Below are 72,089 nucleotides of genomic sequence, written 5' to 3'. Positions count from 1 at the left end.
CAAGTTCAGATGTAGCTAATATGCAGCCAGTTGCAGCTAATATGGCTGACTCGTGCCGTGAGTCAAAGACGTCTCCTCAACGGCCAAGTAGAGAAACGAATCCATTCAAGTCTCATGTGAAAAACGGAAATGTGGGTGACAGTGGAATCAAATCACAGCTAAGTCACAACCAAAACTATGCCAGCTGGCATGCTAGATGCTCAAATGAAAATGCTATCTCTGGAAATGTGTTTCAACCAACATACTTACAGTATGCACACATGACTGTAAGTTGCTTTGGATAAAAGCATCTGCTAAATGGCATATTATCATATTATATTATTACTGAAATGCTGTATACTCCGTGCACTAACCCTTTCAACTCTGCCAACAACAGACTCTATGCAGCGAGTACACCTGTAGATGCTGCTTACTCCCATTACCCACACAGGATGCCAGCATCTCTGCTCTCCACTCCAGCCATGCTCCTGTGGAAAACCACCGCTCACAGTCGCAGGACAGCCATGGATGTATCCGGCGTGATGCTCTGCCCACTGAAGGTAATGAAATGTACTGTTTTTAAAACGAACAGTCTCGCCCCAGGCGAGAAAGATCCAGTTCACATGGCAGGCAGCCCCGGCGTGTACATTATGATATCTCATCTGACAGTGAGGACGAATACGCTACTCAGAAGGAGAGGATCCCCACGCTACGACCAGGTCAGTTTGATGGATCAAACTCATGGAAAGAGTTCTTACATCACTTTGAGAGCTGTGCTAGAGCTAATCACTGGTCAGAAAGGACAATGTCAGTCCAGCAGAGATTCTGTTTAGTGGGCGCTGCAGGGGCTGTGGTCCACAAGAACCCTAGGTCTTCCCGTTGGGACTACTCACGCATAGTGGGGGAGGTGGACTTGGCATACGGGCCAGCATCGGAGCATGCAGCTGCCATTGGCATTGAGTTGAGGCAGAGAGTGCGGAAACCAGGTGAATCACTGCATGTATTGAGAGATGACATTTATGAGAAAGTGTCCATTGTGTATGCAGATCGCTCTGAGGGAGAACAGGACTCCATCAGTGTGGAGGTCTACACTAACGCCATGGGTGACGCCGGCATTGTGCAGAAGCTACTGGAGAAGCGTCCACGCACATTGGCACGACCCTACGAGGTCGCCCACAGGTACCAAACCACCAAGTGAGCAGCTAACAGTGTTACTCAACTAATGCAGTCTGGTGTGCGAACTTCAGAGCAGAGAACCAGAGCAGCTATCTAACGGGAATGCATCTACCACAGCGAAGATGAAGGCGAGAGTTGGACGACACCACCTGTAGAGCGGAGTCAGAAACCTCCAAAGTCCAGCTTCAAGCCACACAAACCAAAGACTGGTGAGCGCAAAAATACAAACTGGAATGAAATCAGATGCCACAACTGCCAAGGCATTGGACACATGAAACAGAGCCGTCTATCACCAAGGACGCCAGCTAAGCCGCGGGCAGTCCCTGAATCGCCCAATTCCACGATAGCCAAAACACACCTGCTGATCTCAGTGTCAAGGGCACAGGTCCCGAAATGTGTATTCACCTACTAATGTACGACATGAAGGTATGTGCTCTTTTGGACAGCGTGCATGGAGAAATGTGCTGCCTTGGCACTGTTACGACACCATTCACCCAGACGTTAAACCTCCAGTCCAGCTATCGACTGTGCAGTCTCTGCAGGGCATTGGTCCTGTAAATGTCAAAGTCTTTGGAGAAGTTCACCTGCCCATTCAGGTTGCTACCCGCACAATGAGTGTTAACTTCATCATTGCAGATGTGACAGAGAACACCGAAGCCATCCTCGATCATCCATTCCTGGAGCAGTAACGGGCACGCCTTGATTTCGGCATATCCACTTCCTCGTATCCAAGACACTCTAGATACCCTGTCGACGGCCAAATGGTTTAGTTCTTTGGACTTAGCGTCAGGCTACTGGCAGGTAGAGCTTACTCCCAGGGCCCGTAAGGCAGCCGCTTTCTGCAGCAGGAAGGGCCTCTTTGAGTGGAATGTGATGCCTTGCTCTGCAATGCACCAACGACGTTTCAACGTCTAATGGACTGCGTCCTGGCTGGAATGCGATGGGAGACCTGCCTAGTATATCTAGATGACATCATCATCCTGGGAAGGGATGTCACGGAGATGCTCCAACACCTGTCACAAGTGTTTGATTGGCTACGCCAAGCCAACCTGAAATTGAAACCCTCCAAGTGCTGTCTCTTCCGCCGACAGGTAACCTACCTTGGACACATAATTTCTGAACACGGCATCGCCACATATCCACAGAAAATTCTGAAAGTCCAAGAATGGCCCCAGCCTACCTGTGTTTCAGAAGTCCGTCAGTTCTTCGGCCTCGTACTACCGACGATTTGTCAAAGATTTTGCTGCTGTAGCCAAGCCCCTTCATGAGCTTCCAAAGAAGCATGCTAGTTTCCGGTGGATGCCAAAGTGCCAGGAGCCGTTCAAAGAATTAAAGAAGCTACTCACCACCGCGCCCGTCTTGGGCTATCCACTTGACAGTGGCGACCTCATCCTCAATAAAGAGTTGCATCCTGGCAACTTCAGCATTGGAGCCATCTTGTCCCAAATGCAGGATGGTGAGGAACGCGTACTAGCGTATGGGAGCCGGCGGCTGTCCTCCACCGAGCAAAACTATTGTACCACACAAAGGGAGCTACTGGCAGTAGTGGAGTTCACTACACACTTCCTTCAATACCTGCTCGGAAGACCCTTCATTGTGCGCACCGTCCACAGCAGCCTTCGGTGGCTCATAAGGATGAAGGAACCAGAAGGTCAACTGGCGAGGTAGCTCGAGAAGCTTAGGGAGTTTAACTTCAAGGTCATACATCGTCCAGGACGCCACCATGAAAATGCTGACGTCCTGTCCAGGAGGCCCTGCAGCCAGACTTGCCCCTGGACTATACAATCGAAAAGACTAGCACAACCCCTTTCAGACCGTAATCTGACGGGCAAGTCGAAAGATTTAATGCCACTCTACAGAAGAACTTAGCCACCTCCACAGAACGTTGTCATTGGGACTGGGACCTCCTGATTCCATTCGCTGTGATGGCCTATAGAGCAACAAAGCACAGCTCAACAGGGTTCACTCCGAACATGATGCTCCTTGGAAGAGAAGTAACAGAATCCATCGACCTGGTGGCTGGCATGCCACCCGATCATGAGCACGCCAAGACTCCTCCACAGTATGTTGTACAGCTATGAGACAGATTGGAACTTGCTCACCAGATTGCAAGGGAAGTGCTGGGTCAGTCTGTGGAGCGTGCCAAAAAGCAGTATGACAAGAATGTCGCGAGGACACTACAACGTTGGTGACACAGTATGGTACTTAATTAAAGGAACAAAGCGAGTGCGGGACAAAGTTAGGAAGTTCCTACCATCCTATGAGGGTCCTTACTTCATACTGGGACAGCTGGACGACTTGGTTTACCAGATCCAAAAGAGTCTTGAGAACAAAGGTGAAGGTTGTTCATCATGACAAACTCAAGCCGTACAACTCCCGCACGACTCTAGACAACAGCTGGGTGTTCACACACACCGAAGCGTGGGAACCTGCAGAGGACTTGTCGCCTGATCTGGATACAGGCCTCCACGACTCTGATCTAGATCTACCCAACCTGTTCATGGACAATCAAAACAGTGACAATGGCAGTGAGAAGGACGCAGAACTTGCTTCTGATACCACTTAATTTGTGAGTGGGTCTGCGACACCAGATGGAGTTCAGTCTAGTGGGAGTAGCATAATGCAACAAGGCCAAGCATGGACTGTTACTCACCCTGCCTTGGGTCAGACACCCACAGGAAGGCGAAAGAGGAACAAAAGACCACCTAACAGATTAGGTGATTGGGTGGCTCCTTGATTTGAACTGAGATTTTGAACTGAACTGTAACATACAAACTGTTCTGGGACATTAAAATACAAAAATAAAAAGCCACTTGTTTATTGCTGCATCATTGTTGCTGAGCATCATTTTTGTTTTTTTAAGAACAAAACACACTGAAGTATGTGGGACTGTAAATTGTGACAGTTTAAATTCTATGCATTGAGACATGGGCCATTTATGTTTTGGGAAATGTGTTATTTTGTATGGGATGAAAGCCAGGTAATTTTGTAAACAGAAAGTAACATTATTGAAATAGAACAGTTGTTGGAAGTTGCAAGTGTCAACCTTTTTCCTTTTCAGGAGAGATAAATTGGGGTCCTGCATTCACACTGGAATTACATGTGCAAGCCCCATAATGGACTGTTAGGTACTGGAACCACTGGCTTGCCTTCCTTTCTCTAGGCATCCTCATCTTAAACCAACAGCCCTTGTATTGTGCTACCCACCGCTCCATGTGCTTTTGGGCAATTAGGGAATATGGACTGTGTTTATGGACTATTGTCACGAACGTTGAGAGACGGGTCAGACCAAGGTGCAGCGTGAAAAGCGTACATGTTTATTAAACTCAATAAACATAAACAAAACAAGAAACAACGTAACGTGAAGTCCTCAGGCTATACACATACAAGACTAACACGGAACATAAACAAGATCCCACAACTAAGGTAGGCAAACAGGATCATCGTTGTCTCTGATGATCCCCAATCAGAGACAACGAGCGACAGCTGCCTCTGATTGGGAATCACACCCGGCCAAACCTAGAAATACAATTCTAGATCCTAAAGGTCTCTCCAGGTCAGGGCGTGACAGTACCCCCCCCCCCCCCCCCACCCAAAGGTGCGTACTCCGGCCGCACCAACCTGACTCATAAGGGGAGGGTCCGGGTGGGCATCCTCGGAGGCGGATCCGGCTCCGGGCGTGACGACCTCTCCCTCTCTGCCTCCCCATTGCGCCCCTGGTCTGGTCTGGACCTCGGCGCGATGCTTCCCCTCTCCTTCCTCCCACGATGCACCAAGCCCTGTCTGGACCCTGGTGTGGGAGACCCCGACCCTGGAGAGGGGCTGACTTCTGGGTCTGGACTGGAGCCGCTGAGCGGAGCTGAACTGGACCCCGGTGGAGCGGACTGCTCTGGCTCCGGAGTGGATCCGCTGACCAGAGCTGGACTAGGCACCGGTGGAGCGGACTGCTCTGGCTCCGGAGTGGATCCGCTGACCAGAGCTGGACTAAGCACCGGTGCAGCGGACTGCTCTGGCTCCGGAGTGGATCCGCTGACCGGAGCTGGACTAGGCACCGTTGGAGCGGACTGCTCTGGCTCTGGAGTGGAGCCGCTGACCGGAGCTGGACTAGGCACTGGTGGAGCGGACTGCTCTGGCTCCGGAGTGGAGCAGCTGACCGGTGCTGGACCAGGCACCGGTGGAACGGGCACGGGCCGTGCCGGACTGGGAACACGTACCACTGGCTTGGGGATTTTTAGGCATATAAGATGACTTGGGATACATGATCCACGACAGACAGCACATCTCAGTGTCATAGGCCTATTTTTCTAGGTTTATCTGTAAACGCCGATACATCCTGACAAAATACACCATATGAGTGGCCTAATGTAATTTCTGGACCTTGTAAACTGTTGAGAATAAACCCATAACTGATCAAATGGTTGTATTATCAGGGCTTTATTTCGACGTGAAACACAAAAGGCTGTTTGAGTGGTTATTCAAATTAGCTTAAATCACTGCTGTTTACAGCCTAGACAATAATTGTGTACTAACAATAATACATTCCTTATTACACTGTGTTGTTGTAGCCTAGGAGGTAGAATAATTTGATTTTCTAAAAACGTAGGCCTAATGATATCAATCGTGGAGCATGCCCGGGGACCGCAGAGCGCAGCCTGGTGGAACGCATAGGCCTTTCTCTTCCATTTGATAATCTGCTACCTAGGCTGAAGGAGTGATGCATGTTGAATTATTGCAATAACCTATCAAACTGTTACAAATTTAGTCTATAGCCTATTCAAATAGCAAAATAAATAACGACCATGACAGTCAATGGAAAATAAAAAAATCGGGCCGCTCTTAACATGATGTAGGACTGATTCCCGGGGCCACGAACGTGCTGCCTGCGCATTCTGAGAAGAAATGAAACAGCGTATCTAAATCCGGGTAAATTATGAATTGTATCACTAACTGCGTAATTTTTGTCATAGTGTTTCTTTGTCATAACCCAACGCTGCATGCCACATTTTTGCTGGACCTGAACATAGACTAAGTTTAATTCAAGACTGAGACCTACATCACCAAGTCAACAACAGGCTACTATTTCCTGTCTGTTTTACAAATCTGTGATTGTAATTTTCAACATAGCAGTGCTATGAATAAGTATTTGCCCCCTTTCTAATTTTCTCTACTTTTGCATATTTGTGATACTGAATGTTATCAGATCTTCAACCAAAACCTAATATTAGATAAAGGGAACATAAGTGGACAAATAACACAACAATTACATATTTATTTCATTTATTTCATAAACAAAGTTATGCAACACCCAATTCCCCTGTGTGAAAAAGTAATTGCCCCCTTACACTCAATAACTGGTTGTGCCACCTTTAGCTGCAATGACTCCAACCAAATGCTTCCTGTAGTTGTCCTGTAATCCTTTTTCATAGCACTGTATATCGTCAATTGCCAACATCAATGCTTGCTGAATTATCCTTAATAGGGAGCTAGCATTACTCTGCTGCTCGAGCCGTCTGCCTTGCAGCTCGAGCCGGCCTCGGCGCCTGACTTTCCAACGGTCGTTGTGAGAGTCAGTCAGTTGGTTAACAGTCGAGGCCAGCTGGAGAAGATACCAAAAAGTTCAACATAGGTAATTGTAGCTATTGTATTTATAGAGGAGTATTTTGTTACATTTACATTTACATTTACGTCATTTAGCAGACGCTCTTATCCAGAGCGACTTACAAATTGGTGCATTCACCCTATAGCCAGTGGGATAACCACTTTCAAAAAAAAAAAATTCTCTTTTTTTTTGAATTTTTTTATTTATTATTTATTATTATTATATTTATTATTATTATTTTTATTTATTTTTTTTTGGGGGGGGGGGGGGGGGGTAGAAGGATTACTTTATCCTATCCCAGGTATTCCTTAAAGAGGTGGGGTTTCAAATGTCTCCGGAAGGTGGTGAGTGACTCCGCTGTCCTGGCGTCGTGAGGGAGCTTGTTCCACCATTGGGGTACCAGAGCAGCGAACAGTTTTGACTGGGCTGAGCGGGAACTATGCTTCCGCAGAGGAAGGGGAGCCAGCAGGCCAGAGGTGGATGAACGCAATGCCCTCGTTTGGGTGTAGGGACTGATCAGAGCCCGAAGGTACGGAGGTGCCGTTCCCCTCACTGCTCCATAGGCAAGCACCATGGTCTTGTAACGGATGCGAGCTTCAACTGGAAGCCAGTGGAGTGTGCGGAGGAGGGGGGTGACGTGAGAGAACTTGGGAAGGTTGAACACCACACGGGCTGCGGCATTCTGGATGAGTTGTAGGGGTTTAATGGCACAGGCAGGGAGCCCAGCCAACAGCGAGTTGCAGTAATCCAGACGGGAGATGACAAGTGCCTGGATTAGGACCTGTGCCGCTTCCTGTGTAAGGCAGGGTCGTACTCTCCGAATGTTGTAGAGCATGAACCTGCAGGATCGGGTCACCGCCTTGATGTTAGCGGAGAACGACAGGGTGTTGTCCAGGGTCACGCCAAGGCTCTTCGCACTCTGGGAGGAGGACACAACGGAGTTGTCAACCGTGATGGCGAGATCATGGAACGGGCAGTCCTTCCCCGGGAGGAAGAGCAGCTCCGTCTTGCCAGGGTTCAGCTTGAGGTGGTGATCCGTCATCCATACTGATATGTCTGCCAGACATGCAGAGATGCGATTCGCCACCTGGTTATCAGAAGGGGGAAAGGAGAAGATTCGTTGTGTATCGTCAGCGTAGCAATGATAGGAGAGGCCATGTGAGGATATGTCAGAGCCAAGTGACTTGGTGTATAGGGAGAAAAGGAGAGGGCCTAGAACTGAGCCCTGGGGGATACCAGTGGTGAGAGCACGTGGTGCGGAGACAGCTTCTCGCCACGCCACTTGGTAGGAGCGACCGGTCAGGTAGGACGCAATCCAGGAGTTTGACATTGTAGCTAGCTTCATTTCTGGACTGGTCATGGTTGTTGTCAAAGTTACTCTGTTAACGTTGGCAAACTTTAATGTTAGCTATCTATCTAAGCTAAGTGATAGAGCAGAGGTAGCTAGATAAGTCAATACGTTTAGGGTCTAGCCTAAAAAAATTATGGACGACTTGGTACTGCCCGAGTTTATTAGTTCCAGATAATGTACAGAGTGGAGGCATTTATCCCGCTTATACCACGTTTGCCAAAGAAAACAAGCACACATTTACTGGTAAAAATGACATGTTTTCATTGAGATTGAAATTTTAATAAGTAAATTCATACTATTTCATCCTTCCACTAAACCTGGTTGTTAGTTCTGTCGGTTAGGTTGCTAGAGAAGCTGACTTGTTCATTCTGTTTGTTTGATTGCTATGCAGGCTGGCAATGTTCTTATCTCTTGCTCGCTAGCTAGCCAACTATGGCTAACACAGTCGCGTCAACTCTGCAGATAGAATAACATCAAAGTAGCTTCATTTGCGTTTGTTTAAGCTGTTTTCTAGTGAAATTTATTTGGATACATCTATGCTACTGTACATGCATAATGCCTGTTGAGGGATGACACCCACACAGTCAATTTCATCTATTTAAGCAAAAGTTTTAAAATGAGAAAATGTAATGTCTTTTTTTATGTTTATGTTGTTCATAGTTCGGTTGATAGCTGCAATATTACTACCTACATTTAATATAATATTCCTACCTACATTTAATATGAATATTTTTTTAGTGGTGGGGGGAAATTTGGGCCATTGCTGGGCCGATTCTGGCCCTAAAATGGCAGCTTTGGCTCAGTTCAGGCTGTCAGATCCGACCCGAATGACTCGGGCCTAGTCTGTACCGTCATTCATTTTGGACTCTGGCTGGATCCGACTGCCAGACCCGGGCCAGCAGTTTTATATCTGGCATGCCGGAATCAGACCAGGTGTGGGCCAGACGTTTTGTGCTACCTGGGACGTTTCCTGACTGCAACCCCACTTTCCTGTACAACAAAGGCTGTCCCAGTCCGACCTGTCCTTGGGTCTTTTGATCCGTGTGTATATATGTGCATATAATCCTGATATACAGTATCCAGTCGTCTTTTAAGTAATTTGGATGGCTCAAACCCCTCCCTGTCTTTCTGTAATCTCTCTAACACGTGTAAATCAACTACTGGAGGTAGTTGTACATTTAGCTAATTCATAACATCTAGTACGAATTGTAATTCGTAACATATTATAGAAAATGGGTGATGGACAACCACAAATTAATACATACTATACCAACGTAACATATCATACTAAATTATGTGTCTCTGATTTACGTACAGAATGATAGGAAATGCTCTAAGACCAGGTTGTGCAGAGAGAACATTCGCTAAGTGCGTCGTTGAGGCATGATGTGTCGATACTGATAGGATTGAAGAAAGGCAGCGTTGCTCTCGGGTCAGCTTTCTCCATTCAAATTGTACATTAACATTATAATTATTCCACAATACTCATGACGAATCAGCTCCTAGAGAGATATTATCACCTATGGCTGCAAAAATTGAGACTGCTTACTCTATAATAATGCACTAAATCAAGATTTGGCACATCATTGCTCCGACTTTTTCCACCCATATCATTTTTCAGTGGAAAGCAGATTGAACCAGGTTTTCCTCTAGGATTCTGCCTGTGATTAGCTCCATTCCGATATCCTGTAAAACTCCCTTAGCGATTACAAGCATACCCATAACATGATGCAGCCACCACTATTACATTTACATTTACGTCATTTAGTATGCTTGAAAATATGGAGAGTGGTACTCAGTAATGTGTTGTATTGGATTTACCCCAAACATAACACTTTGTATCAGGACAAAAAGTTAATTGCTTTGCCACATTTATTTGCAGTATTATTTTAGTGCCTTGTTGCGAACATGATGCATGTTTTGGAATATTTGTATTCTGTACAGGCTTCCATCTTTTCACTCTGTCAATTAGGTTAGTATTGTGGAGTAACTACAATGTTGTTGAGCCATCCTCAGTTTTCTCCTATCACAGCCATTCAACTCTATAACTGTGAAATCCCTGAGTGGTTTCCTTCCTCTCCGGCAACTGAGTTAGGAAGGATGCCTGTATCTTTGTAGTGACTGGGTGTATTGGTACACCATCCAAAGTGTAATTAATAACTTCACCATGCTCAAAGGGATATTCAATGTCTGCTTTTTAATTTTTACCCATCTACCAATAGGTTCCCTTCTTTGCAAGGCATTGGAAAACCTCCCTGGTCTTTGTGGTTGAATCTGTGTTTGAAATTCACTGCTCGCCTAAGGGACCTTACTGGTAATTGTATGTGTGGGGTACAGAGATGAGGTAGTCACTCAAAAATCATGTTAAACACTATTATTGCACACAGTGTGAGTCCATGCAACTTATGTGACTTGTTAAGCTAATTTTTTGTCCTGAACTTACCATAAGAAAGGAGTTTTCATTTTTTTATAATAAAAGATTATCATAATTAAAACATAATTCCACTTTTATATTATGGGATATTGCATGTAGGCCAGTGACAAAAAAATATCAATTTAATCTATTTTAATTCAGGCTGTAACATAACACAATTTGGAAAAAGTCAAGGGGTGTGAATACTTTCTGAAGGCACTGTATCTACCTCTATCATTCCAGTATCCCTGCACATTGTAAATATATTATTATAACTGATCCTGTATATAGCTTCTTACTTTCTTGTGTTCTTATTTCTTATTTTTATTTATTGTGTGTCTTTGTTCTACCTTATGTTATTTTTAGTGATACATTGATATTGCTTACTGCATTGTTGGGTTTTCAGCTTGCAAGAAAAGCATTTCACTGTACTTGTGCATGGGACATTAAAACATGAAACTTGATTATACATTTTTTTAATTCAATAGGTTATAAATGTAAAAAAAAGTGTTAAATAATAAAATGTTCTTGGTTTATCCCCACATTCTTTATCTTAATCATTTTTTAAGTAGTTCTATTGCAGTGAACGTTGATGATCCCTATGTAATTAATTTTTTACAAATCTCAGTAGAAATGGCTGGTAGTGTGGCACTAGTAGATAATGAATCCATACCATACGATGCCCATGTTATGCCGGCTTGAAATATGGGGTAAAATAATTGCTTATTCTATATTACAGTGAACTTTGAGGGTGCCCCTATTATGTCATCTTAAAGATGTTTTGTGACATGTGTGCCACTAGTAATCCATTGTCATTAACATTGCAAAGCATAACATTCCCATATTATGCCACCTCCAAGATGGATAAAATAATTGTTTTGTATAATTTTTGTGAACTTTGAGGGATTACAATTCAATACAATAAAAATGGATGGTAAACACTTTGTGATGTGTGCCACTAGTAAACCAATAATCCATTGTCAGCGTGGCGGATGTGTTGTTGCCTAACCTCACCACCTGGGGACGCCCTGTCAGGAAGTCCAGGATCCAGTTGGAGATGTTTAATTCCAGGGTCCTTAGCGTAGTGATGAGCTTGGAGGGCGCAATGGTGTTGAACACTGAGCTGTAGTCAATGAACAGCATTCTCAAATAGGTGTTCCTTTTGTCTAAGTGGGAAAGGGCAATGTGGAGTGCAATAGAGATTGTGTCATCGAGTCATGACCAGCCTTTCAAAGCATTTCATGGCTACAGATGTGAGTGAAAGGGGGCGATAGTCATTTAGACAGGTTACCTTGTCGTTCTTGGGCACAGGGACTATGGTGGCCTGCTTGAAACATGTAGGTATTACAGACTGGGTCAGGGAGAGGTTGAAAATGTCAGTGAAGACACTTGCCAGCTGGTCAGCGCATGCTCTGAGTACACTTCTTGGTAATCCGTCTGGCCCTGCGCCTTGTGAATGTTACCTGTTTAAAGATCTTACTCACATCGGCTACGGAGAGCGTGATCACACAGTCGTCCGGAACAGCTGGTGCACTCATGCATAGTTCAGTGTTGCTAACCTCGAAGCGCGCATAGAAGGTATTCAATCAAATCAATCAAATGTATTTACGAAGCCCTTTTTACATCAGCAGATGTCACAAAGTGCTATACAGAAACCCAGCCTAAAACTCCAAACAGCAATCAATGCAGACGTAGAAGCACGCTGGCTAGGAAAAACTCCCTAGAAAGGCAGGAACCTAGGAAGAAACCTAGAGAGGAACCAGGCTCTGATGGGTGGCCAGTCCTCTTCTGGCTGTGTTGGGTGGAGATTATAAGAGTACATGTCCATTTAAGGCCAGAATGTTCAGCATAGATGACCAGCAGGGTCAATTAATAATCAGTAGTTGTAGAGGGTGCAACCGGTCAGTACCTAAGGAGTAAATGTCAGTTGGCTTTTCATTGCCGAGCATTCAGAGGTTGAGACAGCAGGTGCGATAGAGAGAGAGAGAGAGAGTCGAAAACAGCACGTGCGGGACAAGGTAGCACGTCCGGTGAACAGGTCAGGGTTCCCTAGCCGCAGGCAGAACAGTTGAAACTGGAGCAGCAGCACGACCAGGTGGACTGGGGAGAGCCAGGAGTCATCAGGCCAGGTAGTCCTGAGGCATGATCCTAGGGCTCAGGTCCTCCGGGAGGAGAGGGAGAGAGAGAAAATTAGAGGGAGCATACTTAAATTCACACAGGACACCAGATAAGACAGGATAATTACACCAGATGTAACAGACTGTATTTAGCTCGTCTGGTAGGCTCGCGTCACTGGGCAGCTCGCGGCTGGGTTTCCCTTTGTAATCCGTGATAGTTTGCAAGCCCTGCCACATCCGACGAGCGTCAGAGCCGGTGTAGTAGGATTTGATCTTGGTCCTGTATTGACCAGGTCTAGCCTTTAGCTCAGTGTGAATGTTGCCTCTAATCCATGGCTTCTGGTTGGGATACGTACATATGGTCACTGTAAAGACAACGTCATCGATGCACTTATTAAAGAAGCCGATGACTGATGTGGTAAACTCCTCAATGCCATCGGATGAATCCCGGAACATATTCCAGACTGTGCTAGCGAAACGGTCCTGTAGCTTGGCATCCACTTCTTGAGCGCGTCACTGGTACTTCCTGATAGAGTTTTTGCTTGTAAGCAGGAATTAGGAGGATAGAGTTATGGTCAGATTTGCCAAATGGAGGGCGAGGGATAGCTTTTTATGCGTCTCTGTGTGTGGAGTAAAAGTGATCTAGAGTTTTTTCATCTCTAGTTGCACAGGTGACATGCTCGTAGAAATTAGGTTAAACGGATTTCAGTTTTCCTGTATTAAAGTCACCAGCCACTAGGAGTGCCGCATCTAGGTGATCATTTTCTTGTTTGCTAATGGCCCTATACAGCTCGTTGAGTGAGGTCTTAGTGCCAGCATCGGTTTGTTGTGGTAAATAGACAGCTACAAAAAATATAGGAAAACTCTCTTGGTAAATAGTGTGGTTACAACTTATTATGAGATATTCTAACTCAGGCGAGCAAAACCTTAAGACTTTCTTAATATTAGAGATCGCACACCAGTTGTTGTTAACAAAGAGACACACACACCCTCCTCTGAGCTTCCCCGATGCAGCCGTTCTGTCCTGCTGATGTGTATGAAAACCAGCTAGATTTATATTTACCATGTCCTTGTTTAGCCACGACTCGGAGAAACATAGGATATTACATTTACATTTTACATTTTAGTCATTTAGCAGACGCTCTTTTCCAGAGCGACTTACAGTTAGTGAATACATTTTTTATTTTTTATTATTATTTTTTATTTAAATTTTTATACTGGCCCCCCGTGGGAATCGAACCCACAACCCTGGCGTTGCAAACGCCATTCTCTATCAACTGAGCTACATCCCTGCCGGCCATTCCCTCCCCTAGCCTGGACGACGCTGGGCCAATTGTGCGCCGCCCATGAGTCTCCCGGTCGCGGCCGGCTGCGACAGAGCCTGGATTCGAACCAGGATCTCTAGTGGCACAGTTAGCACTGCGATGCAGGAGTGGCGCAGTTCTTCACATCACATCGATAGGATAGTCTCGAACCGAGCTCATCCAGTTTATTCTCCAGTGATTGCATGTTTGCCAATAGATTGAAGGGTAGAGGCGATTTATCCACTCTCCAACATAGTATTTTCAGGTATCCCGCACGCCGGCCTCTATAGGCCCGTCTTCTCCTTCTCCGAGTGTCGGGGATTTGGGCCTGGTCCACGATAATCAATATTTCTCTGACTCATTGAATTAGAACTCTTCGTACAAATGGAGGTTAGTGATAGCTGTTCTGATGTCCAGAAGCTCTTTTCGGTCATAGGAAACGACGCCAGAAACATTATGTAGAAGCAGGAAAAAGTCTCTGCACACTTCCAGTCAGATGCACATTTCTTTTAATTATAGCTGAGCTTTCGGTCAGTCGACCTTCATCAGAGCATACAGTACCAGTCAAAAGTTTGGACACACCTACCCATTCAAGGGTTTTTCTTCATTTTAATGATTTTCTACATTGTAGAGTAATAGTAAAGACATCAAAACTATGAAATAACACATATGGAATCATGTAGTAACCAAAAAAGTGTTAAACAAATCAAAATATATTTTAGATTTTAGATTCTTCAAATAGCCACCCTTTGCCTTGATGACAGCTTTGCACACTCTTGGCATTCTCTCAACCAGCTTCACCTGGAATGCATTTCCAACAGTCTTGAAGGAGTTCCCACATACATCTGTGGAAAAAATTAAGAGACCACTGTTAGTGAGTGCATACCATTTTTTTTTCATACTTGTTGGCTGCTTTTCTTTCACTCTGCGGTCCAACTCATCCCAAACCATCTCAATTGGGTTGAGGTCGGGTGATTGTAGAGGCCAGGTCATCTGATGCAGCACTCCATCACTCTCCTTATTGGTCAAATAACCCTTACACAGCCTGGAGGTGTGTTTTGGGTCATTGTCCTGTTGAAAAACAAATGATAGTCCCACTAAGCCCAAACCAGATGGGATGGCATATCGCTGCAGAATGCTGTGGTAGCCATGCTGGTTAAGTGTGCCTTGAATTCTAAATAAATTACTGACAGTGTCACCAGCAAAGCACCCCCACACCATCACACCTCCTCCTCCATGCTTCACGGTGGGAACCACACATGCGGAGATCATCTGTTCACCTACTCTGCATCTCACAAAGACACAGCGGTTGGAACCAAAAATCTCAAATTTGGACTCATCAGACCAAGGACAGATTTCCACCGGTCTATTGTCCATTGCTCGTGTTTCTTGGCCCAAGCAAGTCTCTTCTTCTTATTGGTCCTTTAGTAGTGGTTTCTTTGCAGCAATTTGTCCATGAAGTCCTGATTCACGCAGTCTCCTCTGAACAGTTGATGTTGAGATGTGTCTGTTACTTGAACTGTGTGAAGCATTTATTTGGGCTGCAATTTCTGAGGCTGGTAACTCTAATGGAACTTATCCTCTGAAGTAGAGGTAACTTTGGGTCTTCCTTTCCTGTGGCGGTCCTCATGAGAGCCAGTTTCATCATAGCACTTGATGGTTTTTGCGACTGCACTTGACATTTTCCGTATTGACTGACCTTCATGTCTTAAAGTAATGATGGACTGTCGTTTCTCTTTGCTTATTTGAGCTGTTCTTGCCATAATATGGACTTGGTCTTTTACCAAATAGGGCTATCTTCTGTATACCACCCCTACCTTGTCACAACACAACTGATTGGCTCAAACGCATTAAGAAGGAAGGAAATTCAAAAAATGTACTTTTAACAAGGCACACCTGTTAATTGAAATGCATTCAAGGTGACTACCTCATGAAGCTGGTTGAGAGAATGCCAAGAGTGTGCAAAGCTGTCATCAAGGCAAAGGGTGGCTACGTTGAAGAATCTCAAATATAAAATATATTTTGATTTGTTTAACACTTTTGGTTACTACATGAGTCCATATGTGTTATTTCATAGATGTGACGTCTTCACTATTATTCTACAATGTAGAAAATAGTAAAAATAAAGAAAAATCCTGGAATGAGTAGGTGTGTCCAAACTTTTGACTGGTACTGTATCTCCACAAACAATAGCGGGACAGATAAGGCCACACAGCGAGCCAGAGGTAATTGCAGACACCTGTGGTAATCTAAAGTACCCAAAAGGGCCAAAAAGTGTCATAGTATCAGATACAGGATAAAACAGAACATGTTATAGATGTATTTATACTAGAACAAAAACACATGTACACAGGGAATGTGGTGTTAGTATAATTAACCCAGACTCTCAAATAGAGCAATAAAGGTGAAAAACGGCAAAAGAAAAGGAAAACATATACAATACTATATACATATGTAGAACCAGGAGAAATCTAGAAAACAACCAGATAGAGGTAAAGGTAACCTGTCGGGGAAGTATCGGGCCACTAGGGCCGTCATGAATACAGGACACCCTAATAACAGGGAGGGTGTGTGTGTGTGAAGCTAAGATGATGTAAACATTATGTACAAAAAAGTTAAGATCAGCCCCCAAAAATACACAAAATAGCACAATTGGTCAGTTCTGTTTTAGGATGGTTTTGGGAAACTGTGTGGGTGTTAGGAAACAAATTTGAAGATATTTACATACACAAGCCCTTACCAAGATGAACAGTCATTGGTCTATTATAATCAGATAATGTTGTGATGTGGCCAATAGTTCCATCCCACCTGAATAAACTGAAATTCCCTTTAAGGGTAGTTTAGTAATTGGTTGCTTGGTAGACTGTATTTTCAGAGTAGTTTCCCCAGTGCTAACCATTGCTCCCATAGGGTTAACCCACTTGGGGGAGATTGTAACCCTAGGCAAGGGTTGTTACTTGTTCCACTACCTACCCTCTTCATTCAGGAGAGTGAATTAAAAGCCAGAAACGCGTTTCTGATGGCACCATCCTACTTCTTGTACCAGTGTAGTGAACAAAGACTATGTACCGCCTCTTTCGGCTATCAAACTTGGGTCTCCCAGACCATAGGCAGACTTGCTAACCGCTGCTCCAATAGAGGTAAACCCACTTAGGGAATATGGTAAGGATCACCCAAGGTTCTTTACAATACTAATGTGGCTCCCAGGCGTTGTGACTGAGATCATCTGCGCAACGCGAGTAGCCTACTATAAAAAATGTCCAGGAAAGCGGCCAATTTAACATTTGAAATCAAAATGACTGCAGCTCCGACCACACAGTACAGACTGGAACGCGCCCATTTTCAAATGTGCGCAGTCGCAATAATGAAGGTATCCGAGAAACAACGCCATTTTTGGGGTAGCTAGTCTGACAATTGCATTGTGTTAGCAACCTAAACAAAAATTACTTGCAATAATGAGGGCAATTGGGGAATTTTGGGGGAGTAAGCCCATATAGTGCCGGCCGTTTACATAAGGTGCCTTTGACCAGCGCAAGATGTCCAGGTAATAAATATATTAACTCTCCAGCTGCCCGAGCAAGCTACTGTAGCTAATCTGGCAAACCGTAGATAGCTAACCTGACCTAGCTAGCTAGCTGATTTGCTGCCTAGTTAGTTCTAACGTAGTCAGTCCTCACATTCAAGCTACTAGTCCTACTTGAACTTGTGACATTTACATAATTAGTACAGACATCAAGAGAGACCTAGCTATTTGTTTGACCAACGTTATTGTTTGATATTTATCTAACTAGGTAACGTTAACTTTACTGCTAGCTAGCTAGCTATAAATGAGTTCACACACGTACATTAACGTTAGCAAACGACCTAGATAGCTAGCTAATTGTTTTGTCTATGATCTGGGCCCGGTTTCCCAACGGCATCTGAAGGCTAACTTCAACGTTAGGACCATATATGGTGAACTTAGCCTTAAGATACTTTTGGGAAACTAAGCCCTGGTATTCGTTAGGGTAGTTCTCTAAAAACCTTAGGGTTTAAACGCAACAATTGCAAAGATTTCATTAGGCCCTAATCTAAGGATTTCACATGACTGGGCAGGGGTGCAGCCATGGGTGGGCCTGGGAGGGCATAGGAATCATAATTAGTTTATCGCCACAAAAGGGCTTTACTACAGACAGAAATGCGCCGGCCAGGTTGTGAGGCCGGTTGGACGGCATATGGTAGAGATATGAACATTCAATTCTCTGGCAACAGCTCTGTTGGACATTCCTGCAGTCAGCATGCCAAGTGTACGCTCCTTCAATTTGAGACAACAGTGGCGTTGTTACAAAACTGCACATTTTAGTGGCCTTTTATTGTCCCCGGCACAAGGTACACCTGTGTATTGATCATGCTGTTTAATCAGCTTCTTGATATGCCACACCTGTCAGGTGGATGGATTATCTTGGCAAAGGAGAAATGCTCACTAACAGGAATGTAAACAACATTTCTGGGATCTTTTATTTCAGCTCATGAAACATGGGACCAACACTTTACATGTTGCGTTTATATTTTTGTTCAGTATACAATTCCAACACTGTTTTAACGTTTAGAAATGTCAATCATCTTTCATATCAGCCAGAAAGAATCTTTCAAATAAAAAATATACACTTACTGAAGCAGATTTGTACGTGCCTCCAGTTGGCAAACATCACTTCCTCACCAGTTACACTTACACAGGTGTTTGCGCTGATAGCTAATTGGCACAGGTGGTCGCCTCTGTGTACCTTCTGTAAACAAGTGCTGTAACATGGATATTAGTCTGGGTAATCAGGCTGTAATACACAATTAATTGGTATATACGGCCTGAAGCTTGCAAAATTGTACCTGTTCCTTACAAGCCAGAATGATTAATAAAATGACATTTAAACTTAACCGATTGTCTGTGCGGTTTTTCTTTTAAGTATTGTTTACCTGACTTGTTACGGTTGGCAGCGAGGTAAAGTTATTTTTACATTGGATATTTGGTTTTCTCGTCAATAGCTATTGAACAAAGCATACCGTGACAATGAAAATGGGATATTCTGAATCTGGAGGATGGAGAACAATGCACACTTTTTTTGAAGATTGAAATCTGAATAAAATAAATAAAAGAGATTCACACCATCCTCCCCTGATTCAAGAGTTGGTAAACAATACTTTCCTGTGGATATTTTGTCTCAGCAGCTGAAGGACAAACTGCACAGACAACCGGAGAGTGAGTTTAAATGTAATTTTATTCAACATTCTGGCTTGTAAGGAACATTTTACATGATTTTGCAGGCATTAGTTTCAGGCTGTATATACCAATTAATTGTGTATTACAGCTTGATTAATCAGACTAATATCCATGTTACAGCGCTTGTTTACAGAAGACTGAAAGTCTTCAGTGGGCAAATGCTCACCTTCGATGGCAACTGGCACGCTGGAGAAGTGTGCTCTTCACGGATGAATCCCTGTTTCAACTGTACCGGGCAGATGGCAGACAGTGTAAGTATGGCGTCGTGTGGGCGAGCGGTTTGCTGATGTCAACGTTAAGAACAGAGTGACCCATGGTGGGGTTATGGTATGGGCAGGCATAAGCTACGGACAACGAACACAATTACATTTTATAGATGGCAATTTGAATGCACAGAGATACCGTGACGAGATCCTGAGGCCCATTGTCGTGCCATTCATCCATCGCCATCACCTCATGTTTCAGCATGATAATGTATGGCCCCATGTCGCAAGGATCTGTACACAATTCCTGGAAGCTGAAAATGTCCCAGTTATTCCATGGCCTGCATACTCACCAGACATGTCACCCATTTGAGCATGTTTGGGATGCTCTTGATCGACGTGTACGACAGCGTGTTCCAGCAACTTTGTGGGACAATATTCCACAGGCCACAATCAACAGCCTGATCAACTCTATGCGAAGGAGATGTGTCGCGCTGCATGAGGCAAATGGTGGTCACACCAGATACGGACTGGTTTTCTGATCCACGCCCCTACCTTTGATTTTAAGGTATCTATTACCAGTCATGTGAAATCCATATATTAGTGCCTAATTTATTTATTTAAATTGACTGATTTCCTTATGAACTGTAAAATCATTGAAATTGTTGCATGTTGCATTTATATTTTTGTTTAGTGTAATTAAAATGATACAAATATCAAAGCAAAAATGCAACTAATGCTAAAGCACCAGCCTCTGCCATATGGACACATTGATACATTGGCGGTTAAATAGCCTAAATGACCGCATGGAACTCAGAGATGGCCAATGCAGCCGTTGGCCTATAACTTCCATTGTCAACTAATCAAAATGCAGAAAGCCGACATAAAAACAGTAGAAAATATACTGATGAAAATTCTGGTTCTTTCAATCACATTCATCTCTCTACTCGGCATGTCTGCCTTCCTTTCTAGCTCTTTACTTGAGCTATCCTAGTAAAGTGCAACATTGTATCAAATCAATAAACTGGATCTGGCATGAAGTTGTCTCTAGTGAACTTGCAATATTGTATCAACTAGCCTATTCCAGGCCCTCAGTTTCCTGCACCAGTGAGCTTGGGACAGACAGCTGTTTTTGTGCAAGGGAAAGGTATTTTATGATGTTTCCACTGGATATATATATATATATACAATCATCGGATGATGATATTTTGCTCTTTCACACCAGGCTTGGTGATTATCGAGAGGGAGAGATTATTGGAAAGTTTTGTCAGATAGGCCTACTGTGTGGAACGATTAGACTGTCATGGATGTAAAAACAAAAAGGTGAAGAAAAAATGACTGAGAAGCTCAGCTTATTAGTGGTGGACGTAGTGACAGACAATCAGAAATCAAACATCTCCAAATGGGCACTTTCCTACATTTGCGCGCAGCAGGCCAGGTAGGCTACTTCTTGCGTGCTCAGGCGCGCGCTCCCTCAAAATTAGCAAGACCGAGAAACCAGACCCATGCTCATTGCTCACATGGAGCACTCCAAACAAAAGACAATGAAAAAATGGACAACTCGTAAATGAAGGTTATGAAATAAACCAAAACGTGTTTCTCACAAGTGTAGCAGGTTGTGCACTCTGCAAACAATGTTTCCACTCCGAGAATGAGAGCAGTAAATGACTATGCCTAATTAGTAATACAATGCCTTAACAGAAATTAATGCAACCAAATGACAGGGACTAATGGTACATATTTTTATGTCACCAGTTTACTACTGGTGACATATGTAATGGGGAATAGTTAAAATGAGCAATCAAAGGGCAAACAATTCACATAAAATAATACATGCGGAAGAATTGGCGGGAGACCGCTGACTGGATTCTGGAGAGCTGAGTGCATGCATTCTGGAGAGAGATGCGCCTATAGGCTGTCTTCGCCACACACCCCTTGTCTCAAAATTTAAAATTATACTCCAGACACATTATCTTCACACACATTTTAGATACTTTTCACTGACAGCCGCAACTCAATAATAAGCTAGGCCTTTTGCCACGCGCTGCCTATGAAAGAATTCCTCATATGCCATTTTTCTCCTGTTTTATTGGTTTTCGTATAAACTTTATTTCGTTGTCCAGAAGCCAAATGCACAATCCTAGTCTTATTAGCAACCATCCTAGTTATTGCATATTTACATTCACCCTCTTTCTAAGCTTCTAACTGAGATTTTCATCTATGTCATATACAGCTCGCATTAGGTGCGCTGTTTAGAATGGTGTTTTTTCCTGTGAATTGCATTTTGGCAAATGTTTGAAAATGATGTTTTATTGGCTGCTTCATTACAGGAGTTACATGTTTTGTTAAGATGAGTTACCATAATCTATACTGAACAAAAATAAACGCAACATGTAAAGTGTTGGTTTCATGAGCTGAAATAAAAGATCCCATACATTTTCCAAACAAACAAAAAGCTTATTTCTCTAAAATGTTGTGCACAAATTTGTTTACATCCCTGTTAGTGAGCATTTCTCCTTAGCCAAGATAATCCATCCACCTGACAGGTGTGGCAAATCAAGAAGCTGATTAAACAGCATGATCATTACACAGGTGCACCTTGTGCTGGGGACAATAAAAGGCCACTAAAATGTGCAGTTTTGTGTCACAACGCCACAGATGTCTCATGTTTTGAGGGAGCGTGCAATTGGAATGCTGACTGCAGGAATGTCCACCAGAGCTGTTGCCAGAGAATTGAATGTTCCATTTATCTACCATAAGCCTCCTCCGTTGTTTTAGAGAATTTGTGAGTACTTCCAACCGGCCTCACAACCGCAGACTACTTGTAACCACGCCAGTAAAGGACCTCCACATCCGGCTTCTTCACCTGCAGGATCGTCTGAGACCAGCCACCCGGACATCTGATGAAACTGAGGAGTATTTCCTTCTGTAATAAAGCCCTTTTGTGGGGAAAAACTCATTCTGATTGGCTGGTCTTGGCTCCCCAGTGGGTGGGCCTATGTCCTCCCAGGCCACCCATGGTTGCACCCCTGCCCAGTCATGTGAAATCCATAGATCAAGGCCTAATTTATTTAAATTGACTGATTTCCTTATATGAACTGTAACTCAGTAAAATGTTTATATTTTTGTTCAGTATAAATGTGATTTCTGTCATTCTGAGCACCGTGGGTGGACACCCTAATGGGTTACACACCCAATGCATAAGTGTCTGGTAATTTTCTCAAATGGCCGGTAAATTAAAATCTTCCTGGTCACGTTGTCCACCGCCACATTTTCCTAACGGAAATCCTGCTTCATGGAGATATGGCTGTGTGGAAACACTAACCCTATAAAGGTGTGTAGTAATTTAAAGGTGCTACACAGGATATTTTTGAATTTTTATTTCAAAAAATGTCCAGAATATAACTAGTGCTAATAGTGGAATGATAGTGTTTCACATTATTACTTACCCACCATAGTTGTGATTGGCTGTGATATTCGCCTATTGATTTCTTCCGCCGGAGCGGCATCTGTTGTCAAACTGGGAAAGCTGTTTTGACTTTGTGGATGTGTTATTTAGTGGAAATCTCACATTTTCTGGTTGCTAAAGTTCTACACTGTCAATTTCAGTTAGAGAAAACAAGCACTGGATAATGTAGGGAGTCATTGTACCATTTAAATCGCTGTGAAATACACTACATGACAAAAGTATGTGGACACCTGCTTGTCAAACATCTCATTCTAAAATCAAGGCATTAATATGGAGTTGATTCCCCCCCCCCCTCCTTTTCTGCTATAACAGCCTTCACTCTTCTGGGATGGCTTTCCTCTAGATGTTGAGACATTGTTGCGTGGACTTGCTTCCATTCAGCCACGAGCGTTAGTGAGGTTAGGCGATTAGGCCTGGCTTGCAGTCGGCGTTCCAATTCATCCCAAAGGTGTTCGATGGGGTTGAGTTCAGGGCTCTGTGCAGGCCAGTCAAGTTCTTCCACACCGATCTCTACAAACCATTTCTGTATGGACCTCGCTTTGTGCATGGGGGCATTGTCATGCTGAAACAGGAAAGGGCCTTCCCCAAACTGTTGCCACAAAGTTGGAAGCGCAGAAGCATCTAGAATGTAATTGTATGCTGTACCGTTAAGATGTCCCTTCACTGGAACAAAGGGACCTAGCCCGAACCATGAAAAACAGCCCCAGACCATTATTCCTCCTCCACCAAACTTTACAATTGGGGCAGGTAGCGTTCTCCTGGCATCCGCCAAACCCAGATTCGTCCGTTGGACTGCCAGATGTTGAAGCGTGATTCATCACTCCAGAGAACGCGTTTCCACTGCTCCAGAGTACAATGGCTGTGAGCTTTACACCACTCCAGCCGAAACTTGGAATCGCGCCTGGTGATCTTAGGCTTGTGTGTGGCTGCTCGGCCATGATCTTGTGCTGACGTTGCTTCCAGAGGTAGTTCGGAACTCCGTAGTGAGTGTTGCAACCAAGGACAGACAATTTTTACGCTCTGCGCACTTCAGCAATCGGTGGTCCCGTTCTCTGAGCTTGTGTGGCCTACCACTTCACGGCTGAACCGTTGTTGCTCCTAGACATTTCCACTTCACAATAACAGCACTTACAGTTGATTGGGGCAGCTCTAGCAGGGCAGACATTTTACGATCTGACTTGTTGTAAAGGTAGGAATCCTATGACGGTGCCACGTTGAAAGTCACTAAGCTGGCCAATCTACTGCCAATGTTCGTCTATGGAGATTGCATGGCTGTGTGCTCGATTTTATACACCTGTCAGCAACGGGGTGTGGCTGAAATGGCCAAATCCACTAATTTGAAGGGGTGTCCAGATACTTTTGTATATACAGTGCATTCGGAAAGTATTCAGACCATTTTACTTTTTCCACATTTTGTTACATTACAGCCTTATTCTAAAATTTATTAAATAGTTTTTTCCCCTCATCAATCTACACACAATACCCCATAATGACAAAGCAAAAATAGGTTTTTAGAATTGTTTGAAAATGTATTGAAAATAAATAACTGATATCACATTTAAGTATTCAGAGCCTTTACTCAGTACTTTGTTGAAGCGCCTTTGGCAGCGATTACAGCCTTGAGTCTTCTTGGGTATGACGCTACAAGCTTGGCACACCTGTATTTGGGGAGTTTCTCCCATTCTTCTCTGCAGATCCTCTCAAGCTCTGTCAGGTTGGTTGGGGAGTGTCGCTGCACAGCTATTTTTAGGTCTCTCCAGAGATGTTCAAGTCCGGGCTCTGGCTGGGCCACTCAATGACATTCAGAGACTTGTCCCGAAGCCACTCCTGCGTTGTCTTGGCTGTGTGCTTAGGGTCGTTGTCCTGTTGGAAGGTGAACCTTCACCCCCAGTCTGAGGTCCTGAGCGCTCTGGAGCAGGTTTTTATCAAGGATCTCTCTGTGCTTTGCTCCTTTCATCTTTCCCTCGATCCTGACAAGTCTCCCAGTCCCTGCCGCTGAAAAACATACCCACAGCATGATGCTGCCACCACCATGCTTCATTGTAGGGATGGTGCCAGGTTTCCTCCAGACGTGACGCTTGGCATTCAGGCCAAAGAGTTCAATCTTGGTTTCATCAAACCAGAGAATCTTGTTTCTCATGGTCTGAGAGTCCTTTAGGTGCCTTTTGGCAAACTCCATGTGGGCTGTCATGTGCCTTTTACAGAGGAGTGGCTTCCGTCTGGCCACTCTTCCATAAAGGCCTGATTTGGTGGAGTACTGCAGAGATGGTTGTCCTTCTTGAATGTTCTCCCATCTCCACAAAGGAACTCTGGAGCTCTATCAGAGTGACCATTGGGGTCTTGGTCACCTCCCTGACCAAGGTTCTTCTCCCCCGATTGCTCAGTTTAGCCAGGCGGCCAGCTCTAGGAAGAGTCTTGGTGGTTCCAAACTTTTTCCATTTAAGAATGATGGAGGCCACTGTGTTCTTGGGGACCTCCAATGCTGCAGAAATGTTTTGGTACCCTTCCCCAGATCTGTGCCTCGACACAATCTTGTCTCGGATCTCTATGGACAATTCCTTCAACCTCATGGCTTGGTCATGCAGTGTCAACTGTGGGACCTTTATATAGACAGGTGTGTGCCTTTCCAAATCATGTCCAATCAATTGAATTTACCACAGGTGGACTCCAATCAAGTTGTAGAAACATCTCAAGGATGATCAATGGAAACAGGATGCACCTGAGCTCAATTCCGAGTCTCATAGCAAAGGGTTGGAATACTTATGTAAATAAGATATTTCTGTTTTGAATTAATACATTTCCAAAAATTAATAAAAACCTGTTTTCGCTTTGTCATTATGGGGTACTGTGTGTAGATTGAGGATAAAAAACAACATCCATTTTAGAATAAGGCTGTAACATAACAAAATGTGGAAAAAGTCAAGGGGTCTGAATACTTTCCGAATGCACTGTAAAGTGTATCTTATCAATAACAAAATATATTGCGTTTGAAGCTGGTGGACCAAAACCGAAAGTAACCAGCTTCAAACAGTTGTAACAAATTGGGGTTTGTTATTGAAAATATATTTCACAGCGATTTAGATGGTACAATGATTCACTACACTATTCAGTGCTTGTTTTAACACACAAACTGAAATTGAGTGAACAGTGTAGAATTTCAGCAACCAGGAAATGACAGAGCGATTTCCACTAGATAACACAGTCACAAAGGCAGAACAGCTTCCCAGTTTGACAATAGATGCCGTTCCGGCAGGAGAAATCAATAAGCGAATATCACAGCCAATCACAACACTGGCGATTTAAGTAATACTGTGAAACACTAGCGCCAGATATATTTTGGACATTTTCTGAAATTACAATGCAAAAATGCTAAGGAATCCTATGAGTTGTACCTTTTTTAAATTTTTTGTTAATTCTTTCTCGCTGATATGAAATATACGTTCCTTATGTTTCCAAAACCGTACCGCAAGCAATACGCGTTAACGTTTAGAACAAGCGTTGGGGCTCTTAACAAAATTATTCTGGGAAGAAAATACCTTCATCAATAGGCGCTTAAGGTAGTTAACGTCTATGAATGGGTTAGCATTAGGGTAGAATAGCTAGCTAGCCTATTGAATCATGATAATAACTGTTCCTGAAGAATAGGGACAGATAAGGACAAGGACAGATATGTTCACATCATACCGGTAGCTATGGCATATATCCACATACTTTTAACTTTGGTTAGGAATTTAAACAAAGGTGTATAGCTTTCTAGAAAGAAACTCACATGAGGTATGCTGGATTTCTATTAATTTGGCTGTCATTCCTCTTAGCATTCCTCCTGGCACGAGCAAGCTCAATGTGTTGGTGACCAAACTGCATGAGTTCTTGACTCATGCTCCAGAAGAAGATGATGACACACTGGTGACTGAAAGTCCTGATGGTGAGAACTGTAATAAGTGAAACTTTAACTCAGTAGGCATGGTGGGGTTGTCTGGCCAATATTTGTAGTGACTCACAATACTGTCTGCTGATTTGAATTCACAGGTATAACAAACAAGGACTGTGTGGAGCCACACTCAACAGACCGAACCTCTCTTGAGGTATTGACATGAGAAATATCAGTATTGGCTGTTCTAGACCAAAGAGTATTTAATATTGATGTAGATCTAGACGATCTAGTTATTACATTTTTCTTGTTGAATACAGCCTCAACAGACATTAACAGATGCCTTGAAGCAGTACGGATGTGGTTCCAGGAGGTGGGCTTTCTTCTGATATTTTGAAACGTGATAGTTGATGTACATGTTTATGGACAGGAAAAACACATTGTTTATCCTCTAATGCAGATGTTTTCAAACTTTTCCTTTGGGACCCCAAGCCATTCCATGTATTTGAACTATTCCTGAGTTAGCACACCCAATTCAACTTATCATGTAATTAGACGCCCTTGTTGAGGTGAATCAGGTGAGCTAGTTCAGGGCTACAACAAAATTGTGAAATGTCTGGGGGTCACTGAGGAGGTTTGAAAAACCACTGCTCTAATCAATGTTACTTGTATTACAGAAAACCTTCAGTTGTAATTAAACACAGTGGACTGGATGAATCTGGTGCTTCAAATGAAAGTGATGATGACTGCTTGATCATCAATTCAAACGGTTATCCTGATGTAACAAGATTACCGAAAGGTTATTTTTTTCTGCTACTTCTTTCAACTCTACTGTAAGGAGATATTAACAATGGAAATGAATATTGAATGACTGCATTTATCAACAGAAAATGCCTTGGTTTTCATGCGTGTGTTTTTACATGTCTTATGCACAAAGGCACTGTACTGGTGAGGCCTGAGCCGGTGGAAAATGTCAGAGATGACTTCAGAGGTCCAGAATTCCATTGCGGAAAATCTGGTAATCTGAGGAGAGTTTTTTCCAGGAGACGTGGAGGTGAGCTTTCATGAATGAATATGAAAATGCATATCCTCTTCCCTAAAATAGTGTGCCGCAGAATGAAAATGAATGCATGTTTGTAATCAATCAATCAAATTGATTTATAAAGCCCTTTGTACATCAGCAGATGTCACAAAGTGCTATACAGAAACCCAGCCTAAAACCCCAAATGGCAAGCAATGCAGATGTAGAAGCACGGTGGCGAGGAAAAACTCCCTAGAAAGGCAGGAACCTAGGAAGAAACCTAGAGGAACCACGCTCTGAGGGGTGGCCAGTCCTCTTCTGGCTGTGCCGGGTGGAGATTATAAGAGTTACATGGCCATTTAAGGCCAGATTGTTCTTCAAGATGTTCAAACGTTCATAGATGACCAGCAGGGTCAAATAATAATCACAGTGGTTGTACAGGGTGCAACAGGTCAGTACCTCAGAATAAATGTCAGTTGGCTTTTCATAGCCAAGCATTCAGAGGTCGAGACAGCAGGTGCGGTAGAGAGCGAGAAAGTTGAAAACAGCAGGTCCGGGACAAGGTAGCACGTCCGGTGAACAGGTCAGGATTCCATAGCCGCAGGCAGAACAGTTGAAACTGGAGCAGCAGCATGACCAGGTGGACTGGGGACAGCCAGGAGTCTTCAGGCAAGGTAGTCCCGAGCCATGGTCCTAAGGCTCAGGTCCTCCGGGAGGGGAGATGGAGAATTAGAGGGAGCATACTTAAATTCACACAGGACACCAGATAAGACAGGAGAATTACCCCAGATATAAGACTGACCCTAGCCCCCCGGTACATAGACTATTGCAGCATAGATACTGGAGGCAGAGACGGGCCAACCAGGCAGGATATAACCCCACCCACTTTGCCAAAGCACAACCCCCACACCACTACAGGGATATCAACAGTCCACCAACTTACTACCCTGAGACAAGGCTGAGTATAGCCCACAAAGATCTCCTCCACCGCACGGGACCAAGGGGGTGCAAAACCGGACAGGAAGATCACGTCAGTGACTCAACACACTCAATTGACGCACTTTTCCTAGGGACTGCATGGAAGAGCACTAGTAAGCCAGTGACTCAGCCCCCGTAATAGGGTCAGAGAATCCCAGTGGAGAGAAGGTAGCCAGCTAGGCAGAGACAGAAAGGGCGGTCCGTCGCTCCAGTGCCTTGCCGTTCACCTTCGCACCCCTGGGCCAGGTTAGCGTTGTAGGTTAGCAGTAAAACCTTAAAATCAGCCCTAGCCTTAACAGGAAGCCAGTGTAGAGAGACTAGCACTGTTGTAATATTATCTTTTTTTTGGTTCTAGTCAAGATTCTAGCAGCCGTGTTTAGCACTAACTGAGGTTTATTTAGTGCTTTAGCTGGGTAGCCGGAGAGTAGAGCATTGCAGGAGTCTAATCTAGAAGTGACAAAAGCATGGATTAGCTTTTCTGCATAATTTTTTACGAAAAGTTTCTGATTTTTGCAATGTTACTAAGATGGAAAAAAGCTGTCCTTGAAATATTCTTGATACGTTCGTCAAAAGAGCGATCAGGGTCCAGAGTAACGCCGAGGTCCTTCAGTTTTAATTGAGACAACTGTATAACCATCAAGATTAATTGTCGTATCCAACAGCAGATCTCTTTGTTTCTTGGGACCTAGAACAAGCATCTCTGTTTTGTCAGAGTTTAAAAGTAAAACATTTGGCGCCATCCACTTCCTTATGTCTAAAACACAGGCTTCCAGGGAAGGCAATTTTGGGGCTTCACCATGTTTCGTCGAAATGTACAGCTGTGTGTCGTCCGCATAGCAGTGAAAGTTGACATTGTGTTTCCGAATGGCATCACCAGGAGGTAGTGAAAACAATAGTGGTCTTAAAACGGAACCTTGAGCAACACCGAAACTTACAATTGATTTGTCAGAGGACAAACCATCCACAGAGACGAGCTGATATCTTTCCGACAGATAAGATCTAAACCAGGCAAGAACTTGTCCGTGTAGACCAATTAGGGTTTCCAATCTCTCAAAAAGAATGTGGTGATGGTAGAGCATGGCGCTTGCAACGCCAGGGTTGTGGGTTCGTTTTCCCACGGGGGGCCAGTATGAAAATGTATGCACTCTGGATAAGAGCGTCTGCTAAATGACTAAAATGTAAAATGTCTAGGAGCATGAGGACAGATGCAGAGCCTTGTTCTGACGCTATTAAAAGGTAATTTACCACCTTCATGAGTGCAGTCTCAGTGCTATGATGGGGTTGAAAACCAGACTGAAGTGTTTCGTATACAGTGCCTTCGGGAAAGTATTCGGCCCCCTTGACTTTTTCAAAATGTTGTTACGTTACAGCCTTATTCTAAACATAAAATCTACACACAATACCCCATAATGATGAAGCAAAAACAGGTTTTTAGAAATTTTAGCAGATTTATAAAAAAACAAAAACGGAAATAGTACATTTACATAAGTATTCAGACCCTTTACTCAGTACTTTGTTGAAGCACCTTTGGCAGCCATTACAGCCTCGAGTCTTCTTGGGTATGACGCGACAAGCTTGGCACACCTGAATTTGGGGAGTTTCTCCCATTTTTCTCTGCAGATCAGCTCAAGCTCTCTCAGGTTGGATGGGGAGCGTCGCTGCACAGCTATTTTCTCTCCAGTCTCTCCAGAGCTGTTCGATCGGGTTCAAGTCCGGGCTCTGGCTGGGCCACTCAAGGACATTCAGAAACTTGTCCCGAAGTGTTAAGAGAATTTCTATCTCTAATTCAACCTAAGCTTGAATCATTACCAGAGGTTGTAAGGCTCTGGTTTTAATCATAAATGATTCAAGGTCCACAACCAGCAAGAATGATCTGTATTTTTATTCATGGAGAGCTCTGGCGCCAAAACCCATACCCTCCTGTTTTATACCCCTTGACACACAAAGGCACTTTGCTCCGCCCACCTTTAGGAGGCTTTCTTAAACAGTTTCCACCTTTCTCCTTCACCCTGGAATGTTTAGTCCCGCCCCCCTCTGTTAGTGGGTTGATAATTCTAACACAGTTTACACATTTATACTGTATTTGGGGTGAAATCCTTTAGTCATTATTCTTAAAATACAAATTAATCTAACACGAAGCCACTCCTGCATTGCATGTGGTGTATCTCCCGAGTGGCGCAGTGGTCTAAGGCACTGCATCGCAGTGCTAGCTGTGCCACTAGAGATCCTGGTTCGAAACCAGGCTCTGTCGTAGCCGGCCGCGACCGGGAGACCCATGGGGCGGCGCACAATTGGCCCAGCGTCGTCCAGGGTATGGGAGGGAATGGCCGGCAGGGATGTAGCTCAGTTGGTAGAGCATGGCGTTTGCAGCGCCAGGGTTGTGGGTTCGATTCCCACGGGGGGCCAGTATGATTTTTTTAAAACAAAAAATAATAATGTATGCACTCACTAACTGTAAGTCGCTCTGGATAAGAGCGTCTGCTAAAATGTATTGACTGTGTGCTTAGGGTCGTTGTTGTCCTGTTGGAAGGTATACAGTTCCCCCAGTCTGAGGTCCTGAGCGCTCTGGAGCAGGTTTTCATCAAGGATCTCTCTGCACTTTGCTCCTTTCATCTTTTCCTCGATCCTGACTTATCTTCCATTCCCTGCCGCTGAAAAACATCCCCACAGCATGATGCTGCCACCACCATGCTTCACCGTAGGGATGGTGCCAGGTTTCCTCCAGACGTGATGCTTGGCATTCAGGCCAAAAAGTTACATCTTGGTTTCATCAGACCAGAGAATCTTGTTTCTCATGGTCTGAGAGTCTTTAGGTGCCTTTTGGCAAACTCCAAGTGGGCTGTCGTGCCTTTTACTGAGGAGTGGCTTCCGTCTGGCCACTCTACCATAAAGGCCTGATTGGTGGAGTGCTGCAGAGATGGTTGTCCTGGAAGGTTCTCCCATCTCCACAGAGGAACTCTGGAGCTCTGTCATAGTGACCATTGGGTTCTTGGTTCTCGATTGCTCAGTTTGGCCGGGCAGCCAGCTCTAGGAAGAGTCTTGGTGGTTCCAAACATCTTCCATTTAAGAATAATGGAAGCCACTGTGTTTTTGGAAACCTTCAATGCTGCAGACATTTTTTGGTACCCTTCCCCAGATCTGTGCCTCGACACAATTCTGTCTCGGAGCTCTACGGACAATTCCTTCGACCTCGTGGCTTGGTTTTTACTCTGACATGCACTGTCAGCTGTGGGACCTTATATAGACAGGTGTGTGCCTTTCCAAATCATGTCCAATCAATTGAATTTACCACAGGTGGACTCCAATCAAGTTGTAGAAACATCTCAAGGATGATAAATGGAAACAGGATGCACCTGAGCTCAATTTCGTGTCGCATAACAAAAGGTCTGAGTACCGTATTTTCCGCACTATAAGGCGCACCGGATTATAAGGCGCACCTTCAATGAATGGCCTATTTTAGAACTGTTTTCATATATAGGGCGCACCGGATTATAAGGCGCATAGAATAGAAGATACTGCAGTCAAACGTTTGACTGGGGTTGCGTTATGCATCCACTAGATGGAGCTGTGCTAAAGGGAATGTCAACAAAACAGTCAGATAAAGTCAAACTTTATTAAGCGTTCTGACAACTCCGTTCACTCCCATGGTAACGTTGTTCAAACGTTAATGTGCATATTAACAATATCTCCCAGCCTTGCTCACTCTTCTCCCAAACGTGGAGGGGAACTTTTCCCTGATTCAGTAAACGTAGTAAAAGAAACAGTCTGATACCACTAAATCAAACGTTAGTGCATAACTCAACATTGTTCAGTTACGTATAACACGTAAAGCTCACTTTTTCTGTTCATTCCCCGTCCCCGAATCCCTTGAATTCTTCTTCTTCAGTGTCCGAATTGAACTGTTGGGCGACTACGGCATCCAACCTGCCCGGCTCCCTCTCGTCATTATCCGAGTCAGTGTTGCTGCTGTTGCCTGGCAGTTCAGAGATTATTCCTGCCTTCATGAAAGCTTGGACCACAGTTGAGACTGATATATCAGCCCAGGCATCCACGATCCATTGGCAGATAGTGGCGTAAGTCGCCCGGCACTGTCTCCCCGTCTTGGTGAACGTGTCTTCGCCTTCTGTCATCCAATGCTCCCACGCAGCTCGCAGTCTAGCTTTGAACGCCCTGTTGACACCAATATCTAGCGGCTGGAGTTCTTTAGTTAATCCACCCGGAATGACGGCAAGCTCCGAATTAGTTTGCTTCACTTGTTTTTTGACAGCATCGGTGATATGGGCGCGCATGGAGTCGTAGATCAATAGGGACGGAGCTGTGTGGAAAAAGCCACCCGGTCTCTTGACGTAAATTTCTCTCAGCCACTCACTCATCTTTTCCTCATCCATCCATCCCTTCGGGCTAGCTTTGATGACGACGCCGGCTGGAAAGTTTTCTTTTGGCAAGGTCTTCCTCTTGAAAATAACCATGGGTGGAAGTTTCTGGCCATTAGCCTGGCAGGCGAGAACTACAGTGAAGGATGACTTCTCAATCCCTGTGGTGGGTACAGACACCGTACTGGTCCCCGTTTTCTCCACAGTGCGGTTCACGGGAATATCAAAGGTGAGTGGAACCTCATCCATGTTGGTGATGTGCTCTGGCCGGATCTTCTTTTCAGTGATCTTCTTTTTGCAGTATGCGCGGAAAGTGACCAGCTTTTCTTGGTAATCTTTTGGCAGTTGCTGCGAGACGGTAGTTTGTGTGCGGATGGAGAGATTACGTCTTTTCATAAAACGAAAGCACCAAGAAGGACCGCCTCGAAATTCATCGATGATCATGTCCCGTGCTAGCGCTGTTGCCTTCATTCGAATAGTGACTGTAGACGCTTCTACTTGCTGCTCTCTGTTCAACAACCCACTGTTCGAGTTTGTCCTCTAACTGTGGCCATCTCGCTTTGTTCCCTCGGAAACTCTGTTTAGTCTTCTTTACTTGGCGCAGGTCATCTTCTTGCTTCCTCCACTTCCGTACCATTGATTCATTAATGTTGAATTCTCTCGCTGCTGCTCTATTCCCATATTCTACTGCGTGACCGACAGCCTTGAGCTTGAACTCTGCGTCGTAAGCGTGTCTCTTGAAAGGTGCCATTTTGGGGTCTTTATACACACACAAGTGGTGTTGGACTGTGAGTAAGCACAGTACCGGTGTTTACTGACTACGGTAGCCGTAATGCTGCAAGCGGTGCGGCTTTGTAGTTTACCAGTCGTACTGAAACATTTCATTATTATTAAATTGGTTTTATTGGTTTTTCATACTGAAACATTTTGACAGAGCGCCTTGAGAGCCGTGTACAACCAGTATGGATCAACCAATTAACCAATTGATCCATATATAAGGCGCTCCGGATTATAAGGCGCACTGTCGTTTTTTGAGAAAATTAAAGGCTTTTAAGTGCACCTTATAGTGCGGAAAATACGGTACTTATGTAAATAAGGTATTTCTGTTTTTTTATTTTTAATACATTTGCTAAAATTTCAAAAAACCTGTTCATTTTGTCATTATAGGGTATTGTGTGTAGATTGATGAGGAAAACATTTAATTTAATAAATTGTAGAGTAAAGCTGTAACAAAATGTAAAAATGTCGAGGGGTCTGAATACTTTCTGAATGCACTGTACATTATTTGTCTTCAAGAACGCAGTGAGTTGCTGTGCAACAGTTTTCTAATTTATTTATTTTTTAGGAATGGGAGATTTGATATAGTCCGATATTTTTTTTGCATTTTCCTGTTCAAGGTTTGGCTTTTTCAGGAGAGGATTTATTACTGCCACTTAGTGAGTTTGGTACACATCTGGAGGATAAGGAGCCATTTACTATGTTCAACATAGGAGGGCCAAGCACGGGAAGTAGCTCTTTCAGTAGTTTTGTTGGGTTAGGGTCCAGTATGCAGCTTGAAGGTTTAGCGGCCATTACTATTTTCATGAATGTGTCAAGAGATACAGGATTAAAAAAACGTGTGTCTCCATTGATCCTAGTCTGCAGTTCTGTGCAGACTCAGGACAACTGAGCTTTGGAGAAATACGCAGATTCAAAGAGGAGTCCGTAATTTGCTTTCTAAGAATCATGATCTCTTCATGGAAAAAGTTAGTTAATTCATCACTGCTGAAGATGAAAGCCATCCTCACTTCGGGAATTATGCGTTTTAGTTAGCCAGCCTAAAACCCCAAAGAGCAAGCAATGTAGATTTAGAAGCATTGATTGATCGATTGTGTGTTTGTAGGAGGACACTTGGAGATTGTTAGCTGTACAGCCTGTGGCCAGCAAGTTAACCACTTCCAGAGGGACTCCTTCTATCAGCATCCAGTACTCAAAGTACTAATTTGCAAGGTGAGGGGATCCTGGGTCTGTCAAAGATTGGGTCAATTATAATGAACAAAAATATAAACGCAACAATGTCAAAGATTTTACTGAGTTACAGTTCATATAAGCAAATCAGTCAATTTAAATAAATAAATTAGACCCTAATCTATGGATTTCACATGACTGGTAGTACAGATATGCATATGTTGGTCACAGATACCTTAAAAAGAAAAAAGAAAAAGTACGGGCATGGATCAGAACCTGTATGTATCTGGTGTGACCACCATTTGCCTCATGCAGTGCGACATCTCCTTCACGTAGAGTTTCAGGCTGTTGATTGTGGCCTGTGGAATGTTGTCCCACTCCTTCAATAGCTGGGGACGTGCATTATCATGCACGACAATGGATCTCGTCACGGTATCTCTGTGCATTTAAATTGCCGTCTATGAAATGCAATTGTGTTTGTTGTCCGTAGCTTATGCTGCTCTTACCATAATGCCACCATGGGGCACTCTGTTCACAAAGTTGACATCAGCAAACGTGGTCTGTGTAATGATTAGGGCTGTCCCCGACAAAAAAATAAATCTTGGTCGACCGAAAGTCGTCTGTTCAATCAATTGCTCGACATTTTTAAACGTGTATTTTTCCATATATAGACACACCCTATGTGTTTTAATAAAATCAACTATATGCATTGAGCTTGTCTGATGCTTTAAGCTTACGGTTTGATGCCTCGAGGGTGCCAGAGATCTAGATAACCAGATAAAAATATAAAAAATACGTAACCTGACCCAACTATTCTCCTCCTGCTCCTGCTGGCTTTCGCAGATTCTCCCATTACTCTCCTGAAGTTGCCGGTAAGAGGCTACGTGAGGAGTCGGCAACCTTTCTCATGTGGAAAGCCATTTATCTTAACATTTCTACTGATCTGCGTACCAGTTATGGTGTTCATATGCACATTTTAGTGAAAGTTTCATTTAATTTATAATAACGTCTTCATATCTCAAAATCATTGTCATGTGGTTAATCAAAATTCTATCTAAATGAAAATGATACAAACATCGAAAGTAACTTCTATTGCCAACTATGTAAAAATAGCTTACATAGAGCCAACAAATAAAAACATTGCAGGTAGAAAATATCCTGATAAAAAAAAAAAAATCCTATAAATCAGATTGGCTACACATGGCCTGTCTGCAACGAACTTGAAACATTGTATCAATGGGTCCAGCCGAAGCTTGCTCTAGCGAACTTGCAACATTGTGTAAAATATTCTGGGTCCTCAGTTTCCCGCGCCAGTGAGCTCGGGACAGACACAGCTGTAGGCTATTTGCGCAAGGGATAAGAAGCAGTGCTTGACTTGGGCAGGAGCTCACCTGAGCTGAGTACCGGCACCTCAAATTTTCTGCTGCTTAAGCTCCTGTTCCTCTTACAGAATATTAGCTAAAAAGTATTGTGGAGCTCCTGCACCTAAATATAAACAGTACCAGCATCCAAAATGAGTACCGGAACCTATTTCAGTCCAAGTCAAGCACTGATAAGAAGCCTATTTTGTCTAGTTTCCACTGGATCAGAGCATGAGATTTTTTCCCTTTCACGCTGAGTGGTTATCGAAAGGGAGAGAGCTGGAAAGATTTTTCAAATACATTGAGGAGCTATTGTAATTCTCAATGGATGTAAAAACAGACTTTGTTTGCTTGCTGTTTGATGTGAAGAAAACATTACTTTGAGAAGCTCCACAGGTCATTAGTGGTGGTGCGTTAAGCCAATCAGAAATACTATCAGATCCCCAAATGGGCACATTTATATGCCTACATTTGCTTGCAGGCCAGGTAGCCTATAGGCCTACTTCAATGCGTGCGCGTCCTTACTTAACATTGACAGGAGGAGCGCACCAAACAAAAGACAAAGACTAAATTGACAACTCGTGAATGGAATTAAATAAACCAAAAGTTGTTTCTCACAAGTATAGCATAGGTTGTGCACTCTGCAAACAATGTGTCCACTCCGACAATGAGAACAGGAAGACGGGAATAATAATATTGAATGCATTAAAAGAAATGACTGTAACCAAAGTAACAAACATTGTAGATTAGAAATTATAGAAATTAACGGTAAATGTACTACTGGTGATATATGTCATGGAGAATATACACTAACAATCAAACGCAAACAATTCACACAATGAAGTTATGAAACAATGAATGTGCACAAATTGGCGGGAGAGCGCATTCTGGAGAGAAGTGCATTGTTCATCTGGGCGCATGGTCAATCACATGTCTGCATTGGCCATGCAGTATTTACTGTGATATGGCCTCAGCAGAAGTCAGGGCATTCATACTTATTGCGCTTCGCGGAGCAGTGCAAAGCTGTTGTCAAGGAAGTGAGTTTGTTTATACAGGATATACCGCCCCAACCAATCATGTCAATGCGGAGCAATACAGAGCCCTCCGCATTGTTAAAACATTTGGGAGGCGCATGGCGATGCGGTACAGAGCTCGATTTGGCCTCTGGAGTCTCCGCAATTGTGTCACACCCTCCATATGGAGCCGCCGACCACATTTTCGAATCAAGAATAAATTGGCTTTTGGTCTAGGCCTCTGCAATGGATTAGTTCACTGAGAGGGGAACATATATACATTTGTTACTGCTCGACTAAAACAATCTCTGTCGAACAACAGCCTAACGACCAAATAATCGACCAGTCAACTAATGATCATGCTGTTTAATCAGCTTCTTGATATGCCACACCAGTCAGGTGGATGGATTATCTTGGCAAAGGAGAAATGGTCACTAACAGGGATGTAAACACATTTGTGCACCAAATTTGAGGGAAATAAGCTTTTTGTGCCTATGGAACATTTCTGGGATCTTTTATTTCAGCTCATGAAACATGGGACCAATACTTTACATGTTGCATTTATATTTTAGTTTAGTGAGTGTGTATATAGGCTTAACATTACATTGTTTAAAATGGTCATTCTCCAATAATATTTTGTTGAGCTCAGCTACATTTTTGGGGGCTCTGTTCCTTATTGTCTTATTATTTTCTCAGTCTTGTTTCAAGTATTACTCAAGTGATGACATCAGCAAGGATTGTGATGGCATGGACGAACAGTGCAGGTACGATGGGGTGGTTCTCCTATTTAACAAATCCTGAAATGTTAATAAACATACAGGTTGTTACGTTAATCATTACTTCAATCTATTATATTTGCTTCTTACAGATGGTGTGCAGAGGGGGGAAACCTGATCTGCTGCGACTTTTGCCCCAACGCCTTCTGTAAGAAATGCATTTTGCGTAACCTGGGGCGAAAGGAGCTGTCTGGCATCCTGGATGAGGAGAGTAAGTGGTACTGCTACGTATGCAGCCCAGAGCCTCTTCTGGACCTGGTCGTCGCCTGTGACAACGTCCTTGACAACCTGGGGAGTTTGTGGCAAGACCACCGCAAGAGGGGCAGAGGCGAGGGCAAATCTGGACATTATGACTCCCATCCCAGGCATTCTCAAAACATTCCCGTGGGTCATTGGAACCATAGTGGCATGGATGGTCATGTGGTGTTCAACTACAACACCCTTCAAATTCCAGAGGAGATGGCCAAAAAGGCAAAAAACCTTGTGGACTCTACAAACACTGTAAACACAACTTTCATGAAGTTCATTCAAGGTGGAATGCAGTTAAAGCGACAATACCTGAAGACTTTCCAGTCAGTACTGAAGGGTCTAAAGAAGTCCCACACAGCTCTGGAGGAAGCCCTTTTGGAGGAGTTCAATGAGATGGGTCTGCCAAATGATGGGGAAAACCCCACGTTTTATGACACTGATGCAAGTCAACAAGCACAAGAGGGTTGCGTGGAAATGGACATTGCTGATAAAAATTGCCTGCATTACTTAAAGAAAATTGCCGCTGAACATTTGGAAGAGAATGATTCAGACTCTAAGGGCTTTACAGACGATGAAAGGCCTTCATCCTCAAGTGAAATGAAAGGTGTCCTTGGCACAGAGATAATGCCCCGTCGAGGTAGAGGCAGGCCGCGGAAAAACTCCAAGCCCGGAGAAGATCCTTCCAACGTGACAAAACAACTGGTGGTGCAACTTACACCTGTCCCTGTTGAAAAAGAGCCACTCTCTGGCCCCCCAGAGTTAGAAGTGGAGTTGGAGGAGGAAAAGGAGTTGGAGGAGGAAGAAATCAAAGAGAAAGTGGATGAACGGGAGGGAGACTGTGAATCTATTGAACCTGCAACAGAAGAGGAGTATGAATCTGCTGAGGAGGGAAGCGAATCTCTGGTGCTGGAACTGGAAGAGGAACCAGAGAATAGACGCTCACCTCGGGTAAAGACCACGCCCTTACGCAGGCCAGGTGAGGGCAAGACCAAGCCTACCCCCTCAGGCCCTGACAGCGAGGGTGAGTCAGACCCTGACACCAGCCCCAATGTTGAAGTGCCTCAAGGAGCTGACGAGGGAGGGCTTGGGAGAGGAATTGAAGACTCTGACTCCGATGAGGTCCCTGCTGTCCTTCAGCGGGCGGCCATGGCTCGCAGTTCAGACGAAGCCGGGAGTGACGATGGAGACCATCGGAGCGTGACCAAGAAATGCCTCTTCGGCCTGAAGAAGAACACGCCCCTCTCTCCAGAAAGAGTGGTCCGCAAACGCAAGGTGCAAGACCGCTCCTCTGACTCCTCCAGTGACGATCCAGACCTGCAGAAGGAGATCAAGACTATGAGCAGGCCCAGGGGGAGGCCTCGGAAGGTTAAGAGAGATGCTGAACCTACCCCCAGCAAGGATAGTCCGCAACATAGGCCCCTGGGCAGACCTCGGAAGGTCAAGAAAGAGGATGAATCTTCATCCAGCAAGGAGGGTAGTACCCAGGTAACCAAGCCTAAAAGCACACCTCGGTCCCAGCAGAGAACAAAGCAGACGCCATCCTCTTCCAGTCAAGAAGAGGGCTACCAGGATTCTGAATCTAGCGACGACAGTGGTGACCAGAAGATCAAGCCCATCACTGAGGAGGTGGCCTTACTGGGGGCAGCAGCTTTCCACCAGTCGTCTGGTGAGTTGGTCTCTCACTTTCTCTGCAAAGCACTGCATTTATGAGCTGTATTTCAACCCTTTTAAGGTAGCCATGTAGATTTCCTCATTGGCAAATGTTGAGCTGACCTTCTCTGTTTTTTGTACTCTCACTCTGTAGGCGATGAAGAGCAGCCCCGGTCTGGGCCTTCTTGGGCAGCAGAAGATGATGACGATCCAGAAAATAGGTATGGTTCCGAACGAATGGACTTAGCGTTTGTAACACACCCTAGGCGCGGGAGAAAGGCCACGCCACGGAGCTCTAAGTCGAGTGCTAATAATGGTGACTCCTCCGTTCTCAAGACCCCTTCCCAATCAATACCGTCTCGTCCAACCCGCAGCTGCAGTAAACCAGCAGCTATCCCATACAATTTCTAGTGTAGAGCACAGAGGTACCGTGTCAAGCACAGGGAGAAACCCCTCCTCATACCTTGCTAAGGCTGTGTTATGAATGATAGGCCACTTATGCCACTGTGTTTTCATTGACCTTTTCTTTAATTTAATATTTCTTTTAAATTTAAAGTTAAATGTCAGTTGTCTATTAGCAGAATGTGGCATCATTTGTCCATGTCTGTGCATTTCAAGGTGATTAAGAGGGGAAATGCTGGTTATTGTATTAGTTTGCACAAAAGCCTGATGCACTTATTAAAACAGATTAAACAAATTATTTTATATCTCATAGTTTCTCATTTGTCAACAATACTGTAAGTCATCCTTTCTTCCACAGACAGTATTCTTTTTATTTTTTACCAAATAAATAACGGTATACTGTATATTAAAACATATTTTAAGCCATGTTAAAGGTATTGATTGCATTATTTGTAAATAGTGTGATTATACTATTTTTTATATATATATATATGTTAGGGTGCACTCATTTGAATCTGGATTCTGATTCTTGATCTATGGTTTGATGGTAGTACAAGTTGCGTTGAGTTTTGCTCCGCATAAGAACAAGCCAGAAAGCTTATGTCTATGTAGAATTTTTGTTTTTAGCAAAGCACATCCTAAACTGGTTAAAACTAATAAAAAAGCGAATAAACCACACCAGGGTACTGAATACACATCTGAACGAATACACATCTGAACATACCCTTAGACTTAATTTTCAGATCTGGATATATTTATCTTTCACTATACTAGGGGTGAATTACATTCCTATCACTGGGAATTGGTCATCATGGAGTTTGATGTCATTTCTGAACTGACTGGGATTTGGACCCCAACCCTCATATTAGACATCCCCTAATGGTCAGCTCATGCTCAGGCATTCTTTAGGGTGGCAGTATTGTACATGACTGCACCCTTGTGGCTGCTGGATGTTGCCCATTTCTCTAAGGCAGTGTAAAAGCATACACGTTACTGCTAGTATTTGGTAATTGTGTTGTTGTATGGTTACTGTATGGAAGATTTTTGTCTTGATATATTTGAAGTTCATGTGCAAAATGCCAGTGGTGTGGTGGCTGTATTTTGCGCTGCTATTCTGACACTGTTGAGTACTAATACGATGGGTTGACTATCCAGTGATTCTCTGAACAGACTGGAAAACAATCTATTCTGCTTGATTGAATCTTTAAAATATGATTATCGCTTCTGACCAGGTTGAGGGCTTAGCAGAGAAAGAGGACTAAACAGCAGTATACCAAAGACACTGATTATAAGACCCTACCTACTGTACTGCATTTGATATACTTTGTTTTGTGCCTTTTTTCACCACAGGCAACAAGCTGCATTTCTTGTATGCTTTGTTTGTTATACTAATTGCATAATCATATTTAGAGTATTTTAATGTTTGTTTTGCATGCAAGGCCACATTTATTGGCCGTTTACCTACATTTTAAATTATTTAAAAACTGCTAATTTAATGCAATTGCATTTTACTTTGGAGGAGCTCGATGCCTTAAGCCTAAAGGCAACAGCTCGGAAAGCTGGTCCTGTAGAATGGTTGTAATGTATTTTATTCAACCTCAACTTTGTGTCCTCTTGTGACCTCTGAGGTCAGCCTTACAACGTTGCTGTGAGACGAGGAGGCGTGTTGTCTGTAGTGAAGTGTCTTTTTCTTCTTCCATTTTCTCTCTTCCCAGTTTAAACACTTGTGGTAAGGCCTCAGGCCCAGGCTGTTGCCGGCCGCTGCTGTTTTGATACTGCCTCATATGAGGGGCCCTCATCATGTACACGTACTTCTCGCTGAGGGTCGTCCGAGGCTTCGTTCAACTATTACTATCTGCCAAAAGGATTGTTTCTGCAAAACATATTCATGTGTAAATAGATGCATGTATTTCACAGAATATTGAACTTCGTAAAAAGTCCTACAAAACCATTTTGACCCAGTTGTTTTTTTGTTTTTTCTTTACCCTTCACAAACTATTTCTTGCATACCACCTAAAAAAAAAAGTGGTTGGAAGAACTTTTTTCCAAATTGAATTAATAATGATGTTGTCTTTAGCTCTGAGGTGCTGTATTGTTAAAGGCCTGTTACTTGTAGAGCATGCGTCAGACCAAGGATATGTTCTTACTTTTGTTATTGACTGAATTCTGTAAGAGAAACTATCCGTTGTAATAAATTAATACCCTTTATAATGTCTCGTATGTCTTCATTATTCTATATAGGACCAGGTTTGTTAATCTTGGGAGTGATCAGTCTTAGATGTTTGTTATGGAGGGGAGGGGTTGATTCAAATGTGCTTAGAAGGCAGTTAGGTTATCTGGCCTTTGACTCCTCAATGTGTTGCGTTTTTAAGATGAAATTAAGTGAAATGGTCTTTGACAGAGCATTTCAGCTCTGTCTATTTGGTCACATTATAACAGATATTTACATCAGTAAAGAAATACATTAAATTGTCGGTTGTTTACAGGTCAGGGACTGCAAAGTACTAGAATAGCTAAAGTTACATTATTTTCATTAATTCTAGAATAAATGTATATCCTGGTGATATTGTTAAGTTTAAGGTGAAATCCTGCGTCTTGATTGTAAATTCCTATCTAAGACAAGTTCCTTTAGAGAATAAACCTATTAAGCAGGGCTTGTTGGATTTGATGTGATGATCATTAAAATGATCCTCCGGTCCCTTTTCCCTCTCTTCCTTGCTTCTGAAAGAATCGCTAAGAAAATGCTTTTGGCCCAAATCAAAGCCAACTACTCATCGGGGGAGGATTTCTCTTCAGACGAGGAGTCATCACAGGATGATGAATCTGACAGGGGAGAGAAGGCACAGGAAGATGGGAAAGATGAAAGCTCAGATGAGAATGGTAAGTGATCCCTCCTTAACTCCACTACAATTTCACATTTGTTTATTTTGAGATTAGTCATTAGGCTGAAATACTGTCCTGACATGACCTGTTTCTTAGTAACTGGGCATTTTAAAGTAGGCCCATATTGTAATTGTGGTGATCTAAGACATCACCCTGTGTCACTGCTTATTAGTGTACAGGTTTAATTAACATTCACTATAGGAATATGATGTCCTCCTATAATACACCATGTTGTTTCTGCTGCAGGGGAGACCTCCAGTTTGACCTCTGACTCCGAGTCCAGTAAAACTCGTCACAGACACAGTCTGCTACGCCACAAGCTCAGCCTTGACGATGGAAATCCAAATGGTCGGAAAACAGCTAAAGAAAATGGGAATGAGCAGAAAGTCAAGAAGTCTAGAAGAACCGAAGGTGTGTGTGGGATGGGTTCTGTGGAACGACTTTATGATTGGATACCATCAGTGCCCTAGACTAGTTTTGGAGTTGGTCCTATTACTCAGTGAACTAATTCTCTGCTTTCGTCCATCGCCTCAGGTGAGACATTGGATAGCCAGAGTAGTGCTGATAATAGCCAATCAGAGCAGGAAGAGTCTGGTATGAGTGAAGAGCTGAGCCAATCAGAGAATGAGGGCAATGAACAGAAGCCCAAAAGGTAAGACGTCTCCTTATTTGTTTTGTCAATGCTGCTAACCAGGAAGGAAACCTTGTGTTTTCTGTCATCATTACATGTAATTGTGGTTGCATTCTTTATTTAGTGAAATATCTTTGTGCTCTTTTGTCTCCTTAGCTCATCTACCTCTAGAGTCGAGAGGGAATCAGTCCGTAGTTATCTACAGAAGAAGCAGCAACCCTCATATATTGTGCTGTCTGACTCCAGTGTCGATAAGGTAATCACTAGTGGATGTCGCCATCTCATTTTACCTTTGCATTGTCAGTTGCCTTTTTATATTCTTCTTAATAACTTATTGATGTGCAACTATTGGATTTCTGAGAGGTATGATGATTATTCTGCTATTCTTGTTTTCTGTTTGTGTATTATCAGGTGCTAAATGTTAAATTGTATGTTTTTTTACTGGTAAAAGCGTTGTTGTGCTGGTGATCTCCTGATCTATCTAAACAGAGTGATGATGAAGAGAAGGACGGAGAGGAAGGCGACAACAAAGGTACACCTAAGGGCCGCAAGAAGATCCGCAGGATCATTGTAGATGAGCACCTCCGCTCAGAGACTCAGAGAGCCCTGAAGGAGGAGGAGGAGAGACGCAGACGCCTGGCAGAAAGAGAGCAGAGGGAGGACTTCAGAGAGGTACACTACACACAGCTGACCCTCTCCATGCACACTCACTGTAGAAACCATGCTCTCTCAGAAATATCATACTGTTACTCTATTTTATTTTATTTGAATAAATTATATATTATATCTATATATGGTTTATATGATCAGTTTTGGTCTAATGGTGGTTTCCTCACAGGTGATTGTTATTGATGACGAGATGTCTAAAGTGGCATGTCCCATCACCACTAAGCTCGTCTTGGATCAGGATGAGGGGACCAGGGAGCCACTCATCCAGGTGCACAGGAACCTGGTGACCAGGCTCAAGCCTCACCAGGTGGATGGTAAGTCTCGGTTTTTATTTCAGTTGTACAAATCCAATACATACAATAATTAACATACAGTGGCAAATACAACATTGTCCCTTCAATTTGCTGTATCTCTTCCTTTTGACAGGTGTCCAGTTTATCTGGGACTGTTGTTGTGAGTCTGTGAAGAAGGCCAATTCAACCCCTGGATCAGGCTGCTTACTGGCCCACTGCATGGGCCTAGGGAAGACACTGCAGGTAAGACGAAGGGAAGAGAGAACAGAAGGAGTGTTTAGGATTTTATTTGGATCCCCATTAGCTGTTGCAAAAGCAGCAGCTACTCTTCCTGGGGTCCAAAAAATAAATAAAACATGACATAATACAGAACAATAATAGACAAGAACAGCTCAAGAACAGCGCAACATACATTCAAACTAAATAGAAAAATAGAAAAGGACCCTTAGGAAAAACATATTACTTTACATAGACATAGAAGTTATTTAGGTCAGCTAGGGGCCTTGTGCTGTAAGATGTTTTATTCGTTTTTTAAAAGCTGATTTTGCGGTTTGCTTTGGTAATTTGAGATGGAAGGGCGTTCCATGTAACTATAGCTCTGTACAATACTGTGCATTGCCTTGAATTTGTTTTGGACTTGGGGATTGTGAAGAGACCCCTGGTGATATGTCTGGCGGGGTATGTACAGTGAGGGAAAAAAGTATTTGATCCCCTGCTGATTTTGTACGTTTGCCCACTGACAAAGACATGATCAGTCTATAATTTTAATGGTAGGTTTATTTGAACAGTGAGAGACAGAATAACAACAAAAAAATCCAGAAAAACGCATGTCAAAAATGTTATAAATTGATTTGCATTTTAATGAGGGAAATAAGTATTTGACCCCTCTGCAAAACATGACTTAGTACTTGGTGGCAAAACCCTTGTTGGCAATCACAGAGGTCAGACGTTTCTTGTAGTTGGCCACCAGGTTTGCACACATCTCAGGAGGGATTTTGTCCCACTCCTCTTTGCAGATCTTCTCCAAGTCATTAAGGTTTCAAGGCTGACGTTTGGCAACTCAAACCTTCAGCTCCCTCCACAGATGTTCTATGGGATTAAGGTCTGGAGACTGGCTAGGCCACTCCAGGACCTTAATGTGCTTCTTCTTGAGCCACTCCTTTGTTGCCTTGGCCGTGTGTTTTGGGTCATTGTCATGCTGGAATACCCATCCACGACCCATTTTCAATGCCCTGGCTGAGGGAAGGAGGTTCTCACCCGAGATTTGACGGTACATGGCCCCGTCCATCGTCCCTTTGATGCAGTGAAGTTGTCCTGTCCCCTTAGCAGAAAAACACCCCCAAAGCATAATGTTTCCACCTCCATGTTTGACGGTGGGGATGGTGTTCTTGGGGTCATAGGCAGCATTCCTCCTCCTCCAAACACGGCGAGTTGAGTTGATGCCAAAGAGCTCGATTTTGGTCTCATCTGACCACAACACTTTCACCCAGTTCTCCTCTGAGTCATTCAGATGTTCATTGGCAAACTTCTTCAGCAGGGGGACCTTGTGGGCGCTGCAGGATTTCAGTCCTTCACGGCGTAGTGTGTTACCAATTGTTTTCTTGGTGACTATGGTCCCAGCTGCCTTGAGATCATTGACAAGATCCTCCTGTGTAGTTCTGGGCTGATTCCTCACCGTTCTCATGATCATTGCAACTCCACGAGGTGAGATCTTGCATGGAGCCCCAGGCCGAGGGAGATTGACAGTTATTTTGTGTTTCTTCCATTTGCGAATAATCGCACCAACTGTTGTCACCTTCTCACCAAGCTGTTTGGCGATGGTCTTGTAGCCCATTCCAGCCTTGTGTAGGTCTACAATCTTGTCCCTGACATCCTTGGAGAGCTCTTTGGTCTTGGCCATGGTGGAGCGTTTGCAATCTGATTGATTGATTGATTGCTTCTGTGGACAGGTATCTTTTATACAGGTAACAAGCTGAGATTAAGAGTACTCCCTTTAAGAGTGTGCTCCTAATCTCAGCTCGTTACCTGTATAAAAGACACCTGGGAGCCAGAAATCTTTCTGATTGAGAGGGGGTCAAATACTTATTTCCCTCATTAAAATGCAAATCAATTTATAACATTTTTGACATGCGTGTTTCAGGATTTTTGTTGTTGTTATTCTGTCTCTCACTGTTCAAATAACCCTACCATTAAAATTATAGACTGATCATTTCTTTGTCAGTGGGCAAACATACAAAATCAGCAGGGGATCAAATACTTTTTTCCCTCACTGTATGTCTGTCAGAGCTGTGACAGACATGTTGTCGTATGCATGTGTCATTAACAAAACCGTATATTTTGTTAATAATACTAGACTTAATAGAGTTTCTTGCTTAAATATTTTTCTCATTTAGGTGGTGACATTTCTCCACACGATGCTGCAGTCAAGGTGCCTGAAGTTCAGGACTGCCCTGGTGGTGTGTCCACTCAACACTATCCTCAACTGGGTCAACGAGTTTGACAAGTGGCAAGTTGACATGGGAGCCGACAAAGTCAAGGTAGTCAAGGAGATGAGATTTTTTTTCTTTGTAGTTAAATACATGCAGAGGTTATTGATATGCAATGTATTAGCGAGAAATAGTAATGGCGTCTTTTTGTAGGCACTAACTCCGCCATGGTTTGTTGGACAAAGCCTATGTAGAAATAAATGGTGTTTTTGGATAAACGCTGAAAATAAGCTCTGTGGTAAACACAGGCTTAGGAGATTTTATAAATTTGGTTGTATGAAATCAGCTAATTTCACTTTTTGTGAATGTTGAAGCATTTGTCATTTTAAAAAGCACATAAATGCTTAATAATTCATAAAGGCCATGTTAACTGACTGATATCTCATAGAACAAAACTTAGAAAATCTCCTAAGCTTGTGTTGACCTCAGACCTTATTTTCGGCATTTATCCCAAAACCCTATTCTCTCCCCATTCATTTTCACCGTAGAAATGGCTGAATGAACCAAGAGGTAACACATTTCCGGGTTTTAGGACTACAAGCTGGCGAGCTCTATATTCAAAGTATTTAATGTTACTTCCATCTCTTTCATCTCCCTGTCCCTGGCTCGACCTCTTCATTTCTCTCACCCTTTCTTTTTCTCTCGGTCTCTATACACTAACATACACCTCGTAGGTGACAGAGTTGGCCACACTGAAGCGACCTCAGGAGCGTTATATTGCCCTGCAGAGATGGCAGAAGGATGGTGGTGTTATGATCATGGGCTATGAGATGTACCGCAACCTCACACTAGGCCTCAAAGTCACCCACAGAAAATTCAAAAAGACCTTTGACAGCGCACTGGTCAATCCAGGTACATCCTCTACTAATTCTATGCATGTAGTGTTGAGAGGTATGCACCATTTTTAAGTAGTTTAATTTATTGTGTAGAAACTCTAATACACTCCACTACATTTGTTGTACTCCAGGTCCAGACTTTGTGATCTGCGACGAGGGGCACATCCTTAAGAACGAGGCTTCCAACATCTCCAAAGCTATGAGTGCCATTAAGACCAAACGGAGAGTGGTGCTGACAGGCACTCCACTGCAGAACAACCTCAATGAGTGTAAGGAGGCCTGCTTCAGTTTGAGTGCAGCCTATGACAACCTTTCCATTTAAAACTGTACTCTGTGACCAGTATGCCAACGTCTGGAGAAGTTAATTCATATTTCAGTTTTATTATATCTCAAAACTGATTTTAGGAGAACATAACAAACTTGCATGATAATTTCCTTGTTAATGTTCAAGTGTAGTCATATCTTATATATTTTGGTTCTCTCAGACCACTGCATGGTGAACTTCATCAAGGAGAACCTTCTGGGCTCAATCAAGGAGTTCCGGAATCGCTTTATCAACCCCATTCAGAATGGCCAGTGTGCAGACTCCACCCCCAGAGACGTCCGCATCATGAAGAATCGCGCCCATGTCCTTCATGCAATGTTGGCGGGATGTGTACAGGTGAGACAGCTCAATTACTAGGAGTGTATGGCACTTTCATTTGTAGTTTATCAGAACCACTGACTACTTTTTGCAAGTATTTGTTGCATGTTCTTTGTCAGTCTCCAGTGGAAACACTTATTGTGTTTTTCCTCTCTCTCAGAGAAGAGACTACTCAGCCTTGACCAAGTTCCTGCCTCCTAAACATGAGTATGTTATGGCGGTGAGGGTGACCCCCCTCCAGTACAGATTGTATCGCTACTACCTGGACAACTTCACTGGTAAGAACCTCCATCCATAGCCAGTTAGCTCAGAAAGCTCTGTAATGAAATGTGTATGAGATTTGGAGACATTTTGGCATTTACTGAGAACATATGGAGAAAAAAGCTGAATGTGTGTGTAGGAGCAGGATCCGTAGTTGAGGGAGCCAGGGGCAAGGCCGGAACCAGCCTCTTTAAGGACTTCCAGATACTCAGCCGAATCTGGACGCATCCCTGGTGTCTGCAGCTCAACTATATCAGTAAAGAAAATAAGGTAAAGACCCATCAGATGCAGGTTTGAACAAAAGTACTATTTTCTCATCACCAGACAGATCCTGATGCATCAGTCAAACTGTCACCAACCGAGATTCTCTTTGTTTTCAGGGCCATTTTGATGGAAAGCACCAGGGGAAAGCTGAGAGGTGTGTAGAAATACTACTCACAGTTTGCTGCACGCACAAAATCAATATTAGACTGCGAGGCTCTTGATCCAGGAGGGGATTCTCTGCTGTTACCAAGTAAAGCTTGATTTTGGAAGAAGCTAACCACTTATCTAGATAGCTAACTAGCTACTAAATTAGCAAATCAAATGCACAACTGCAGTGCATTAGCACATTTTTGACAGTTAACTTATTTGTTATAAGATATCTAGCTGGCAAACATTTAGTTATGAATTACATACTGTAACTAGATCACCTGCCACTTGCTGCACAACAGTGAGTGACTCAAGGCTCCGGTCTCTTGACTGGGAACTACTATGTGACTGGGAACTACTGGTAAGCTTCATAATGAAAAATTATGTGACCGGTGAAATGAAGAACGCGGTTTTCTTTAGCTCCTAATGTATTGCGCAAGTTGACTGCAGGTATTTACTTAAAAAGTATGAAAATGTATGCACTCACTTAACTGTAAGTTGCTCTGGATAAGAGCGTCTGCTAAATGACTAACATGTAAATGTAAAAAGTAGCTACAAATATTATTATTATTTTATACTTTTAAGAAACAGTTTGAATGGTATTGACAGTATTGGAAAAACCATCCTGTGGCTATTTCCAAATACCCCTGTATACGGTATACAGTGAGGGGAAAAAAGTATTTGATCCCCTGCTGATTTTGTAAGTTTGCCCACTGACAAAGAAATTCAGTCTATAATTTTAATGGTAGGTTTATTTGAACAGTGAGAGACAGAATAACAACAAAAAAATCCAGAAAAACGCATGTTGATTTGCGTTTTAATGAGGGAAATAAGTATTTGACCCCTCTGCAAAACATGACTTAGTACTTGGTGGCAAAACCCTTGTTGGCAATCACAGAGGTCAGACGTTTCTTGTAGTTGGCCACCAGTTTTGCACACATCTCAGGAGGGATTTTGTCCCACTCCTCTTCGCAAATCTTCTCCAAGTCATTAAGGTTTTGAGGCTGACGTTTGGCAACTCGAACCTTCAGCTCCCTCCACAGATTTTCTATGGGATTAAAGTCTGGAGACTGGCTAGGCCACTCCAGGACCTTAATGTGCTTCTTCTTGAGCCACTCATTTGTTGCCTTGGCCCTGTGTTTTGTTTCATTGTCATGCTGGAATACCCATCCACAACCCATTTTCAATGCCCTGGCTGAGGGAAGGAGGTTCTCACCCAAGATTTGACGGTACATGGCCCCGTCCATCGTCCCTTTGATGCGGTGAAGTTGTCCTGTCCCCTTAGCAGAAAAACACCCCCAAAGCATAATGTTTCCACCTCCATGTTTGACGGTGGGGATGGTGTTCATGTTCATTGGCAAACTTCAGACGGGCCTGTATATGTGCTTTCTTGAGCAGGGGGACCTTGCGGGCGCTGAAGGATTTCAGTCCTTCACGGCGTAGTGTGTTACCAATTGTTTTCTTGGTGACTATGGTCCCAGCTGCCTTGAGATCATTGACAAGATCCTCCCGTGTAGTTCTGGGCTGATTCCTCACCATTCTCATGATCATTGCAACTCCACGAGCTGAGATCTTGCATGGAGCCCCAGGCCGAGGGAGATTGACAGTTATTTTGTGTTTCTTCCATTTGCGAAAAATCGCACCAACTGTTGTCACCTTCTCACCAAGCTGTTTGGCTATGGTCTTGTAGCCCATTCCAGCCTTGTGTATCGTTTGGAATCTGATTGATTGATTGCTTCTGTGGACAGGTGTCTTTTTATACAGGTAACAAGCTGAGATTAGGAGCACTCCCTTTAAGAGTGTGCTCCTAATCTCAGCTCGTTACCTGTATAAAAGACACCTGGGAGCCAGAAATCTTTCTGATTGAGAGGGGGTCAAATACTTATTTCCCTCATTAAAATGCAAATCAATTTATAAAATTTTTGACGTGTGTTTCTGGATTTTTTTGTTGTTATTCTGACTCTCACTGTTCAAATAAACCTACCATTAAAATTATAGACTGATCATTTCTTTGTCAGTGGGAAAACGTACAAAATCAGCAGTGAATCAAAAACTTTTTTCCCTCACTGTATATGGTATACCGCCCAAGCCTACACTTAAGCAGTCCACAAAGTTAATGCGTGTCCCATGTGCGCTTGGTGGAGTCCGATTTATTTGTATTTATTTTTTGCAACGCGCACCTTTTGGTAACATGATACCTCGCCTGTCCATTCGTTTCTAGACTCCCAAAAAGCAAACTTCACAAGGAGGCGATAGCAGAGGTTTGCTTTTTGTTGTCTGCCCATTTGTGGTAAAGGAAAAAATTATCACATTGACAACAACATCATCACCACTGCAAGCAAATTTGAAAGAAAACCAACTGCATATTTAAATAATAGCTACATATAATGAAAGTTTAGGTTTGTTTTACATTACGTCATTTTGTGCCTTCCAGTAGACTGTAGGCTACACTGCTAGCATCTTGCTAGCTACACTACATGACCAAAAGTATGTGGACACCTGCTCGTCGAACATCTTGTTCCAAAATCATGTGCATTAATATGGAGTTGGTCCCCCCTTTGCTGCTATAACAGCTTCCACTATTCTGGGAAGATGTTGGAACATTGCTGCAGGGACTTGCTTCTATTCAGCCACAAGCATTAATGAGGTCGGGCACTGATGTTGGGCGATTAGGCCTAGCTCGCAGTCGGCGTTCCATTTCATCCCAAAGGTGTTCGATGGGGTTGAGGACAGGGCTCTGTGCAGGCCAGTCAAGTTCTTCCACACCGATCTCGATTAACCATTTCTGTATGGACCTCGCTTTGTGCATGGGGGCATTGTCATGCTGAAACAGGAAAGGGCCTTCCCCAAACTGTTGCCACAAGTTGGAAGCACAGAATTGTCTAGAATATCATTGTATGATGTAGCGTTAAGATTTCCCTTCACTGGAACTAAGGGGCCTAGCCCGAACCATGAAAAACAGCCCCAGACTATTATTCCTCCACCAAACTTTACAGTTGGCACTATGCATTGGGGCAGGTAGCGTTCTCCTGGCATCCGCCAAACCCAGATTTGTCCGTCGGACTGCCAGATGGTGAAACGTGATTCATCACTCCAGAGAACGCATTTCCACTGCTCCAGAGTACAATGGCGGCGAGCTTTACACCACTCCAGCTTGGCATTGCGCATGGTGATCTTAGGCTTGTGTGCGGCTGCTCGGCCATGGAAACCCATTTCATGTAGCTCCCGACAAACAGTTATTGTGCTGACGTTGCTTCCAGAGGCAGTTTGGAACTCGTTAGTGAGTGTTGCAACCGAGGACAGATGATTTTTACGCGCTTCAGCACTCGGCAGTCCTGTTCTGTGAGCTTGTGTGGCCTATCACTTCGCGACTGAGCCGTTGTTGCTCCTAGACTTTTCCACTTCACAATAACAGCACTTACAGTTGAACGGGCAGCTCTAGCAGTGCAGAAATTTGACGAACTGACTTGTTGGAAAGGTGGCATCCTATGACGGTGCCACGTTGAAAGTCACTGAGCATTAAGGCCATTCTACTGCCAATATTTGTCTATGGAGATTGCATGGCTGTGTGCTCGATTTTATACACCTGTCAGCGATGGGTGTGGCTGAAGTAGCTGAATCCACAAATTTGAAGGGGTGTCCACACACTTTGTATATATATAGTGTATCTGGCTAAAAACAGCAAGCAAGCTAGCCTTTTAGCTTCCCACATCGTAGCCATGTGAAATTATCTGATTTATAAATAATATGCCCTGGCATATACAGTGGGGAAAAAAAGTATTTAGTCAGCCACCAATTGTGCAAGTTCTCCCACTTAAAAAGATGAGAGAGGCCTGTAATTTTCATCATAGGTACACGTCAACTATGACAGACAAATGAGAAAAAAAATCCAGAAAATCACATTGTAGGATTTTTAATGAATTTATTTGCAAATTATGGTGGAAAATAAGTATTTGGTCAATAACAAAAGTTTCTCAATACTTTGTTATATACCTTTTGTTGGCAATGACACAGGTCAAACATTTTCTGTAAGTCTTCACAAGGTTTTCACACACTGTTGCTGGTATTTTGGCCCATTCCTCCATGCAGATCTCCTCTAGAGCAGTGATGTTTTGGGGCTGTCGCTGGGCAACACAGACTTTCAACTCCCTCCAAAGATTTTCTATGGGGTTAAGATCTGGAGACTGGCTAGGCCACTCCAGGACCTTGAAATGCTTCTCACGAAGCCACTCCTTCGTTGCCCGGGCGGTGTGTTTGGGATCATTGTCATGCTGAAAGACCCAGCCACGTTTCATCTTCAATGCCCTTGCTGATGGAAGGAGGTTTTCACTCAAAATCTCACGATACATGACCCCATTCATTCTTTCCTTTACACGGATCAGTCATCCTGGTCCCTTTGCAGAAAAACAGCCCCAAAGCATGATGTTTCCACCCCCATGCTTCACAGTAGGTATGGTGTTCTTTGGATGCAACTCAGCATTCTTTGTTCCCAAACACGACGAGTTGAGTTTTTACCAAAAACTTATATTTTGGTTTCATCTGACCATATGACATTCTCCCAATTCTCTTCTGGATCATCCAAATGCACTCTAGCAAACTTCAGACGGGCCTGGACATGTACTGGCTTAAGCAGGGGGACACGTCTGGCACTGCAGGATTTGAGTCCCTGGCGGCGTAGTGTGTTACTGATGGTAGGCTTTGTTACTTTGGTCCCAGCTCTCTGCATGTCATTCACTAGGTCCCCCTGTGTGGTTCTGGGATTTTTGCTCACCGTTCTTGTGATCATTTTGATCCCACGGGGTGAGATCTTGCGTGGAGCCCCAGATCGAGGGAGATTATCAGTGGTCTTGTATGTCTTCCATTTCCTAATAATTGCTCCCACAGTTGATTTCTTCAAACCAAGCTGCTTACCTATTGCAGATTCAGTCTTCCCAGCCTGGTGCAGGTCTACAATTTTGTTTCTGGTGTCCTTTGACAGCTCTTTGGTCATGGCCATAGTGGAGTTTGAAGTGTGACTGTTTGAGGTTGTGGACAGGTGTCTTTTATACTGATAACAAGTTCAAACAGGTGCCATTAATACAGGTAACGAGTGGAGGACAGAGGAGCCTCTTAAAGAAGAAGTTACAGGTCTGTGAGAGCCAGAAATCTTGCTTGTTTGTAGGTGACCAAATACTTATTTTCCACCATAATTTGCAAATAAATTCATAAAAAATCCTACAATGTGATTTTCTGGAGAAAAAAAATCTCAATTTGTCTGTCATAGTTGACGTGTACCTATGATGAAAATTACAGGCCTCTCTCATCTTTTTAAGTGGGAGAACTTGCACAATTGGTGGCTGACTAAATACTTTTTTCCCCACTGTACTTGCCAGTGTAATTTACAACATTATCCCAGTTTGATATGCAGCTTGAATGTATTGGCTCCCTTATCAGATAAACATAGAATGTAATTTTTCCTCATGGAGAAAATAGGCACATGGCTACAACTGTTTTCACTGTTTCAAAATAGCCTACAATCACATAGGTATTACTTCCAAACAAAATACATTTTGGGGGGGATTCTAATAAGGCTACAACGTTTGGTTTATTGTTTGAACAGTCGCTGAGATTATTTTTTGGTTATCATTGCAAAATGGGCAGTTTATTATTTAAATGTTTTTATGCATAGCCTATAGATCAGCTCAGGAACCAAGCAAGTTGGTTCAGCGTCATTATCTACACAACACTGCCACCACTGCAACGTAAGGAATAATACGTTGCGTTTCAAAATGTGAGTATCGCAAATGTGCATAGCAAGCAACGTAGTTGGGCAGGACTACGTACTACAAGGAGCCGTTCATTTTGTGACGAAAAACAGCATTCACTTACCGCGCTGCGCAGTGATTGCGTTAACTGCGTAGCGTCTGCCGAGTGCTTTAACTGCTACCACAGTGTGATGCTTGAAGTAGGTTATCTATCGCCATCAAAAGGTAATCTCATGCAAATAATAGATTGTTGCCTTTCATACTTTCCTTTGTCCCACTCAGTAAAGAGAAGGAGAACAAGGGACAATTGCGGAATGCTGATGAAAAAAGCAATGATGTGGACGTGATCCTGGTGTGGAACAGCACATCAAAGGGTGTCAATGTGGAAGGAGACCAGCGAGCAGGTCCACTGGTTCCAGTGGTAGAAGGTAGTAGTCTTTTAAATTACATTTTACATTACCTTCTTGTGTTACAATTGAACATTTAAAATTATTTAAATGATGAATTCATTAATATAAGGTGATCTTATTCATATGAGGTCAGTGGTGATATTGTATGCTCTGTGTTCAGCGGTGAGAGCGTCCACCAGTTTCAGGCCTGACAGTCCGGCTGCAGACTGGTACAAGGATATGCTGAGTGACTCTGATGCCACCATCCTGGGACACTCAGGGAAGATGGTGCTGCTGTTTGAGATTCTCGGAATGGCAGAGGAACTGGACGACAAACTGTAAGTGTGCTTGAGAAATGCATTCAGGCACCAGGAAGATATTTCAAAAAATAACGATCAAGTTTGCCAGAAGTTTACAGAGCGTCTTCGTCAATTTCTGTTTGCATTTTTGTTTGTATATTCACAGGTTGGTATTCAGTCAATCCTTGATCTCATTAGACATGATTGAAGATTTCTTGGACCTCGCTAACAAAGCCAAAAACAACGGACAATCATCCCTATACAAAGGTACCATTCCCATTGGCTGTTCAAATATTCAAACATATGTTATAGTGTTAGAAAACAATTGTTTTCTTCAGAGAGTCTATAATTGTGTTATAATTTATATGTTTCCTTTTCCAAACTGTAGGTGATGGCAGCTGGATCAGAAACACTGACTATTACCGTATTGATGGGTCCACCAGCGCCACATCCAGGAAGAAATGGGCTGAAGAGTTCAATGATGCCACCAATGAGCGGTACGTCTCTGTCTGACTGATGTACTATTCTACATCTCAAATTTCACTGTGCCAAACCTCAACACAGTATTTAGCGTAACACTTTACTTAGTATTGTATTATTATTCATGACAAGGCATCAGTAATTGTAGACGTAGTGTAATTTCTTGAGATGGTCTGTTTAAGATTCTACTCACACTCACTCCTTTGATTTCATTTCTTACCCCTTTACTTTCAGAGGTCGTCTGTTTCTCATCTCGACAAGAGCTGGGTCCCTTGGGATTAATCTGGTAGCAGCTAACAGGGTCATAATTTTTGACGCTTCATGGAACCCCTCCTACGACATCCAGAGCATCTTCAGGGTGTACCGTTTTGGACAGCTAAAGGCTGTGTTTGTCTACCGCTTCTTGGCTCAGGTAATCACATCTCCTATGCACTCCATCTCCTGTAATATGATTGTGGGACACATTTTGTTTTTATTACATATACAGTCAAATCTGAAATTGTTGATAAGATTTGCAAAAAATACTATAAAATAAATACAAATACTGAGCTATATTGTATGCAAAAAAATTAACAAATTGGTCCGAGATTTTGTTAAACGAGTAAAAAATAAAAATGGGTGTCCAAATTATTGGCACCCCTAACGATTCTTATAAATATAATCAAACAATGTGATCTGCATTAACATTCTACTTTTTAAAGTTAAAGGCCAGGCACCACACCCTAATAGGGGATTTTCCCCCATTAATCATATCACAATCAACTTTTACCAGTTGAATATAGATACGCATAATACGTTTTGGTTATTAAAATGTTTCTGAAATATTGTATCGGAATATGCAAATTAGGTAATATTTCATTAAATATTCACATTTTACATATCCCGCAAAAAAAAAATTGGTTCACTGGATTAAGTCAGCGTAAATATTTAGGTAAAATGGTCCTGAAACCTTCATACAGACATAAAGGGGAAACAATAGTATCGATTTAATGTACAAAAACCACCACTTTTTGAGTTACGAGGTTTGCATCCGACAGTGCCTATTTGCATATCCCGCAAATCCATTTTTCGGGACACTGGATTAAGTCTGTGTAAATATTAGGACCGGACTTACTCAGAGCAGATTGTGGATAAATACTTTTTTCATCTTTCTATCTGTAAAATACTAAAGACATAAAATGAATTTTGGTATATTTTTCGAAAGAAAATGTTACCTAGAATAACAAATTGACAACATATCAACAATTCCCTCTGGGAAAGTCTCGAGAATATATCCAAGGATAAATCTGGTGAATATAGATGCTTCTGAAGCTGAGGAAAATGAGTCTGACTTTCGGTAAATGGCAGTTAAAGACAAGTACACTGAATTTAGACTACCAAACATCTATTTAGACCCAATCACCATCTCTTCAAAGTACGTTACTACATATGGTCCAGTTTGTTACATTCTCTATGAAATTGTCTTTTAAATTGTGTAATTCAGTGAAGTGAGATTTGAAATTTTGGATGAAGGCAATGTCGATTTTCAAGTGGTTAAACTAAATGAAGTTTCTATGACGGTAGTATGATAAACTACAAGAAAATATAAATTTTCATTAAGATTTTGACATTTGTATGTTTTTACTTTTTGAAAATACTAATATTAGTGGACCAAAATACCAACAAATCTAAAAATGGATAGGTAGATGCAAAATGTCATTTCAGCCTGTGGTGCCTGGCATTAAGGAAATGTATTTTGGCCTTTCATGGCTTCCTGTTTCACTGGGGTATAAAAATGAGGTAACATGCATGTTGTTAGGTTCTGAACAAACAGAGTAAAAACTAAGCTCAAACCAAGTTTATTCACCCACTGGGTCATACAGCTGCAAAGACAAAGCATGATTACACAAGCACATACAGTTGAAGTCGGAAGTTTACATACACCTTAGCCAAATACATTTAAACTCAGTTTTTCACAATTCCTGACATTTAATCCTAGTAAAAATTCCCTGTCTTAGGTCAGTTAGGATCACCACTTTATTTTAAGAATGTGAAATGTCATAATAATAGTAGAGAGTGATTTATTTCAGCTTTTATTTCTTTCATCACATTCCCAGTGGGTCAGAAGTTTACATACACTCAATTAGTATTTGGTAGCATTGCCTTTAAATTGTTTAACTTGGGTCAAACGTTTCGGGTAGCCTTCCACAAGCTTCCCACAATAAGTTGGGTGAATTGTGGCCCATTCCTCCTCACAGAGCTGGTGTAACTGAGTCAGGTTTGTAAGCCTCCTTGCTCGCACACGCTTTTTCAGTTCTGCCCACACATTTCCTATAGGATTGAGGTCAGGGCTTTGTGATGGCCACTCCAATACCTTGACTTTGTTGTCCTTAAGCCATTTTGCCACAACATTGGAAGTATGCTTGGGGTTATTGTCCATTTGGAAGACCCATTTGTGACCAAGCTTTAACTTCCTGACTGATGTCTTGAGATGTTGCTTCAATATATCCACATAATTTTCCTTCCTCATGATGCCATCTATTTTGTGAAGTGCACCAGTCCCCCCTGCAGCAAAGCACAATGAACTTTTTTTCTGAGGTCTTGGCTGATTTCTTTTGATTTTCCCATGATGTCAAGCAAAGAGGCACTGAGTTTGAAGCTAGGCCTTGAAATACATCCACAGGTACACCTTCAATTGACTCAAATGATGTCAATTAGCCTATCAGAAGCTTCTAAAGCCATGACATAATTTTCTGGAATTTTCCAAGCTGTTTAAAGGCACAGTCAACTTAGTGTATGTAAACTTCTGACCCACTGGAATTGTGATACAGTGAAGTATAATTGAAATAATCTGTCTGTAAACAATTGTTGGAAAAATTACTTGTCATGCACAAAGTAGATGTCCTAACCGACTTGCCAAAACTGTAGTTTGTTAACAAAAAATGTATGGAGTGGTTAAAAAACAAGTTTTAATGACTCCAACCTAAGTGTATGTAAACTTCCGACTTCAACTGTATATTTATAACCTCCTACTAGGAAGGGTCAACTCCTTACACATCTAGACAGCCAATACATCTCTGTTGCTAGGCAGGAACTTAATTGCTTCCTCTCACTGGTGTAGTCATGGCCCTGCCTGATGCTACAACCTTTGTGGGCGTGGAAGTGTACAGTGCATTCAGAAAATATTCAGACCCCTTCACTTTCTCCACATTTTGTTATGTTATAGCCTTATGCTAAAATGGATTAAATAGTCCCCCCCCCCCCCCCCCCCCTCATCAATCTACACACCATACCCCATAATGACAAAGCAAAAACAGGTTTTTAGAAAATTGCAAAGAAAAAGCCATATGTCAGACTGGCCAATAAAAAGAAAAGATGGGCAGTCTGAGATATGGCTTTTTCTTTGCAACTCTTCCTAGAAGGTCAGCATCCCGGAGTCGCCACTTCACTGTTGAGGTTGAGACTGGTGTTTTGCGGGTACTATTTAATGAAGCTGCCAGTTGAGGATCTGTGAGGCGCCTGTTTCTCAAACTAGACACTAATGTATTTGTCCTCTTGCTCAGTTGTGCACCGGGGCCTCCCACTCCTCTTTTTATTCTGGTTAGAGCCAGTTTGCGCTGTTCTGTGAAGGGAGTAGTACACAGCGTTGTACGAGATCTTCAGTTTCTTGGCAATTTCTCGCATGGAATAGCCTTCATTTCTCAGAACAAGAATAGACTGACGAGTTTCAGAAGAAAGTTCTTTGTTTCTGGCCATTTTGAGCCTGTAATCGAACCCACAATTGCTGATGCTCCAGATACTCAACTAGTCTCAAGAAGGCCAGTCTTATTGCTTCTTTAATCAGCACAACAGTTTTCAGCTGTGCTAACATAATTGTAAAATGGTTTTCTAATGATCAATTAGCCTTTTAAAATGATAAACTTGGATTAGCAAACACAATATGCCATTGGAACACAGGACTGATGGTTGCTGATAATGGGCCTCTGTACGCCTATGTAGATATTCCATAAAAAATCAGCCGTTTCCAGCTACAATAGCCATTTACAACATTAACAATGTCTACACTGTATTTCTGATCAATTTGATGTTATTTTAATGGACAAAAAAATAGCTTTTCTTTCGAAAACAAGGACATTTTTAAGTGACCCCAAACTTTTGAACTGTAGTGTAAGTATTCAGACCCTTTATTCAGTACAGTGTTGAGACACCTTTGGCAGCGATTACAGCCTCGAGACTTCTTTGGTATGACGCTACAAGCTTGGCACACCTGTATTTGGGGAGTTTCTCCTGTTCTTATTTGCCGATCCTCTACCGCTGCACGGCTATTTTCAGGTCTCTACAGAGATGTTTGATCTGGTTCAAGTCCCGGCTCTGGCTGGGCCACTCAAGGACATTGAGACTTGTCACGAAGCCACTCCTGCGTTGTCTTGGCTGTGTGGTTAGGGTCGTGGTCCTGTTGGAAGGTGAACCTTCGCCCCAGTCTGAGGTCCTGAGCGCTCTGGAGCAGGTTTTCATCAAGGATCTCTCTGCACTTTGCTCCATTCATCTTTCCCTCAATCCTGGCTAGTGTCCCAGTCCCTGCCGCTGAAAAACATCCCCACAGCATGATGCTGCCACCACCATGCTTCACCGTAGGGATGGTGCCAGGTTTCCCCCAGATGTGACGCTTGGCATTCAGGCCAAAAAGTTCAATATTGGTTTCATCAGACCAGAGAATGTTGTTTCTCATGGTCTGAGAGTCTTTAGGTGCCTTTTGGCAGATTCCAAGCGGGCTGTCATGCTTTTTACTGAAGAATGGCTTCCTTCTGGCCACTCTACCATAAAGGCTGATTGGTGCAGTGCAGCAGAGATGGTTGTCTTTCTGGAAGGTTCTGCCATCTCCACAGAGGAACTCTGGAGCTCTGTCAGTGACCATCGGGTTCTTGGTCACCTCCCTGACCAAGGCCCTTCTCCCCGATTGCTCAGTTTGGCCGGGCGGCCAGCGCTAGGAAGAGTCTTGGTGGTTCCAAACTTCTTCCATTTAAGAATGATGGAGGCCACTGTGTTCTTGGCGACCTTCAATGCTGCAGTAATATTTTGGTACCCTTCCCTAGATATGTGCCTCGACACAATCCTGTTTTGGAGCTCTACAGACAATTCCTTCGACCTCATGGCTTGGTTTTTGCTCTGACATGCACTGTCAATTGTGGGACCTTATATACAGTGGGGGGAAAAAGTATTTAGTCAGCCACCAATTGTGCAAGTTCTCCCACTTAAAAAGATGAGAGAGGCCTGTAATTTTCATCATAGGTACACGTCAACTATGACAGACAAATTGAGATTTTTTTTCTCCAGAAAATCACATTGTAGGATTTTTAATGAATTTATTTGCAAATTATGGTGGAAAATAAGTATTTGGTCACCTACAAACAAGCAAGATTTCTGGCTCTCACAGACCTGTAACTTCTTCTTTAAGAGGCTCCTCTGTCCTCCACTCGTTACCTGTATTAATGGCACCTGTTTGAACTTGTTATCAGTATAAAAGACACCTGTCCACAACCTCAAACAGTCACACTCCAAACTCCACTATGGCCAAGACCAAAGAGCTGTCAAAGGACACCAGAAACAAAATTGTAGACCTGCACCAGGCTGGGAAGACTGCATCTGCAATAGGTAAGCAGCTTGGTTTGAAGAAATCAACTGTGGGAGCAATTATTAGGAAATGGAAGACATACAAGACCACTGATAATCTCCCTCGATCTGGGGCTCCACGCAAGATCTCACCCCGTGGGGTCAAAATGATCACAAGAGCGGTGAGCAAAAATCCCAGAACCACACGGGGGGACCTAGTGAATGACCTGCAGAGAGCTGGGACCAAAGTAACAAAGCCTACCATCAGTAACACACTACGCCGCCAGGGACTCAAATCCTGCAGTGCCAGACGTGTCCCCCTGCTTAAGCCAGTACATGTCCAGGCCCATCTGAAGTTTGCTAGAGTGCATTTGGATGATCCAGAAGAGGATTGGGAGAATGTCATATGGTCAGATGAAACCAAAATATATATTTTTGGTAAAAAGTCAACTCGTCGTGTTTGGAGGACAAAGAATGCTGAGTTGCATCCAAAGAACACCATACCTACTGTGAAGCATGGGGGTGGAAATGCAAAGGGACCAGGACGACTGATCCGTGTAAAGGAAAGAATGAACGGGGCCATGTATCGTGAGATTTTGAGTGAAAACCTCCTTCCATCAGCAAGGGCATTGAAGATGAAACGTGGCTGGGTCTTTCAGTATGACAATGATCCCAAACACACCGCCCAGGAAACGAAGGAGTGGCTTCGTAAGAAGCATTTCAAGGTCCTGGAGTGGCCTAGCCAGTCTCCAGATCTCAACCCCATAGAAAATCTTTGGAGGGAGTTGAAAGTCCGTGTTGCCCAGCGACAGCCCCAAAACATCACTGCTCTAGAGGAGATCTGCATGGAGGAATGGGCCAAAATACCAGCAACAGTGTGTGAAAACCTTGTGAAGACTTACAGAAAACGTTTGACCTGTGTCATTGCCAACAAAGGGTATATAACAAAGTATTGAGAAACTTTTGTTATTGACCAAATACTTATTTTCCACCATAATTTGCAAATAAATTCATAAAAAATCCTACAATGTGATTTTTTTGAATTTTCTTTCTCATTTTGTCTCTCATAGTTGACGTGTACCTATGATGAAAATTACAGGCCTCTCATCTTTTTAAGTTGGAGAACTTGCACAATTGGTGGCTGACTAAATACTTTTTTCCCCCACTGTAGACAGGTGTGTGCCTTTCCAAATCATGTCCATTCAATTGAATTTACCACAGGTGGACTCTAATCAAGTTGTAGAAACATCTCAAGGATGATCAATGGGAACAGGATGCACCTGAGCTCAATTTCGAGTCTCATAGCAAAGGGTCTGAATACTTATGTAAATAAGGTATTTCTGTTTAGTTGTTTATATAAATTTGCAAACATTTCAAAAAACCTGTTTTCGCTTTGTCATTATGGGGTATTGTGTGTAAATTGATGAGGTGGAAAAAATAATTTCATCTATTTTAGAATAAGACTAACATAACAAAATGTGGAAAAGCTGTCCTGCCCTATCAAGAACTGACTATTGCCCTTTGCCTCCCTCTTTACAACATGGAACAGAATTTGAACTTTCTGCACTTCCCCTTGTCTCACTCAGGAACTTTCTATACACCAAGTTCCTATTCACCCTTCATTGACACCAACCTATACATTCCTTATACATGTAAAGTAATCAATAAGTTCTAGTATGGTAACATGAATAAGTATATTTCAAGCTAGAATCCAACAATGTAAAATCCATTTGTCATCCATCAGCATGGGGAATGGCAAATGAAAAGAGACAAATGGTTGTTGATTTTTTAGTAATAAACCAAATATACCACTTATCACTCACTATTAGGGCAACAATTAAGAAGTTTAACGCCACTGGTACAGTGGTAAACTTTCCTGGTAGAGGACCCAAGTGTATCTTGTCCCCACGCACAGTGAGGAAGATGGTTCAGGAGACACAGAAAAGTCGAAGGGCCACAGTTGGAGATCTGAGAACTTGGTTGCATCTTGGGGTCACCATGTCTCCAAATCTACAATTACACGCCACCTCCATGTCAATAGGCTATTTGGAAGGGTTGTCATAAAAAAGCCTTTATTGAGAGTAACCAACAAATGTTAACGCTCAGAGTTTGCTAAACGGCCTTGTTGTATTGGAACCAGGTGCTATGGTCAGATGAGACGAAAATAGAGCTCATACATACTGTAAAATATGGGGGTGGATCTTTGATCTTATGGGGCTGTTTTGTTTCCACTGGTCCTGAGGCACTTGTTATGGCGCCCGCATGCTCCCCAGACGAAACAGTTTGTGCATATATTATGACAACATTTTGTGACGTTTTTGTTCGTCTTGGACTTCGGCAAGTGTTCTTTCGAGCACACATTTTTTTCTCGAGGCAAGCCAAAGTCGGTAGCCGAAGTCTACGCCCCCTCGTCAGCGTTTGGTCAACAGTAGGTATTCTTCAATTAAGTGCCTGTTGTCATTCGACGAGAGACGACTCATTTTTTCACTTGAGAAATATTGCACCAAACATCCTAGTCAGATGCGAAATTGTGATTTCTTGAGATAGATTAATTCTGACTATTTTGTAAAGTGTATACTGGCTACGGCATCTCAAAATGGACAAACAGTACTATTGCCGCTTTTTTCTCATTTTTCAAGCGAAGGTCTTTTAAGGGAGTATGTGACCACACTTGTTTGGTTCAGCTAGCTGAGGTCGGCTAAGCGCCAGCCGAACTGAAGCATGCTGATGCCTTTAAGGTCCACGGCATCATGAACTCTACCAAGTATCAGGACATTTTAGCCAAAAACCTGGTTACCTCTGCCAGGAAGCTGACACTTGGCCGCAAGTGGATCTTCCAGCAAGACAATGACCCCAAGCACACATCAAAATCCATAAAGAAATGGTTAATTGAAAAATCAACATTTTGCATTGGCCATCTCAAACCTGTGGTTTGAATTGAAGAGGGCAGTCCATAAGCGCAGACCGAAGGATATCAAGGATCTGGAAAGATTATGTATGGAGGAATGGTCTAAGACTCCTCCCAATGTGTTCTTCAATCTCATAAAACATTACAGAAAAAGGTTAAGTGCTGTTATCCTCACAATGGGAGGGTGCACAAAGTATTGAAAACAGGGGTGCCAATAATGTTGACACAGATTTTTTTTTAAATTACTTAATTATTTTTCTCAGAGCAATTGTATTAGTACAATATAGCTCAGTATTTGTATAATTTATTTTAGTATTTTTTGCTCATCTTTATCATGGGTGACAATTTTGGATGTAACTAATTCTGTAATCACTGATATTAAATTGTTGATTATTTCCAGGGCACCATGGAGGAGAAGATCTACGACCGGCAGGTGGCCAAGCAGTCTCTGTCGTTCCGGGTGGTGGACCAGCAGCAGATACAGAGACACTTCACTCTGTTTGAACTGACGGAGCTTTACATGTTTGAGCCAGACCTGCTGGATGACCCCAACTCTGAGAAGAAGAGCAAGAGGACCACACCCCTGCTGCCCAAGGTGAACAGAGCTACAAATTAAACACACAAGACCATTAGATTCTCAATTGACCCTTCGCTAAGCCCCGCCCCCCCTGGTCACTGTTGCAACCTCTGACATCATTTTCCCGAGAAGCCCAATTCCCCATTCAAGAAATCCCCTCACAATAATCTCAAACTGTGTTTCTAATACACTATGAAATTAAAAAGACTACCAGGAGACTAGTGTTAGAAACGTTTGGTAGTCAATGAGACTGAGAGCTAGCTAACCAGCTGAGCTAGCAAACAATGTAACAAAAGTATAATTTCGGATTCGAAAAATACTTCAACAAGCTCTGCATTTCAGAAATCACAGTAGCAAGTACTCCTGGTAGATTGTTCAATTATTTAGCCATAAAAAAGTAAGTAAATAAATAAGAACTCTGTTTTTGCCATAGCCCTTATTGGCTTTCATGTGATTTAAATGTGAGCTTGTCCGAGGTGTCGGACACGACGACAGTTTCTATCCATTGGAGCGCTGCGATTGGTTGACCAAAATTCTGGGGCATAACTTGGTGAAGGGTGAATTAGTATTTTATCTTCAACAGTAGCGAGTGACATTGTGTGTCTGTTTCCCAGGACATGGTCCTGGCAGAGCTGCTGCAGAGCTGTAAGGAGCAGATTGTCTGCTACCACGAACACGAGTCCCTGCTGGACCACAAAGAGGAGGAGGAGCTCAGTGAGGCCGACCGCAAAGCTGCCTGGGCTGAGTATGAGGCAGAGGTAAAGCAGAACTACTATACATTACACACATTCTCTGACAAGACGGCTACATACGTTTTCATAGACAGTGGTGAGCAGCCTGTAGTAGTCTTTCTCTCTTCTGCTCTTGCCTGTAAACGTTGAGAGACTATGGTTTTGAGTCAATTCAACATCCTTACTTGAACTCTTGTTTATCAAGAAGTAAAGTAGTAATGATATATGTATGATGTGTAAAAACAGGTGTATGTTTGTCTCTCCTCTACGAAGGGTGCATTCATCTTGAACAATGCAGAACACAGCAGCACCAACGTTCCCAGCCCCTCCACCTCTCGTATGGCCAACAACAGTCTGTCATCCCTGTACAAGAAGACTAATGAGCAGCTGAAGGTATTAGCCCCGTCTCACCACCAGACTTGTGTGGAAATCAGTTGCTTATCTCTAAAGTTTATGTTTGGGATTATCTCTCAATAGATAGATGCCTCTCACATCAACATTTGAATGTGTCTCTCTCCTGAATGACAGAACATGATTAATGCCAGCCGTGACAAGGTCAGCGAGGCCATCAAGTCCCTGCATTCCTTAAAGAACCTCTCCCTGGATGACTATGTGTTGCGCTTGGTTAGTCCCTCGTATTATATAACATTAATATGATAATAATAATCTTTCATATTACACTTATGCCTCCCTGAAGTAATGTGTGGAAAAAAATTGAATGTGCATTACAATGACATGTGACTTGTGTTTTTACAGTGGCAAGGTAACCCAAGTCTAGATGAGAAGCAGGTTAGAGCCCTGGCCCAGACCTGGAAAACCAGCAATGACCTAGAGCGGGAGCGAAGACAGGCCATATATCATGACCTTCTCGCAAAACAACAATCAGTAAGCTTCAATTGTCAACAACAACATTGTTGTTCTAATTTTCTTTCTGCTTTTGATATTCCTTTGTAACTTGTAACTACTTAACCCTGCATCTTTCCCTTACTCCCCTCGACAGCTCACAATGTGCATCCAGACCATTTTGACCAGTAGAAAAACTGAAGTGACACAGACTGCCACGGTCACCAATCAGACACCAGCCTTGACAGACTTGGTTAAGAAACCCATGCAGTGAGTCAGGAGAGACGTCTCCAGCCTCAGTCCCCTGTTCCACTAGAGGACACTCTAGTCTAACCACAGTAACTATAGAGGGTACTTACTCCCCCCAAAGGGGTGACAGACAAAACATTTCCGTTAAGGATTTCCTTTATTTTACATTGAAAATGAATGGATGTGGTGGCAGGTAGCCTAGTGGTTAACAGCGTTGGGCCAATAACCGAAAGGTCGCTGGTTCGAATCCCCGAGCCGACTAGGTCTGTGCCCTTGCCGTCAATAATGGCTGATCCCTGGCTGTGACCTCACTCTCCGAGGGTGTCAAAGGGAGAGTGGGATATGCAAAAAATTAATTTCCAATTCACAAATGTGTATAATACACACTTGTACATGTGTGAAATAGGACAAATGTAAGCACCCACCTTATTATTTTTATTATTATGTTCTTTAGCAAAGGTATTATGTTAAAGGTGCAGTGCAGTCAAAATTTGTGATTTTCCTGTTTTTATATATTTCCAGGGCTGTGTATGTAAATATATTTATATTTGTATCAACACACCCACACGATCAGACTGAGCTTTTCAATGGCAAAATGAGGCTCAGGGAAATAAATTATACAAAATATATTTGGAGTTATTTTCATGATATAAACAAAGTGATTTATTAGACATACAGTGTTGATTTATTAACTTAAACACTGCATGGGGGCTTTACATAAATATTCTGCCTTGGAAAAGGTTTTCCTACGTGATTAATGGTATAATTGTCTGTTTCTCTGATGCTATAATAAAAATATGTTCACAAAACAGTTTTCTTTTTACCATTGTCTAAAATGTTGTGGTCTTTGTTATGGTGGATTTTTTGCTTTGATCGTTACACTTTATTTTATGGTTACAGTGAGAAATTACCAGGCATATGCCTTAAAATAAGATGCTAATAATGATTGCTACTTTTTGGTACTTTTATTTAAGTAATTTAAAAAATACTTAATTTGTAATGTTTGGAGTAAATGTCACTGTTCGTGAGGTACTGAATCACTTCAACATATCCTCTGATACATCCTCTCTCAGCAAACAACACAGATTCAGGTCATAAAAATAGTGTGGGTTATAGGATTGGAGAGATATTGTTCATGAGAATAAGTGTTTGCGCTCAGCAGTTTTGGTTTTACTTTTGTGCAGAGCGGAGGCTAAACTGATGCTACAAAAAGGTTTAATCAAACAGAAGAAAACGGGTCAGAGCCGATAGATAGATAGATAGATAGATAGATAGATAGATGTTTATTTACACAAATATATTATATATATATGGGGGGGGGGGGGGACTGGAGTACTTTAAATTATGGGCAGAAAGACGAATTCAACTCCATCTTTCATCATATCAGATGGCTTATCACAAAACCATTTGATGTTGCCAACTATTTTAATGATTACTTAATTGGCAAACTTGGGCAGGGAATGCCAACAACGAACAGTGAGCCATCGTATTCATGCATAAAAAAATTTACTAATATGAAACAAAAGCATTGTAAGGTTGAATTTCGTAAAATTAGTGTGGGAGAGGTGAATAAATGATTTATCGATCAATAATGGCAAACCTTCTGGCATTGACTACTTAGATGGAAAGCTACTGAGGATGGTAGCTGACTCTATAGCTTCTCCTATCTGTCATATCTTTAATCTGGGCCTAGAGAAAAGTGTTTGTCCTCAAGCCTGGAGGGAAGCCAAAATCATTCCGCTACCCAAGAGTGTTAAAGCAGCCTTTACTGGTTCTAACAGCAGACCTATCAGCTTGCTGCCAGCTCTTAGCAAACTGTTGGAAAAAATTGTTTGACCAAGTACAATGCTATTTCTCTGTAAACAAATGAACAACAGACTTTCAGCATGCTTATAGAGAAGGGCACTCAACATGTACTGCACTGAAAAAAAAATGACTGATGATTGGTTGAAATAAATGTATAATACAAATATTGTGGGAGATGTACTGTTACATTTCAGTGCAGCCTTTGATATTATTGACCATAACCTGTTGTTGAAAACGTATGTGTTATGGCTTTTCAACCTCTGCCATATCGTGGATTCAGAACTATCTAATAGAACTCAAAAGGGTTTTCTTTAATGGAAGCTTCTCTAATGTTAAACATGTAAAGTGTGGTGTACCACAGGGCAGATCTCTAGGCCCTCTACTCTTTTCTATTTTTACCAATGACCTGCCACTGGCATTAAACAAAGCATGTTTGTCCATGTATGCTGATGATTCAACCATATACGCATCAGCAACCACAGCTAATGAAGTCCTTGAAACTCTTAAAGAGTTGCAGTCAGTTTTGGAATGGGTGGCCAGTAATAAACTGGTCCAGAACATCTTTAAAACTAAGAGCATTGTATTTGGTACAAATCATTCTCTAAATTCTAACCTCAGCCGAATCTGGTAAAGAATGGTGTGGCTGTTGAACAAGTTGAGGAGAATAAATTACTTGGTGTTACCTTAGATTGTAAACTGTCATGGTTAAAACATATTGATGTAATGGTTGTAAAGATGGGGAGTGGTCTGACCGTGATCAAGAGATGCTCTGCTTTTTTGACACCTAACTCCACAAAGCAAGTCCTGCAGGCTCTAGTTTTATCTTATCTTTATTATTGTCCAGTTATATGGTCAGGTATGCAAAGAAAGACCTAGTTAAGCTGCAGCTGGCCCAGAACCGAGCGGCACGTCTTGCTCTTCACTGTAATCAGAGAGCTAATATTAATACTATGCATGCCAGTCTCTTGGCTGAGAGTTGAGGAAAGACTGACTGCATCACTTCTTGCTTTTATAAGAAGCATTAACCCATTACAGTCTAAGGCCTGTCTAAGCTGGGGGAGGGGGGGCTCTACTAAGCTATATGGAATTGTTTTAAGAAGGTCATACCAAGGATAATTTTGCTATTTGATTTTGAATTGTAAGACCCCTTGAAGTATCACCCAGAAATATTAAATTATTTGATTAACATTTGTATTTTGCCTTACTGCTATTAGCCCATACAAACGCATTGAATAACATATTCACTGCATGGAACAACAGATAGCCCCCCCAAAAAATATGAAAGAAGTTTGTTCTTAAGTGTCTGTCCTATATCTGAGAGATATAAGAAAGATCAGGAAACATATACAGTTGAAGTCGGAAGTTTACATACACTTTCAACCACTCCACAAATTTATTTTTAACAAACTATAGTTTCGGCAAGTCGGTTAGGACATCTAATTTGTGCATGACACAAGTAATTTTTCCAACAATTGTTTACAGACAGATTATTTCACTTATAATTCACTGTATCACAATTCCAGTGGGTCAGAAGTTTACATACACTAAGTTGACTGTGCCTTTAAACAGCTTGGAAAATTCCAGAAAATGATGTCATGGCTTTAGAAGCTTCTGATAGGCTAATTGACCTCATTTGAGTCAATTGGAGGTGTACCTGTGGATGTATTTCAAGGCCTACCTTCAAACTCAGTGCCTCTTTGCTTGACATCATGGGAAAATCAAAAGAAATCAGCCAAGACCTCAGAAAAGAAGTTCATCCTTGGGAGCAATTTCCAAACGCCTGAAGGTACCACGTTCAGCTGTACAAACAATAGTACGCAATATAAACACCATGGGACCACGCAACGGTCATACTGCTCAGGAAGGAGACGCGTTCTGTCTCCTAGAGATGAACGTACTTTGGTGCGAAAAGTGCAAATCAGCAAGGAAGAAGCCACTGCTCCAAAACCGCCATAAAAAAAGCCAGACTACGGTTTGCAACTGCACATGGGGATAAAGATCGTACTTTTTGGAGAAATGTCCTCTGGTCTGATGAAACAAAAATTGAACTGTTTGGCCATAATGACCATTGTTATGTTTGGAGGAAAAAGGGGGAGCTTGCAAGCCGAAGAACACCATCCCAACCGTGAAGCACGGGGGTGGCAGCATCATGCTGTGAGGGTGCTTTGCTGCAGGAGGGACTGGTGCACTTCACAAAATAGATGGTATCATGAGGAAGGAAAATGATGTGGATATATTGAAGCAACATCTCAAGACATCAGTCAGGAAGTTAAAGCTTGGTTGCAAATGGGTCTTCCAAATGGACAATGACTATAAGCATATTTTCAAAGTTGTGGCAAAATGGCTTAAGGACAACAAAGTCAAGGTATTGGAGTGGCCATCACAAAGCCCTGACCTCAATCCTATAGAACATTTGTGGGCAGAACTGAAAAAGCGTGTGCGAGCAAGGAAGCCTACAAACCAGTTACATCAGCTCTGTCAGGAGGAATGGGCCAAAATTCACCCAATTTATTGTGGAAGGCTACCCGAAATGTTTGACCCAAGTTAAACAATTTAAAGGCAATGCTACCAAATACTAATTGAGTGTATGTAACTTCTGACCCACTGGGAATGTGATGAAAGAATAAAAGCTGAAATAAATAATTCTCTCTACTATTATTCTGACATTTCACATTCTTAAAATAAAGTGGTGATCCTAACTGACCTAAGACAGGGAATTTTTACTAGGATTAAATGTCAGGAATTGTGAAAAACTGAGTTTAAATGTATTTGGCTAAGGTGTATGTAAACTTTCGACTTCAACTGTGTATATATATAGAGATGTGTGTGTGTATGTATGTATGTGTATATATATA

General features: G+C 42.7%; 1 protein-coding gene across 1 annotated transcript; it reads left to right on the top strand.

Annotated features, from left to right (window-relative positions):
- Positions 1 to 17,315: 17,315 nt before the first annotated feature.
- On the top strand, positions 17,316 to 68,242 carry LOC311142070 (transcriptional regulator ATRX-like). Its single transcript, XM_084177630.1, has 35 exons — positions 17,316 to 17,483; positions 26,681 to 26,790; positions 26,895 to 26,950; positions 27,057 to 27,109; positions 27,414 to 27,535; positions 27,674 to 27,790; positions 34,991 to 35,097; positions 38,126 to 38,193; positions 38,298 to 40,120; positions 40,259 to 40,325; positions 43,235 to 43,386; positions 43,636 to 43,800; positions 43,924 to 44,041; positions 44,177 to 44,276; positions 44,510 to 44,692; positions 44,859 to 45,003; positions 45,116 to 45,225; positions 47,376 to 47,519; positions 48,143 to 48,320; positions 48,436 to 48,573; positions 48,790 to 48,965; positions 49,108 to 49,225; positions 49,348 to 49,478; positions 49,589 to 49,626; positions 55,646 to 55,791; positions 55,934 to 56,090; positions 56,218 to 56,318; positions 56,440 to 56,548; positions 56,766 to 56,943; positions 65,429 to 65,623; positions 66,220 to 66,363; positions 66,610 to 66,729; positions 66,865 to 66,960; positions 67,093 to 67,221; positions 67,337 to 68,242. Exons 1-35 carry the CDS (start codon positions 17,476 to 17,478, stop codon positions 67,451 to 67,453), a joined length of 5,919 nt encoding a protein of 1,972 aa, XP_084033756.1. The 5' UTR covers positions 17,316 to 17,475; the 3' UTR covers positions 67,454 to 68,242.
- Positions 68,243 to 72,089: the final 3,847 nt, after the last annotated feature.

Source organism: Coregonus lavaretus (genome assembly GCF_964263955.1).
Source record: "Coregonus lavaretus genome assembly, chromosome: 15".
In the NCBI taxonomy this organism is placed as follows: Eukaryota; Metazoa; Chordata; class Actinopteri; order Salmoniformes; family Salmonidae; genus Coregonus; species Coregonus lavaretus.
The sequence above is the reverse complement of the archived record's forward strand: the minus strand, read 5'-3'. Positions and strand labels throughout refer to the sequence as shown.

Bases quoted from the DNA above. Each gene is read 5' to 3' on its own strand.
- LOC311142070 (XM_084177630.1), top strand. The intron at 40,326-43,234 runs GTATGGTTCCGA...TGCTTCTGAAAG, and splicing joins GATGACGATCCAGAAAATAG to AATCGCTAAGAAAATGCTTT. The intron at 45,226-47,375 runs GTAAGACGAAGG...TTTCTCATTTAG, and splicing joins GCCTAGGGAAGACACTGCAG to GTGGTGACATTTCTCCACAC.